This window comes from Triticum dicoccoides, chromosome 4B, assembly GCF_002162155.2.
Source record: "Triticum dicoccoides isolate Atlit2015 ecotype Zavitan chromosome 4B, WEW_v2.0, whole genome shotgun sequence".
Lineage (NCBI taxonomy): Eukaryota > Viridiplantae > Streptophyta > Magnoliopsida > Poales > Poaceae > Triticum > Triticum dicoccoides.
This window is the reverse complement of record NC_041387.1, coordinates 569907408-569979496: the sequence shown is the minus strand read 5'-3', so window position 1 is coordinate 569979496 and position 72089 is coordinate 569907408.

Here is a 72089-nt window from a genome sequence, read left to right as displayed (position 1 = left end):
GATGGCCGGACTATGACCTTTGGTCGGACTCCCGGACTATGAAGATACAAGATTGAAGACTTCGTCCCGTGTCTGGATAGGACTTTCCTTGGTGTGGAAGGCAAGCTTGGCGATATGATATGAAGATCTCCTCCCATTGTAACCGACTCTGTGTAACCCTAGCCCTCTCCGGTGTCTATATACACCGGAGAGTTTTAGTCTGTAGGACGAACAACAATCATACCATAGGCTAGCTTCTAGGGTTTAGCCTCTCTGATCTCGTGGTAGATCAACTCTTGTACTACCGATATCATCAATATTAATCAAGCAGGAGTAGGGTTTTACCTCCATCGAGAGGGCCCGAACCTGGGTAAAAACATCGTGTCCCTTGTCTCCTGTTACCATCCGCCTAGACGCACAGTTCGGGACCCCCTACCCGAGATCCGCCGATTTTGACACCGACAACATGCGTGGGTAACCCAACCGCGCCATTAATCACGGCGCTTGGGAGATAAGCGAGTTTTACTAGGCTGGTGGGGGCACATAGTTTCGGCCGCCCATATAAGGGGATAAGAATCCACACTTTCCATCTACGCCTTCCTCCTCCTTCACTTATCCATTCCTGCGCACTCGGGCTCCAGTGCCCAAGTCCGCACTTCCCACCTCAACCTTCTCCAATCATGTCCAGAGCGGGTGGCAGGTGGATGGCCTCCTCCGTCACGGAGGGGCAAATCAAAAAGCTGAGGAAAGTCGGATACTTGTCCAACGACATCGCGCACCGGCTCCCAGATGAGGGGCAGCTCATCCCCACCCCCAGGCCCCATGAGAGGGTCGTGTTTCTCCCCCATTTCCTCCACAAACTGGGCTTTCCTCTTCACCCATTTTTCCGGGGGCTCATGTTCTACTACGGACTGGATTTCCATGATCTGGCCCCGAACTTCATCCTCAACATCTCGGCGTTTATCGTCGTGTGCGAGGTATTCCTCCGCATCCAGCCCCACTTCGGCTTATGGCTGAAGACCTTCAATGTCAAGCCGAAGGTTGTGGGCGGCCGACAAGCGGAGTGCGGAGGCGCCATGGTGGGCAAGATGGCCAACGTCACATGGCTCGAGGGCTCCTTTGTGGAAACCATCAAAGGGTGGCAATCGGGGTGGTTCTACATCACCGAGCCGCGTGACCCTGAATGGGCAGTAGCCCCCGAGTTCCGATCTGGCATCCCCACACGGCTCACCTCATGGAAAGAGACGGGCCTGTCGTGGGGTAATCTGGAAGAGGCGACCGGACTCCAAACCTGCGTCCAGAACCTGATGGACAAGAAGGTTAAACTCATCAACGTAGTCCAGGTCATGCTCTTCCGCCGGATCCTCTCGTGTCAACGGCGGGCTTTTAATCTGTTGGAATTCGACCCGGCCCAGCACCAAACTTTGTCCAGGCTCTTCGACACAACGCACGAAGATGCTTGGAAGGTGCTTTTCAAGAGCTCCGAGGTTCACCCTTCCACTACCGAGGATCGCGGATTCTGCGCGAAGCGCCAAGCCAGCGCGGTAAGCTTAGTTTACCCATTACAGGGTACTTGTTTTCCATAGTTTGACTCTATGCGGGATCTAAGCTCCCATTCCTTTAACAGGACTGGCAGAAGAAGTCCGGACAGATCGACTGTCTGGCTCCTTTGCCCGAAGACCCAGCAGACTCCCGCTTGGCAAAGCTGCTGGTTCCGGCACCTCACGTGGTGCCGGAGAAGAAGGCCAAGAAGAAGGCCGCGGGAACTCGAAGGAGCTCCCGGCGCCTGGTGGTGTCGGACTCATCGCTCGACGACCCCAAAGCGCACTCCTCCTCTGAAGACGAGGAGGAGGAAGAAGAAGCCTCTCCCCCTCCAATGGGGAGAGGAAAGAAAAGGAAGGCCGCCCCAACTGGGGAGGCCAAAGGGTCCAAGAAGGGGAAGACCCTTCTTCCGGACTACGCCTCTGACGCCGAAGATGGAGGAGAGGACTGGCCAACCAGGGCCAAGCCCCTGGCAACATCGTAAGTATCCTGATACCAGAATAACTCATGGCGTTCCTTTAGTGCACAGTACCTTCTGATGCCGAATATAATTATGCAATCCGCCTAGGGCCCAGCTCGACGCTTCGTCGAGCGGATCCCTGGATTCGTCAGATATGAACAGCCTTTCACTCCCGACCGCTACCTCCCCTCGCTCCACGGATGATGCCGAGGTGGAGTCCCAAAAGGGGACGGGCCAGGAGGAGGCAGCCCCGGAGGCGCCACAAGGCGACCTCCCGGAGTCCAGGGGCAAAGGGGGCAAAACCCTAAAGGGCTCTAAGTCTGGTCCTGGGCCGAACGCCGCACCGGAACCTTCAGTGGTTCTAGAGTCCGGCAGGCGGTCCCTTCATAAGAAGGGCAACCCTACGACGCCGGTGGCCTCCGTCCAACCGGAGGTGCCGGAAAATTTGCTGGAGGTGCTTAACGGCGCCTCCATCGACCAGGGGCACCATACTGTTATGAGTGCGGTGATCCAGAAGGTTCAGTTCGCCAAAAGAAGGCTGACAGAAGCTTGTGTCAGCCTTTTAACAGGCTTTGAGGTATGTATTTAAAACATGTAAAAATGTTACCGCATAGACAGTAGCCCCTGATGCTCAGTTTAGTGTTCGGAAAGAAAAGCCGGACTGAGGATCTAAAAAGATATACGCAGGAGTCTAACATAAATATGTCAATATGAGAATGCAGGTTGCACTGCTGACCTCTGCCGCACTGACTGCGAAGGTCAATGCATTGAAGTAGAGCCTCGAGCGGTCCGAGAACGAGCTCGGCCTTGCCAAGAAGAAGCTCGAGGACAAGGAAGGTAGGTAGTGCCTTATGTAAGTATATATAAAAATACCTGGTTGCAAATAATGACAGGACCAACGTGAATGTTACAGGGGCCACAACCGAGGTGGCGACCCTAAAGGAAGCAATGTCCAAGGCCGAAGACAATGCGGCCATGGAGCGCACCGAGCGAGATAAACAAGAGGCATGGGTGGCGGAGGTGCAACAAGAGCTCGATGCTCTTGTGAAGAAACACAAGAGTTTAGAGCTTGACTCAAAGACGCGAGAGTCCGAGCTTAGCTCGGCACTTGAAAGCGCCAAGTCTGCCAAGGCCAAAGCCCAAAAAGCCCTCCAGGAGATTGAGGCGATGAAAAAGATAGCGGCGGGTAAGGCATTCTTTATGCAAAGTAAGCATGTGAAAGTGAATTATGTGTTACTTACCCAAATCCGGAGCTCTCCAGGAGCATTCATAGATCTACCCCGCAGTGTGTCTGACGCTGCCGCATTCTACCGAGCTGAAGAAGGGAGCTCGACAGAGAAGGTGTTCTGGTCCCAGTATGCTGAGGCCGGACACCCGGTGCCCTTGAGCGACCAGCTGAAGCAGCTGATCGAGCTCCATAAGGTGGCCGAACAGGCCATGAAGGGCCTTATAGGCCGGCTGTGGCCTGGGGAGGTCCTGCCTGAGAGCTACTTTGGGCTGGTGAGGCGGCTGGTGGATGCCTGTCCGTGGCTTGAAGTCATCAAGGGCTCTGTATGCATCGAAGGCGCCCGTAGGGCCCTTGCCCGTGCCAAAGTGCACTGGGGCAAGCTGGATGCTGAGAAGCTGGTGACGGAAGGACCACCGGAGGGGAAGGAGCATCGCAGGCCCGAGATGTACTATGAGGGTGTCCTGAAGGGTGCCCGCCTTGTGGTGAACGAATGTTTGAAGGATTTAATTTTTGAGTAAACTCGCTCGTGTTTTTATCCTGTGCACTGAAAACTTGTTCATATGCGCAAAGCAACGCTTTTTGAATTTAAAATATTACCTTTTGTGCGGCCGTTTATTAAATCTAAGAGATGCAAGTCGTCGGCTTCTGCCCCCATGCCACGAGTGCTGGGGTGTTCGGGATAAACCTGAGTGCTCTTGTTCCCATTCTTGGGTCCTTCGAGGGAGGCGCTCAGCACAACGAACAAGGCAATCGGACTTATAGTGCTTTATCACTCTCACTTAGCCATAGAATTCTATAATTTTAAATTTCGGCGAAGCCCCTAGTATTCGGAAGACCGAGTTCGGGGCGCTATCCACGCCTAGGCCGGACAAAGCCATCTCCTCGCTCTGAGCGGCATAAGTCTATAAGGACTCGAAAAACCTCTCGAACAGCGACCGGCTCTCGCCCTATCATGACGGTCAGTTTTAGCTTTCTCTACTGAGTTGTTAACCCAGCTCAACTGGGGCACAATCGCAATAGTTCTCCCAGCGCTACCTTAGCCGATATAGCGGAACGTAAGGTACCAAAACATGGGAGCCGGGCAAACCCAACTATTGACCCAAGACATGATTCAGAGCCGATGCATATAATGCTATAAGTTCGGGGTGCCGCACTCATGAGAGTGTTCGGTCTTCTCACACTGTATTCTGGGGAACTTAAGCCCCTGGTGTATTGGCCGTACCAAAGTGTATGGTTGCATAATGTCATAACTGAACATATGTACATAAAAAATGAATGCAATAATAGACAAGAGCTATGTATTATTTATTAAAGGGCTGCTATGAAAGCAGGAGGATACAAATAGTGCGATAAGCAAGAGATGGGATTATTTGACATGTCCCCCTCCAGGGGCAAGCTGTGAGACTTTAAGTAAGACGGATATTTAGCTCATTATAGAGACCACCTGGATGTTCGACGTGGCTTGCTGTCTCCCTGGCTGTTGCATCGTGTGTTCGGCGATTGTACTACCGGACAGGCCTACCTGAAAGTGGAGTCCTGAAAGTAAGAAAAGAGAAATAACAAAATCGGGAGCCCCTAGTGCGGTTGAGCCGCATTCTAGGCATGCCGTGGTTGTGCCCCTCCCATTATGCCCATGGTATTTCCAGAGCGTAGTTATGTATGCGTGGTACTGGTTTCGCGAGTTTGCGAGGGCTGGGGTTGGGGCCACACTGCTATCCTAGCTCGGGACGTGCCAGACGGTCTTGTTGTAGGTTACTCCGGGCGCGCTTGATGGTGTCCGGATGCTTAACTGTCGGACTGGAGAATTTCCTTGAGAGGCTACTTTGTACTTCCGCCGTGAGGGCCGCCATGTGCTCCTCTGTTTGGAGAGAGCGTTCGGTGTTTCCATTGACCGTAATGACTCCTCAAGGGCCTGTCATCTTGAGCTTGAGATATGCGTTGTGCGGCACCGCATTGAACTTTGCAAATGCGGTTTGTCTGAGCAGGGCGTGATAGCCACTGCGGAATGGGACTATGTCGAAGATTAACTCCTCGCTTCGGAAATTATCCGGGGATCCGAAGACCACTTCGAGTGTAACTGATCCTGTACAACTGGCCTCTACACCTGGTATGATGCCTTTAAAGGTCGTCTTTGTGGGTTTAATCCTTGAGGGATCTATGCCCATTTTCCGCACTGTATCCTGATAAAGCAGGTTCAGGCTGCTGGCGCCGTCCATGAGGACTCTAGTGAGGTGAAATCCGTCAATGATTGGGTCTAGGACCAATGCGGCTAATCAGCCGTGACGAATGCTAGTGGGGTGGTCCCTTCGATTAAAAGTGATCGGGCAGGAGGACCATGGGTTGAACTTTGGGGCGACTGGCTCCAACGCATATACGTCCCTGAGAGCATACTTCCGTTCCCTTTTGGGGATGTGGGTTGCGTATATCATGTTCACCGTCCGCACTTGTGGGGGAAAGCTCTTCTGTCCTTTGTTATTCGGCGGCCGGGGCTCCTCCTCGTCATCGCTATGCAGCCCCTTGTCTCTCTTTTCGGCACTTAACTTGCCTGCCTGCTTGAACACCCAACAATCCCTGCTAGTGTGATTGGCTGGTTGTTTGGGGGTGCCGTGTATCTGGCACGAGTGATCGAGTATCCGGTCTAGACTGGACGGGCCCGGAGTATTTCTTTTGAATGGCTTTTTCCGATGACCGGGTTTAGAGCCTCTGAATCTGGAGTTAACTGCCGTATCCTCAGTATTGTCGCCGTTAATGCGGCGCTTGTGCTTGTTGCGACGCGACCTGCCATTGTTGTCCTTGGTATCTGAATTACCAGGGCTCTTGGTCATGTTATTGCTATGAGCTAGCCAGCTGTCTTCTCCCACGCAAAAGCGGGTCATGAGTGTCGTGAGGGCTGCCATGGATTTCGGCTTTTCCTATCCTAGGTGCCGGGCAAGCCATTCATCTCGGATGTTATGCTTGAAGGCTGCGAGGGCCTCTACGTCCGGACTGTCGACTATTTGATTTTTCTTGGTTAGCAACCGTGTCCAGAATTGTCTGGCCGATTCCTCTGGCTGCTGAATTATGTGGCTTAGGTCATCGGCGTCTGGTGGTCTCACATAGGTGCCCTGGAAATTGTCAAGGAATTCGGATTCCAGGTCCTCCCAGCAACCAATTGACTCTGCTGGCAAGCTGTTAAGCCAACGCCGAGCTGGTCCTTTAAGCTTGAGTGGGAGGTATTTGATAGCGTGTAGATCATCACCGCGGGCCATGTGGATATGAAGGAGATAATCCTCGATCCATACCGCAGGATCTGTTGTGCCATCGTATGATTCGATGTTTACGGGTTTAAAACCCTCGGGGATTTGATGATCCATTACTTCATCTTTGAAGCATAGTGGGTGTGCGGCGCCTCTGTACTAGGCTATATCACGACGTAGCTCAGATGAGCTTTGTCTGTTATGTTTGGCCTGGCCGTATTTGCCATATCCAGCGTGACGGTTATCGTCATGTGTCATGGGGCGCCCACGCGATCCGTAGATCGATCTTGTTTGCCTTGCCTTGTCCTCCAATATGTCTCGCAGGTCTGGCGTGCTTCCCCGTGCCTTGGTACTTTTTGAGCAGCGCTGGGGTGCGGCTTGATTCGATGGCCGAAAGGCCTCTCTGTCACGGCCACGGGGTGGCCGGTCAGCCGCATCATATGCTGGTGATGTAGGTTTAGTTGCATCCTCCTCTGATTGGGGTTGCAGCCTGCGCTTTGGGTAGCTCTTGGAGGGGCGTTCGAGTTTGTACTCTTTGGCAGCGAGGACTTCAGTCCATCTGTCGGCTAGCAAGTCTTGGTCAGCTCTAAGCTGCTGCTGTTTTTTCTTGAGGCTGCTTGCCATGGCCATAAGCCTGCGTTTGAAACGCTCTTGTTCGACGAGATCCTCAGGTACAACAAATTCATCATCGTCGAGGCTTGCTTCGTCTTAGGAGGGAGGAATGTAATTATCGTCCTCGACCTCTCTGTCTGCCGCTCTCTCATGAGGGCTGGCTTCACCATCCTCCTGCGCTGAATCCTGCTGGAGGGGGTTGTCTTCGGCACTGTCCGGGGTGTTATTGTCTCCAGTGCCGGAATCGCTGTTTTTGCTGTGGCGGGATTTAGAGCGGCGTCGCTGACGCCGGCGCTTAGGCTGTTTCTTGGAGGGGTCATCCTCCGTTGTTCCATCGTCATCCCCTTCTTTTGGGGTGTCCACCATGTATATGTCATATGACAAGGTTGCTTTCCAGTGCCCTATAGGTGCTGGTTCTTCGTCGTCTCCTTCATCGGCGTCCATACCGTTGATGTCTTCGGAGTCGAAGTCGAGCATGTCGGTTAAATCATCGACAGTGGCTACGAAGTGGGTGGTGGGTGGGCTTCAAATTTCTTCGTCATCCGCATCCCAACCTTGCTGACCATAGTTCGGCCAGGGCTCTCCTGATAAAGAGAGAGACTTTAGTGAATTCAGGATGTCGCCAAAGGGCGAGTGCTGAAATATGTCCGCGACAGTGAACTCCATGATCGGAGCCCAATTGGGTTCGATTGGAAGGGGTGTGGAAGATTTGGAGTCCGGAAAGGAGTCTGGCGCCTTGGAGTCATGAGCTTCGCGAAGGACAAGACTGGTGTTCGGCTCGATCGCCGTAGAGATTGCAGCCCCCGAGGCGGTGTCCAACCATCCGTCCTCGATTGGCGCAGTCAGCTCTGAGCTAAGGGTCAGAGCGGACACCTGAGCGGCCTTCTGGACACTATCCAGCGGCAGAGCTAGATCATGCCCCTCATGATAGTGTGGCGCGCTCAGCCGCGGCTCGAATCTGTCGAAGATCAAGTCTCCGCGGATGTCAGCCGTGTAGTTCAAACTTCCAAATCTGACCTAATGGCCAGGGGCGTAGCTTTCGATCTGCTCCAGATGGCCAAGCGAATTGGCCCGCAGTGCAAAGCCGCCGAATACGAAGATCTGTCCGGGGAGAAAAGTCTCACCCTGGACCGCGTCGTTGTTGATGATCGGAGAAGCCATCGGGCCTGTAGGTGACGACACAGAGGAACTCCCAATGAAAGCACCAATGTCGGTGTCAAAACCGGCGGATCTCGGGTAGGGGGTCCCGAACTGTGCGTCTAGGCGGATGGTAACAGGAGACAAGGGACACGATGTTTTTACCCAGGTTCGGGCTCTCTCGATGGAGGTAAAACCCTACTCCTGCTTGATTAATATTGATGATATGGGTAGTACAAGAGTAGATCTACCACGAGATCAGAGAGGCTAAACCCTAGAAGCTAACCTATGGTATGATTGTTGTTCGTCCTACGGACTAAAAACCCTCCAGTTTATATAGACACCGGAGAGGGATAGGGTTACACAGAGTCGGTTACAATGGGAGGAGATCTACATATCCGTATCGCCAAGCTTGCCTTCCACACCAAGGAAAGTCCCATCCGGACACGGGGCGAAGTCTTCAATCTTGTATCTTTATAGTCCGGGAGTCCGGCCAAAGGTCATAGTCCGGCCATCTGGACACCCCCTAATCCAGGACTCCCTCAGCCTTCTTCAGGTCAGCCGCCTATGCCTGATTCTCCTTCTTGAGAAGCTCATACCGGTCGACGGTGTCTCTCAAATCCATAGCCATCTCGGCTATCTTTTCTTTGCTTCGGCGATGAGCAGCCTGTTCGGTTCTCAAGTCTTAGGCTGCCTTTAGGGTAGCCGCATTGCAAGCACGGGCTTGTTCCTTGGCTAGGGCAAGTTCCGCCCTCAGGGCCTCAATGGCAGCAGCTCCGCCTGCAGCCAAATCATACCATATTAATATTCCAATCCTCTTAATATTTCCTAATCGAATGAGGAACAAACGAGCGCTTACTCTGTGACTCGTCAAGCCACTTGTTTACAAGCGTGATGTTGGAATCCACCACATCAATCTGTCGCCTCAGTTCGGCGAATTCAGAGGTCCGGTCTACCGCCGGACCCTTAACCACCTGCGCATGAATGCAGTATGATCATTACCTGAGAGTTTGATCCTCCGTTTGCTGCCTAGGGCTGGCAACCAGAGTCTCAGGGGCTACTATCTATACGGAGCACACCTAGCGCGTGCGGTACAACCGAAAATTGCGTATTTCATCATGTACCTTGAAGCCTTTGAGCAAGCTTCCAAAAGCTTCATTTAACCCGCTTGTGGCGGACAAAATCGTGTCCAACACCGTACCCATTAGTGTATGGTGCTCCTCTGAGAGAGTAGCTTGCTCCAGGAGGCCCGTCAGTATGTTCGGCCAGGCACCAGACTGTCCCGGACCCTTCTCATTGGCCTCCATGGGAGCCGAACGTATCGGGCTCAGGGCGGCCGAAGTGTTAGCTTCCGGCCTCAGTGGATCTGGACTCCTCCGTGACGACACCTCCAGGTCGCCTGCCCCATGGGGCGGAGAGGCAGGTGGGGTTTCACCCTCCATCATCTCCGGAAGAAGATCCCCCGAAGACGAACCCTGTTGAGACGAGCTACTAGCCGAACTGCAAAAAAATAGATCCTCGTTATTGTTCTCAGAGGAAAAAGCAATAGCTTCTTGTTTATTAACTTACAGCTCGGTGGAGGGCTGGCCAGTTTGCGGGCACGGTGCGGTGAGGACGCCCTTCGGGGCAGGGCCCCCTGGTGAAGTCTTCTTCCCTTGCTTAGGCACCTCCGTCTCCAAGTCTTCGGAGGCAGCTCTTTTCTTCCCGCGAGGGGAGGAAACCTTGGAAAATCCTCCCTGGTTTTCCTCCTCCATGGAGACGGTAATTCCCCTGGTTTGGATGTGCAATGTGTGGAGTTCGGATTCTCTATTCTTCTCTTCCCCTTTCCCCGAGGGCACTTGGCTTAATGCGCGTCTAGGCATCCTAGCTATTGCAGGGCTAGGCGAGCCTTCGGGAAGTGGGGCCGGACATCCGATCCGCTCTGCCTTGCTGAGCCAATCCTGGCCGCAGACAAGTTTTCAGAATAATGTTGTATTAAACATAAGTGAAATGTTCGGTTACAGGGTTACTTACTTGGATATCTAGGCGATTGCAGCTCAGGCCCGCATCCTCGGTGGTGTCCGGACACCTTACTTGTGGTATGAGGAATAACTTATACATCCCTTCGGGCGTCATGCCGAAGAAGTGCTGAATGGTTCGCGGACCTTCCGGATTGAACTCCCACATCCATAGAGGCCGACGTTTGCACGGTAGGATCCGCCAAACTAGCATTACCTGAATGATTTTGACAAGATCGATATCCCTCTCAAGAAGCTCCCGAATAAGACTCTGTAATGTTGGTACGTCATTAGCAGGCCCCCAGTCTAGTCCCACATTGGCCCACGACGCCAGTTGAGGCAGAGGGCCCGGACAGAAGGCAGGGGCAGCCACCCACGTTGTGCCTCAGGGAGCTATGACGTAGAACCACCTCCGTTGCCACAGATCAGACACCTCCGGGAAGAAACCTTCTGGCCATGGAACATCGGTGTTTCTGCTTATTGCGGCGCCTCCGCACTCCGCGTGTCGCCCTTCATCACCTTTGGCTTCACATTGAAGGTTTTGAGCCATAGGCCGAAGTGTGGGGTGATGTGGAGGAAGGCTTCACACACGACGATAAATGACGAGATGTGGAGGATGAAATCCAGAGCTAGATCGTGGAAATCTAGCCCGTAATAGAACATGAGCCCTCTCACAAAGGGATCAAGAGTAAGGCCCAAGCCTCGGAGGAAGTGAGAAACAAACACGACACTCTCGTTGGGTTCGGGAATAGGGATGACCTGCCCAGGGGTGGGAAGCATGTGCTTAACATTGGCGGTCAAATATCTGGCCTCCCTGAGCTTCACAATGTCCTCCTCTGTGACAGAGGAGGCCATCCGCCGACCATGAAGGTTGGATCCGGACATGATTGAAGATCCGAAGTGCCTACGCTTGAAGCTTCGGGTGTTGGAACTCGAGAGGCAGAAAGGCGCAAGCGTGGTAAGAAAGGGATAGGCCTTGAACCCTCTATAAAAGGGGAGGATATCAAGCGTCCCCAGTGTAACCATTTGGGACTTGCCTAAAAACACGGAGTCATGCCAATAGGCGTGGTGGGGTTACCCATGCCCGTATTGATGAGGATCCCGTGATAATGGGGACACGATCTCTGCTTCGACAAGACGTGCCAAGGAAACCGCCTCGCAATGTGTGTGGTAGCTGGTTATAAAAAACGGTTCGAATAAAGGTCGGGTCGTGGCATGATGTCACGCTACACAGAGTTGTCTGCAGATTAGATTCGTGGATTATTGCTCTCTCTACGGTGGTATGTGAAATTTGTCTTGCAGAGCCGGACACGATTTAAGTGTTCGAAATTTACCTTGAAGTATTCGGAGATGGAACCTGCCTTGCAATGCCGAAGACAATCTGCGCGCCGGACTCATTGTCATTGAAGCCTGGTTCAGGGGCTACTGAGGGAGTCCTGGATAAGGGGGTATCCGGACAGCCGGACTATATACTTTGGTCGGACTGTTGGACTATGAATATACAAGATTGAAGACTTCGTCCCGTGTCTGGATGGGACTCACCTTTGCATGGAAGGCAAGCTTGGCGATTCGGATGTTAGATCTCCTTCTCCGTAACCAACTCTGTGTAACCCTAGCCCCCTTTGGTCTATATAAACCGGAGGATTTAGTCCGTAGAACAACAATCATAATCATAGGCTAGCTTCTAGGGTTTAGCCTCTACGATCTCGTGGTAGATCAACTCTTGTAATACTCATATCATCAAGATCAATCAAGCAGGAAGTAGGGTATTACCTCCATCGAGAGGGCCCAAACCTGGGTAAACATTGTGTCCCCAGCCTCCTGTTACCATTAGCCTTAGACGCACAGTTCGGGACCCCCTACCCGAGATCCGCCAGTTTTGACACCGACAACGGGAGCCGGGCAAACCCAACATTTGACCGAAGACATGATTCGGAGCTGATGCATATAAGGCCAAACTCGCGACGCCGAACACTTCCTAAGGTATTTGAACTTTATTACATATACTGGGCTGAGTAACGCCCTTGATAATGAACCGTGTGTTTCCAGATACGTGCGATAATCTGGCGTGACCAAATGTCAAGAACGCCAGTATCCCTTTCCGGTAAATTTCTGGAGGGTATGAAGCAACAAGAGATAGTAAAAAGGTTTACGCACGGTCTTAATCTAAATAGAAACCTTTGAGCGGGGCCCTACTGCACGTTTGCGCCTTTATCTTTGTTGTGCCGTAGTCTGGAAGGGTGTAGCACGATGATCATCTGTAAGAAGGAAAACAAACCTTGGTAAAAAAATTCGTGCCAAGAAGTGGTTAATCTAAACAAACCATGAGAATTCAATATATTATTATATTAATAGTGTCGAGCCGAACTATGGGCTTTTTCTTGTGAGCAGCCCCTAGCACCACCTATGGGGGTACATCAACCCAAGCTCAGGTTCATCTGAGGTTTTACACCTGGTAGGACGCCGGACTCATATGACCGTGTCCGTGGTCCTGATGACCAATTCTGGTTTGAGGGGCCGCTTAGTGTTCGGCTGCTCGAGCTGCCACGTAATCTTCCGCACATAGGGAGCACTCGGTATTTGAGCTAACTGTAATGACGCCACGTGGACCAGGCATCTTAAGCTTGAGGTAGGCGTAGTGTGGTACTACATTGAAACGAGCAAAGGCCGTTCTCCCAAGTAGTGCGTGATAGCCGCTTCTGAATGGAGCGATATCGAAGATTAGTTCTTCGCTTCTGAAGTTGTCGGGAGAACTGAATACAACCTCTAGTATTAGAGAGCCCGTGCAGCGGGCCTCGACGCCTGGTATCACTCCTTTAAAGGTAGTATTACTTTGGCTGATTCTTGACGGGTCTATCCCCATTTTGCGGATAGTGTCCTGATATATCAGGTTAAGAATACTGCCGCCGTCCATGAGGACTCTAGTGAGATGGTATCCATCGATGATTGGGTCAAGCACTAAGGCAGCCGATCCTCAGTGTCGGATACTAGTCGGATGATCCCTGCGATCAAAGGTGATCGAGCAGGCCGACCAGGAATTGTATTTGGGGGCAATGTGTTCTGCAGCGTATACGTCTCGGAGTGCATGTTTGCGCCTTCTCTTTGGAATGTGAGTTGTGTATATCATATTCACTGTTTTGACTGCTGGTGGGAATTTTTTCTGTCCCCCAATATTCGGCTGGCAAGGCTCATCCTCGTCTTCACTTGGCGTCTCCCTCCCCCTGTGTTCGGCATTGAGCTTGCCGGCCTGCTTGAAAACCCAGCACTCTCTGTGGGTGTGGTTTGCAGGCTTTTCGGGGGTGCCATGAATCTGACATAACTTGTCTAGGATCTTATTTAGGCTGGTCGGTCCATATCTAATGCCTTTAAATGGCTTCTTCCGTTGACCGGATCGAGAGCCCCTGAATCCAGCATTGACCGCCATATTGTCTGGGCTGTCTTCATTGTTTCGATGCTTGTTTTTATTGCGTCGTGGCTTCCCGTTGCCATCCCTAACTTTGGATGTGCCCGGGTCGCTGGTGCTGCTACGGGCCAACCAGTTGGCTTCGCCCGCGCAAAAGCGGGTCATAAGGCTTGTAAGGGCTGCCATTGTCCTCGACTTTTCTTGGTCGAGGTGTCTGGCGAGCCACTTGTCTCGGATACTATGCTTGAAAGCCGCCAAGGCTTCGGCATCCGGACAATCGACGATTTGATTCTTCTTAGTAAGAAATCTGTTCCAAAGCTTTCGGGCTGACTCTCCGGGCTGTTGGATTATGTGATTTAGGTCGTCTGCATCCGGAGGTCGGACATATGTCCCTTGAAAATTGGCCCTGAAAGCATCCTCAAGTTCCTCCCAACTTTCGATGGAGTTTTCCGGGAGGCTTTTCGACCAATGCCGAGCTGGTCCTTTTAACTTGAGGGGCAGATATTTAATGGCGTGGAGATCATCTCCGCAAGCCATGTGGATATGGAGGATAAAGTCCTCAATCTAGACCCCAGGCTCTATCGTTCTGTCGTATGCCTCTATATTTACGGGTTTAAATCCCTCTGGAAATTCATGATCCTGTACCTCATCGGTGAAGCACAGGGGGTGCGTGGCACCCCTGTATTTGGATGTGTCATGGTGTGCTGTCGGCGGTTGTTGTGTTGGGTGTCGATTCCGAGCTGGTATTGCATCGGTACGATCGTTTTGGTGGCCATGATCCTGCGCCAGGCCATGTTTTCTAGATCCAAAGATGGACCTGGCTATGCTAGCTTTTTTGTCCAGGAGCTCGTGTAGGTCGTGTGCCGGATTGAGTGTGGCATCAATAGCCGCTCTATCACAGCCACGGGGTGGTCGGTCCTGCTGATCGGCCGTATTATTTTTCGGCGGAGAGGGCTCTATGGCCTCATCGTTGAATTCGGGCAGTAGCTTGCGCTTTGCGCAGCTCTTTGTGTGGCGATTATCACCATATATGTCTTCATTGTCGAGCGCTTTGTTCCATCTGCGGTTGAGTGTATCCTCTGCAGCTTTAAGCCTTTGCTTCTGTTTCTTCAAGCTCCTCACCGTGGCAATAAGCCTTCGCTGGAGGTTCTCTTGTTCCAAGCGTTTTTCCGGGATGACGAATGCATCATCGTCCGGACTGTTCTCCTTTCTGGAGACAGGTTGTTGAATTTTTCCCTCGGGATTGGCGTCATCTGACGTCAGCTCCGGACTATGTTCCTCGCCCCCTGGCTCGTCCTGCTCCATCGCTGGGTCCATGGAGTCATTGTTTCCATTATAGTCGACTGGGGTGTTATTCTTTCTTGCGTTGTTTTTACTCTGGCTGGATTTAGAGCGGCGTCTATGACGTCGCTTTGGTGGCTTATCGAGGGTTTATCCTTTGTTGTGTCCTCATCATCGCCTTCTTTTGGCGTGTCCACCATATATATATCATATGATGAGGTGGCAGTCCAGCGCCCGGTGGGCGGTGGTTCCTGTTCTTCTCCCGCATCGCCGTGGGTACCATCGATGTCTTTGGAGTCGAAATCCAACGTGTCGGTTAAGTCATCGACAATGGCTATTAAGTGGGTGGTGGGTGGGTGTCGAATTTCTTCGTCGTCCGCTTCCCACTCGAGCCGGACATAGTTCGGCCAAGAGTCTCCTGACAAAGAGAGAGACTTTAATGATCTTAGCATGTTGCCCAAGGGCGAGTGCTGAAAGATATCAGCGGAGGTGAACTCCATGACTGGTGCCGAATCGGATTTGATAGGCACGGGCGTACGCGGTTCGGATCCTGTAGCCGGAGACGAGTCCGAGGGTCCGAGGGTACTGACCTCATAGGAGGTGGGAGGAGTGTTCGGCTCCAAGGCCGATGAGTGTGCTACCTCCATGGCGGGGTCCATCCACCCCTCCTTGGATGGCACAATCTGCTCCGGATTGTTTCCCGGAGCGGCCGCAGGCGCGATAACCCGAGTACTGTCCGGTGGCAGATCTAGGTCATGCTCGTCGTGACTGTCCGGTGCACCTGGCATGGGCTCGAATCCGCTGAAGATCAAGTCTCCGCGGATGTCGGCAGTGTAGTTTAGGTTTCCAAACCTGACCTGGTGGCCAGGGGCGTAGCTGTCGATCTGCTCTAGATGGCCAAGTGAATTGGCCCACAGTGTGAAGCCACCGAATACGAAGATCTATCCGGTAGGGAAAACCTCCCCTTGGACTGCGTCGTTGAACATGATTAAAGGGGCCATCGAGCCTTATCGCGACGACACAGTGGAACTCTCAATAAAAGCACCAATGTCGGTGTCAAAATCGGCGGATCTCGGGTAGGGGGTCCTGAACTGTGCGTCTAAGGCTAATGGTCACAGGAGGCTGTGGACACGATGTTTACCCAGGTTCGGGCCCTCTCGATGGAGGTAATACCCTACTTCCTGCTTGATTGATCTTGATGATATGAGTATTACAAGAGTTGATCTACCACGAGATCGTAGAGGCTAAACCCTAGAAGCTAGCCTATGATTATGATTGTTCTTGTCCTATGGACTAAACCCTTCGGTTTATATAGACGCCGGAGGGGGCTAGGGTTACACAGAGTCAGTTATAGAGAAGGAGATATACATATCCGATTCGCCAAGCTTGCCTTTCACGCAAAGGAGAGTCCCATCCGGACACGGGACGAAGTGTTCAATCTTGTATCTTCATAGTCCAACAGTCCGGCCAAGGTATATAGTCCGCCTCTCCGGATACCCCCTAATCCATGACTCAAATGATGAGGAAGTCGTTGGCATCATGAAGAATCTGTTGTTCAACATCATGCACGGTATTCCCGTGAATCATCATGATTTCTTCATGAGGACTCTGGAAAATGTCGCTATGTCCCCGTTTGAGCTGAAGCCTTATGCTCCATGGATCATGAGATTACTTAGAACAAGGTCTTCACTCAACTACAAAGCTGATACACTCAACCATGGCAGCTTTCTGCCCCCGATTGAAGTCCTCAGACGGACATTTTCCTCAGCTGATGAGAAGGGCAAGGCCACTCCTGTCATTGATGAGGGCATTCGTCCATTGGATGGACAGTTCTGCAAAGCTGCTTCATACTCCACCAATGATGATTCTGCTACTCATGATACTACCGCAAATGCTTCAAAGCAAAGTCCTCACGCAACAGCTCCAAGGGTGATGACTGATTGTGAGTTTCTCCTCAGTCTTCATCAGAAGATGGATCGCAATCACAAATGGGTGAAACGCCAGTTTGGTTCAATTCTTCACAATATGACTGCCACTTATAATTCAGTGAAGAAGAACCACTACTACCTGAACGAAATGTTCGATCGCACCTGGGCTATATTGACTCACCTTTACGGTGATGCGGATCTCAAGCAGATGGGATTCAAGGAGGATTTTGGCTAGGCTATGCCTCCACCGAAGAAATTCAAGAAGGTCGAAGTTCCTCCCTTGGTGGCCAGTTCATATTCCTCGTCCCGCGGCACTGATGAAAATGAAGATCTTGACGACACTGCAGCAGGCCCTACTCCAACCGACGACCCCAACAACGCTGGCGCTCCTCCATCTACTTCGTGAAGAAATTCTTCAGGGGCGTTAGTCCTCACTTTTCGTCCCTTTTGGTCATTTGATGACAAAGGGGGAGAAAAACTTGAGTTAGTCTTCAAGCGGTTCTATATATATGGGTATTTTTTTGTTAAGTTGCAACTCTCGCTCTTCTGAAGATTCTTGTTGATCGAGTTGTAAACTTAAGTACAATGGTGAGCAGATACTTTTGCTTTGTTTTTCTGCAATCAAATTCCTCAATTTTGAGTACTTTCATTTCATATGTTTATCCCCGTTGAAAACTTAACCTATATTTTCATCAATCACCAAAAAGGGGGAGATTGTAAGTGCATCTAGTGCCCCTTAGTGATTTTGGTGTATTGAAGACTTATAGGTTAAGGGACTAATATGTTTGTGAGTGTACACAGGCTCTATAAGTCAATGAGGAGTTTGATATTTATAGTGAAAGTCGACCCCTAAAAATGAATGTCTTCGGCTGAAGACTTTGGTTCTCCTGAAGACTTTGAAAGTGAAGAAAATGGTGTGACCATGAAGACTCGATATTCATACGAGGAATCTGAAGCGTGAAGACTGTTGTTTTCATAGTTTCATTTTCTCTTTCTTGAGTCATAGGAAACACTGTACTGTTAAAGGGGGTTGAGGTAATACTAAGGAAACGGAATTCCAAGTGATGCTCATCTCAAAATCCTACACCTACCCAATCCTTCGAGTGAAGCCATTGGAAATTTCATATTAGTTCAGTCAATTTCTTCAGTGACAGAGACGAAGATCTTCTGGTCTCTGAGGAATTTTTTTCTGACTGAGGAGTTAGGAATTCACCAGTGCGGATTGCCTACACAGTGAGGAACATGATAGCTCTGAGGAATTCGAACCTCAAAATATCCGACCATTGCTGAGATGCACGCTAGCCGTTCCAAAATATATACCACCTAACGATCATATCATTGAAGGGCATTTATGTCTTATCATGTCGGACTGCTCCCTAGGCTATAAATAGCCCCCCCTACAACCACTAGCTGGTTGGCTGCTCCGAGAGAAACTGGCACTTGTCATTTGAGAGCATCCCATCCTACAAGGATTTTGAGCGAAAATCATCAAGTGAGGAAAAACCCAAATCCCAAACCCAAACCTACAAACCCCAAAGTGATTGAGCATCACTGAAGAGATTGTTCCTGTGTGGAACCGATGCTTGTTACCTTTGAGGACTATGTATCCTCCAGATGGTTAGGCATCATGGTCTGAGCATCCAAGAGGAATTGTGGATTGCCGAGTGACCTAGTCTGTGAAGGTTTGGAAGTCACCTGTGAAGACTTGCCACTACTGTTGAGCGAGATTTGCGTGATCTTAGCTCAAGGAGAATACAGTGCGGACTGTGTGTCCTCGAGTTTAAATACTCAGCCGCTCCAACCAGACATACAACTATCATAGCAGTTGGAACTGGTCGAACAAATCATTGTCTTCATCAAGCCAACTGGTTCTATTTCCTCAACCCTTTCATTTCCTGAGTTATGTGTTGATGTACCTGATCATTACTGCTTGAAGACATTGACTAAAGACTTTCTCTATTTCCTCAATCCTAATTCTTCAGCCTGCTTGTCTTCATCCTGCTTATCTTGTGTTTACGCTTTCTGTACTCAGTGTGTGTCTTTCATTTCATCATGATGACTATGATGTTACTCTGTTTTGCTTATACTTGAGTACTTATTCCGCTGCAAGTAGTTCTTCACTTAGGAATTTCCTCACCTTGAAATTCCTCATTGAAGATTTCTTAAGAATCTCCTATTCAATCCCCTCTAGTCGACTAAACGCACTTTCAAGTGGGTTAGACTTAAATATGTTAGTCATATTCTTCATGACGCTCTCTTTATGTTTCAATTCTTATCTTTTATGTGAGCATCATTGTCATCAGAAAGGCATTAAAGAAAAGCGCTTGTTGGGAGACAACCCAATATTTACCCTTACTGTTTTTGTGTGTCCACATGATTATAATATTTTTGTAATCATGTTTTATAGCTTTTGTTTCAATAAAGTGCCAAGTAAGACCTTTAGGATAGTTTACGGTGATAGTTGTGTTGATCCTGCTGAAAATCAGAAACTTTTGCGCTCAGTAAATTAGTTTTGATAATTAACAGAAACTTGATTTTGATCTGATTATTTTTGCTCTGGATTGGTACACAAATTACTCAGGTTTTCCTAATTTGGTAGGATTTTTCGAGTTACATAATTATTCTAGAGTTACCGATTACTACAGACTGTTCTGTTTTTGACAGATTCTATTTTCTATGTGTTGTTTGCTTATTTTGATGAATCTATGAGTAGTATCGGAGGGTATGAAACATATAGAAGTTGGAATACAGTAGATATTACACCAATATGAAATTATAATGAGTTCACAACAGTACCTAAGTGGTGGTTTCATTTTCTTATACTAACGAAGCTTATGAGATTTTCTGTTGAGTTTTGTGTTGTGAAGTTTTCAAGTTCTGGGTGAAGTTTCGATGGACTACGGAATAAGGAGTGGCAAGAGCCTAAGATTGGGGATGACCAAGGCACCCCAAGGTAATATTCAAGGACAACCAAGAGCCTAAGCTTGGGGATTCCCCGGAAGGCATCCCCTCTTTCGTCTTCGTTCATCAGTAACTTTACTTGGAGCTATATTTTTATTCACCACATGATATGTGTTTTGCTTGGAGCGTCATTTTCTTTTGTTTTGTTTTGCTTGCTGTTTGAATAAAATACCAAGATCCTAAATTCTTAAATGTTAGAGAGTCTTCACATAGTTGCATAATTATTCAACTACTCATTGATCTTCACTTATATCTTTTGGAGTAGTTTGTCTTTTGCTCTAGTGCTTCACTTATACCTTTTTAGAGCATGGTGGTGGTTTTATTTTATAGAATTTATTGATCTCTCATGCTTCACTTATATTATTTTGAGAGTCTTTTAGAATAGCATGGTAATTTTCTTTGGTTATAAAATTGGTCCTAATATGATGAGCATGGTATTCTAGATAGGTATAATAAAAACAATCATATAAAGTGCATTGAATACTATGAGAAGTTAGATACTTGATGATTGTTTTGAGATATGAGGGTGGTAATATTAGAGTCATGCTAGTTGAAAGTTGTGAATTTGAGAGATACTTGTTCTAAAGTTTGTGATTCCCATGGCATGCACGTATGGTGAACCGTTATGTGATGAAGCTGGAGCATGATTTATTTGTTGATTGTCTTCCTTATGAGTGGCGGTCGGGGACGAGCGATGGTTTTTTCCTACCAATCTATCCCCCTAGGAGCATGCGTGTAGTACTTTGTTTCGATAACTAATAAATTTTTGCAATAAGTATGTGAGTTCTTTATGACTAATGTTGAGTCCGTGGATTATACACACTCTCACCCTTCCACCATTGCTACCCTCTCTTGTGCCGCGCAACTTTCACCGGTATCATACACCTACCATATACCTTCCTCAAAACAACCACCATACCTACCTATTATGGCATTTCCATGGCCATTCCGAGATATATTGCCATGCAACTTTCCACCGTTTCGTTTATTATGACAGGATCCACCATTGTCATATTGCTTTTGCATGATCATGCAGTTGACATCGTATTTGTGACAAAGCCACCATTCATAATTCTTTTATACATGTCATTCTTGATTAATTGCATATTCCGGTACACCGCCGGAGGCATCCACATAGAGTCATATTTTGTCCTAAGTATCGAGTTGTAATTCTTGAGTTGTAAGTAAATAAAAGTGTGATGATCTTCATTATTAGAGCATTGTCCCAGTGAGGAAAGGATGATGGAGACTATGATTCCCCCAGAAGTCGGGATGAGACTTGATACGTCTCCAACGTATCTATAATTTATGAAGCATTCATTCTATTTTATTATCTATTTTGGATGTTTATGGGCTTTATTTTACACTTTTATATTATTTTTGGGAGTAAACTATTAACCGGAGGCCCAACCCATATTGATGTTTTCTTGCCTATTTCAGTGTTTCGAAGAAAAGGAATATCAAACGGAGTCCAAACGGAATGAAACCTTTGGGAGCGTTATTTTTGGAATGAATGTGTTCCAGGAGACTTGGAGTCGAAGTCAAGGAAGCTTCGAGGTGGCCACGAGGGTGGGGGCGCCCCCCTACTGGGCGCGCCCCCTGTCTCGTGGGTCCTCGAGCGTCGTCCGACCGACTTCTTTCGCCTATATAAGTCCATATACCCTAAAACCTTCGGAGAGCAAACTAGATCTGGAGTTCCGCCGCCGCAAGCCTCTGTAGCCACCAAAAACCTCTCGGGAGCCCTTTCTGGCACCCTGCCGAAGGGGGAACCCATCACCGGTGGCCATCTTCATCATCCCGACGCTATCCATGACGAGGAGGGAGTAGTTCACCCTCGGGGCTGAGGGAATGTACCAGTAGCTATGTGTTTGATCTCTCTCTCTCTCGTGTTCTTGAGGTGATACAATCTTGATGTATCACGAGCTTTGCTATTATAGTTGGATCTTATGATGTTTATCACCCTCTACTCTCTTGTAATGGATTGAGTTTTCCCTTTGAAGTTATCTTATCAGATTGAGTCTTTAAGGATTTGAGAACACTTGATGTATGTCTTGCCGTGCTTATCTGTGGTGACAATGGGATATTCACGTGATCTACTTGATGTATGTTTTGGTGATCAACTTGCGGGTTCAATGAACTTATGCATAGGGGTTGGCACACGTTTTCGTCTTGACTCTCTGGTAGAAACTTTGGGGCACTCTTTGAAGTACTTTGTGTTGGTTGAATGGATGAATATGAGATTGTGTGATGCATATCGTATAATCATGCCCACGGATACTTGAGGTGACAATGGAGTATCTAGGTGACATTAGGGTTTTGGTTGATTTGTGTCTTAAGGTGTTATTCTAGTAAGAACTCTATGATAGATTAAACGGAAAGAATAGCTTCATGTTATTTTACTACGGACTCTTGAATAGATAGAACAGAAAGGATAACTTTGAGGTGGTTTCGTACCCTACCATAATCTCTTCGTTTGTTCTCCGCTATTAGTGTCTTTGGAGTGACTCTTTGTTGCATGTTGAGGGATAGTTATGCGATCCAATTATGTTATTATTGTTGAGAGAACTTGCACTAGTGAAAGTATGAACCTTAGGCCTTGTTTCCTAGCATTGCAATATCATCTTCATCCTACGCCTGCCACAGATTGATAAACCTTAGGTCATCCACTTGAGGGAAATTTGCTATTGTCCTACAAACCTCTGCACTTGGAGGCCCAATAACGTCTACAAGAAGAAGGTTGTGTAGTAGACATCAAGCTCTTTTCTTGCGCCGTTGCCGGGGAGGTGAGTGCTTGAAGGTATATCTTTAGATCTTGCAATCGAATCTTTTTGTTTCTTGTTTTATCACTAGTTTAGTCTATAAAAGAAAACTAAAAAATGGAATTGAGTTTGTCTCATACGCTTTATCTTTTTAATATCTTTTGTGAGAATGATGGTAAGGAAAATTATGCTCAAGTGCTAGAAGAAGAAGTCTATAAAATATTTAGCACTAAATATGTGAGTGATGATCATGATTGCAATGTTGTTAGTATGAATTCTTTGAATACCCATGATGCTAATGATATGCAAAGCCACAAGCTTGGGGAAGCTATGTTTGATGAAGATGACATTTTTTGTACCCCAAATTTTGATGAGCAAATTTATTATGATGATAGCATGCCTCCTATTTATGATGATTATATTAATGAAAGTGGGTTTGGAAGAGTGTCAACTTTAGTAAGTAATGATCCCACTATTTTGGAGGGTGTTTAATCTTATAATATTTATGAAAGTGGATCTGGAGAGGTCATGACTTTATTTAGTGATGAATCCACTATTTCGGAAGAGGTTCCAATTGATTATGAGAAAAAGTTTCTATCTATGATGATTACTGTGATGACATGTATGATATAAAGAATAATTATAACCATGAAACTTGTCATCTTGATTTTAATTTTCTATTGGATTATGCCTCACATGATAGTTATTTTGTTGAGTTTACTCCCACTATTATTCATAAGAAGAATTTTGCTTATGTGGAGAGTAGAAAATTTTCTATGCTTGTAGATCATGAAAAGAATGCTTTAGGTGCTGGTTATATTGTTGAATTCATTCATGATGCTACTGAAAATTATTATGAGGGAGGAACATATGCTTGTAGGAATTGCAATAATATCAAGTTTCCTCTCTATGTGTTGAAAATCTTGAAGTTATGCTTATTTTGCCTTCCTATGCTAGTTGATTATTGTTCCCATAAGTTGTTTGATCACAAAATCCCTATGCATAGGAAGTGGGTTAGACTTAAATGTGCTAGTAATATTCTTCATGATGCTCTCTTTATGTTTCAATTCTTATCTTTTATGTGAGCATCATTGAAATCATCATGCCTAGCTAGGGGCGTTAAACGATAGCGCTTGTTGGGAGGCAACCCAATGTTTTTTTCCTTGCTTTTTGTTCCTGTTTAGTAATAAATAATTCATCTAGCCTCTGGTTAAATGTGGTTTTATGTTTTAATTAGTGTTTGTGCCAAGTAGAACCTTTGGGATGACTCAGGTGAAGTCTATATGATCTTGCTGTAAAAAATAGAAACTTTAGCGCTCACGAGATTAGCTGCCATTTTTTTTACTGGAGAGTGATTTTAGGTTGATTCTTTTTGCAGATGATTAATATACAAATTCCTCAGGTCCACCAATTTATTTCATAATTTTTGGAGTTACATAAGTATTCGAATGATACAGATTACTACAGACTGTTCTGTTTTTGACAGATTATGTTTTCTATGTGTTGTTTGCTTATTTTGATGAATCTATGAGTAGTATCGGAGGGTATGAACCATAGATAAGTTGGAATACAGTAGATGTTGCACCAATATGAATTTATAATGAGTTCACAACAGTACCTAAGTGGTGGTGTTATTTTCTTATACTAACGTAGCTTACGAGTTTTGTGTTGAGTTTTGTGTTGTGAAGTTTTCAAGTTTTGGGTGAAGATTCAATGGACTATGGAATAAGGAGTAGAAAGAACCTAATCTTGGGGATGCCCAAGGCACCCGAAGGTAATATTCAAGGACAACCAAGAGCCTAAGCTTGGGGATGCCCCGGATGGCATCCCGTCTTTCGTCTTCGTTCATCGGTAACTTTACTTGGAGCTATATTTTTATTCACCACATGATATGTGTTTTGCTTGGAGTGTCATTATCTTTTGTTAGTATTTGCTTGATTTTATTTAGAATAATGTTTTGCATATATATTTTCAATAAAAATGTCAAGGATAGCCTTTATCATGCTTATTTTGCAAGTATACATGTTGCTGTTTGAAAACAGAAAGTTTACCGCTGTTGCAATAATTTCCTAGAAAAGTCAGACTATGATATAATGTTGAAACTTTTTGCATAATGAGATCTGATAAATCTTCTACATCTTAGTATTTTTGTCATAATTTGTGGAGTTAGGGAAGTATGAAGAATCTTGCATTCTTTACAGACTATACTGTTTTGGCAGATTGCTGTTATGTTTGCATTGTTTGCCTATGTTTGCTTGTTTAATGATTCTACTTGAGGATAGAAGTATTAAATATGCAGAGAAATTTAGTATGCAATGTTGAATAATAATGTTAGTGATATGTTACAGTAGAAAATGATAAGGTTTTTGCATTGGTTTATACTAACTTATCTCACGAGTTCTTGTTGAGTTTGGTGTGGATGAAGCTTTTGAGATTTAGGAAACCGAGATATAAAAGGAATTAAGGAGACACAAAATCTCAAGCTTGGGGATGACTGTGGGAGTCCTGGACTAGGGGGTGTCCGGATAGCCGAACTATCATCATCGGCCGGACTCCAAGACTATGAAGATACAAGATTGAAGACTTCGTCCCTTGTCCGGATTGGACTTTCCTTGGCGTGGAAGGCAAGCTTGGCGATACGGATATGTAGATCTCCTACCATTGTAACCGACTCTGTGTAACCCTAACCCTCTTCGGTGTCTATATAAACTGGTTGGCTTTAGTCCGTAGGACGAACAACAATCATACCATAGGCTAGCTTCTAGGGTTTAGCCTCCTTGATCTCGTGGTAGATCTACTCTTGTAATACCCACATCATCAATATCAATCAAGCAGGACGTAGGGTTTTACCTCCATCAAGAGGGCCCGAACCTGGGTAAAACATCGTGTCCCTTGTCTCCTGTTACCATCCGCCTAGACGCACAGTTCGGGACCCCCTACCCGAGATCTGCCGGTTTTGACACCGACAATGACCTCGGCACCCCAAGATAATATTTCAAGAAGTCTCAAGTATCTAAGCTTGGGGATGCCCCATTAGGCATCCCACCTTTCTTCTTCAACAACTATCGGTTAGTATCGGTTGAACCTAAGTTTTTGCTTCTTCACATGAGTTGCGCTATCCTTGCAACGTCATTTTATTTTGTTTTGCTTGTTGTTTGAATAAAATACCAAGATCTGAAATTCTTAAATGAGAGAGATTCTTCACATAGTTACGTAATTATTTAACTACTCATTGATCTTCACTTATATCATTTTTGAGTAGTTTTTCATTTACTCGTGTGCTTCACTTATATCCTGTGAGTAAATGGTTGAATGAGTTGAATGTCATAAATCTGAAATTATATATCTCTCATTTGCTTATCCCATGGGTAGTAATGACTTCACATCTAAGAAGTAGAGGTTGTAAATTTATTGAAGGTTAACAAGCATTGTATTGGTCATTTGAACAATTCATGAAAGAATATTGAAGGAAGAGAGATTTCACATATAAATATAATATTTTAGAAATCTTTTATAATTGTGAGCACTCATGAAGTATGACATGCTAAAGAGATGATGTTGGACAAGGAAGACAACGTAATGGGTTATGTTTTCTCACATCTCAGTTAAAGTATATTGTCATGGATCATTCAAACATGTTGATCTTGCCTTTCCCCCTCATGCTAGCCAAAATTTCTTGCACCAAGTAGAGATACTACTTGTGCTTCCAAATATCCTTAAACCGAGTTTTTGCCATGAGAGTCCACCATACCTACCTATGTTTTGAGTAAGATACTTCAAGTAAGTTGTCATCGGTGCATGCAATAAAAATTGCTCTCTAAATACGTATGACTTGTTAGTGTGATGAAAATAAGCTTTATACGATCTTGTTATGGAAGCAATAAAAGCGACAAACTGCATAATAAAGGTCCATATACAAGTGGCGATATAAAGTGACGTTCTTTTGCATTAAGACTTTGTGCATCCAACCATAAAAGCGCATGACAACCTCTGCTTCCCTCTGTGAAGGGCCTATCTTTTACTTTATGTCTTTTACTTTATGCAAGAGTCAAGGTGATCTTCACCTTTCCCTTTTTCATTTTATCCTTTGACAAGCACCTCGTGTTGGAAAGATCCTGATATATATATCCAATTGGATGTAAGTTAGCATGAACTATTATTGTTGACATCACCCAAAGGTGAATACGTTGGGAGGCAACACTATAAGCCCCTATCTTTCTGAGTGTCCGATTAAAACTCCATAACCATAAGTATTGTGTGAGTGTTAGCAATTGTAGAAGACTATATGATAGTTGAGTATGTGGAGTTTGCTAAATCAAAGCTCTGACATAGACCCTTCCAAGAAATAAGATGAATTGTGATTGTTTGATGACTGAGAAAGAAGTTTGCTAATTTTCAAGAAAGTTTATGGTCTATGCTTTAACATGTGAATAGCATGTTACTTGATCGTGAGAAGTTTTATGAGATGAACTACTGTTTGACATATAATCATGCTAGAAAAGGTGATTGAAATTATCATTGATCAAACTTGTGCACCTGCTAGCATTCACACTTCATAAATTCTTTCTTTTATCATTTACCTACTCGAGGACGAGCAGGAATTAAGCTTGGGGATGCTGATACATCTCCAATGTATCTATAATTTATGAAGCATTCATGCTATTTTATTATCTATTTTGGATGTTTATGGGCTTTATTATACACTTTTATATTATTTTTGGGACTAACCTATTAACCGGAGGCCCAACCCATATTGCTGTTTTCTTGCCTATTTCAGTGTTTCGAAGAAAAGGAATATCAAACGGAGTCCAAACGGAATGAAACCTTCGGGAGCGTTATTTTTGGATCGGATGTGATCCAGGAGACTTGGAGTTGAAGTCAAGGAAGCTTCGAGGTGGCAACGAGGGTGGGGGGCGCCCCCCCTACTGGGCACGCCCCCCTGTCTCGTGGGTCCCCCGAGCGTTCCCCGACCGACTTCTTTCGCCTATATAAGTCCATATACCCTAAAACCTTCGAAAAATAGATCTGGAGTTCCGCCGCCGCAAGCCTCTATAGCCACCAAAAACCTCTCAGGAGCCCTTTCCGGCACCCTACCGGAGGGGGAACCCATCATCGGTGGCCATCTTCATCATCCCAACGCTATCCATGACGAGGAGGGAGTAGTTCATCCTCGGGGCTGAGGGTATGTACGAGTATCTATGTGTTTGATCTCTCTCTCTCTCTCTTGTTCTTGAGTTGATACGATCTTGATGTATCGCGAGCTTTGCTATTATAGTTGGATCTTATGATGTTTCTCCCCCTCTACTCTCTTGTAATGGATTGAGTTTTCCCTTTGAAGTTATCTTATCGGATTGAGTCTTTAAGGATTTGAGAATACTTGATGTATGTCTTGCCGTGCTTATCTGTGGTGACAATGGGATATCCACGTGATCTACTTGATGTATGTTTTGGTGATCAACTTGCTGGTTCAATGAACTTATGCATAGGGGTTGGCACACGTTTTCGTCTTGACTCTCCGGTAGAAACTTTGGGGCACTCTTTGAAGTACTTTGTGTTGGTTGAATAGATGAATATGAGATTGCGTGATGCATATCGTATAATCATGCCCACGGATACTTGAGGTGACAATGGAGTATCTAGGTGACATTAGGGTTGATTTGTGTCTTAAGGTGTTATTCTAGTATGAACTCTATGATGGATTGAACGGAAAGAATAGCTTCATGTTATTTTACTACAGACTCTTGAATAGATAGAACAGAAAGCATAACTTTGAGGTGGTTTCGTACCCTACCATACTCTCTTCGTTTGTTCTCCGCTATTAGTGTCTTTGGAGTGACTCTTTGTTGCATGTTGAGGGATAGTTATGTGATCCAATTATGTTATTATTGTTGAGAGAACTTACACTAGTGAAAGTATGAACCTTAGGCCTTGTTTCCTAGCATTGCAATACCGTTTACGCTCACTTTTATCACTTGTTACCTTGCTGTTTTTATATTTTCAGATTACAAATACCTATATCTACCATCCATGTTGCACTTGTATCACGATCTCTTCGCCGAACTAGGGCACCTATACAATTTACCATTGTATTGGGTGTGTTGGGGACACAAGAGACTCTTTGTTATTTGGTTGCAGGGTTGCTTGAGAGAGACCATCTTCATCCTATGCCTCCCACGGATTGGTAAACCTTAGGTCATCCACTTGAGGGAAATTTGCTACTGTCCTACAAACCTCTGCACTTGGAGGCCCAACAACGTCTACAAGAAGAAGGTTGTGTAGTAGACATCAAGCTCTTTTATGGCGCCGTTGCCGGGGAGGTGAGTGCTTGAAGGTATATCTTTAGGTCTTGCAATCGAATCTTTTTGTTTCTTATTTTATCACTAGTTTAGTCTATAAAAGAAAACTAAAAAAATGGAATTAAGTTTGTCTCATACGCTTTATCTTTTTAATATCTTTTGTGAGAATGATGGTAAGGAAAATTCTGCTCAAGTGCTAGAAGAAGAAGTCTATAAAATATTTGGCACTAAACATGTGAGTGATGAGCATGATTGCAATGTTCTTAGTATGAATTCTTTGAATACCCATGATGCTAATGATATGCAAAGCCACAAGCTTGGGGAAGGTATGTTTGATGAAGATGATATTTTTTGTCCCCCAAGTTTTGATGAGCAAATATATTATGATGATAGCATGCCTCCTATTTATGATGATTATATTGATGAAAGTGGGTTTGGAAGAGTGTCAACTTTAGTAAGTAATGATACCACTATTTTGGAGGGTGTTGAATCTTATAATATTTATGAAAGTGGATCAGGAGAGGTCATGACTTTATTTAGTGATGAATCCACTATTTTGGAAGAGGTTCAATTGATTATGAGAAAAAAGTTTCTATCTATGATGATTATTGTGATGACATGTATGCTATAAAGAATAATTATAACCATGAAACTTGTCATCTTGATTTTAATTTTCAATTGTATTATGCCTCACATGATAGTTATTTTATTGAGTTTACTCCCACTATTATTAATAAGAAGAATTTTGCTTATGTGGAGAGTAGAAAATTTTCTATGCTTGTAGATCATGAAAAGAATGCTTTAGGTGCTGGTTATATTGTTGAATTCATTCATTATGCGACTGAAAATTATTATGACGGAGGAACATATGCTTGTAGGAATTGCAATAATATCAAGTTTCCTTTCTATGTGTTGAAAATCTTGAAGTTATGCTTGTTTTGCCTTCCTATGCTAGTTGATTATTGTTCCCATAAGTTGTTTGATCACAAAATCCCTATGCATAGGAAGTGGGTTAGACTTAAATGTGCTAGTCATATTCTTCATGATGCTCTCTTTATGTTTCAATTCTTATCTTTTATGTGAGCATCATTGAAATCATCATGCCTAGCTAGGGGCGTTAAACGATAGCGCTTGTTGGGAGGCAACCCAATTTTATTATTTCCTTGATTTTTGTTCCTGTTTAGTAATAAATAATTCATCTAGCCTCTTGTTAGATGTGGTTTTATGTTTTAATTAGTGTTTGTGCCAAGTAGAACCTTTGGGACGACTCGGGTGAAGTCTTTATGATCTTGCTGTAGAAAACAGAAACTTTAGCGCTCACGAGATTAGCTGCCATTTTTTTTACTGGAGAGTGATTTTAGGTTGATTCTTTTTGCAGATGATTAATAGACAAATTCCTCAGGTCCACCAATTTATTTCAGAATTTTTGGAGTTACATAAGTATTCGAATGATACAGATTACTACAGACTGTTCTTTTTTTGACAGATTCTGTTTTCTATGTGTTGTTTGCTTATTTTGATGAATCTATGAGTAGTATCGGAGGGTATGAACCATATATAAGTTAGAATACAGTAGATATTACACCAATATGAATTTATAATGAGTTCACAACAGTACCTAAGTGGTGGTGTTATTTTCTTATACTAACAGAGCTTACGAGTTTTGCGTTGAGTTTTGTGTTGTGAAGTTTTCAAGTTTTAGGTGAAGATTCGATGGACTATGGAATAAGGAGTGGAAAGAACCTAAGCTTGGGGATGCCCAAGGCACCCGAAGGTAATATTCAAGGACAACCAAGAGCCTAAGCTTGGGGATGCCCCGGATGGCATCCCCTCTTTTGTCTTCGTTCATCGGTAACTTTACTTGGAGCTATATTTTTATTCACCACATGATATGTGTTTTGCTTGGAGCGTCATTTTCTTTTTTTAGTATTTGCTTGATTTTATTTAGAATAATGTTTTGCATATATATTTTCAATAAAAATGTCAAGGATAGCCTTTATCATGCTCATTTTGCAAGTATACATGTTGCTGTTTGAAAACAGAAAGTTTACCGCTGTTGCAATAATTCCCTAGAAAAGTCAGAGAATGATATAATGTTGAAACTTTTTGCATAATGAGCTGTGATAAATCTTCTACAGTGTAGTATTTTTTTCATAATTTGTGGAGTTAGGGAAGTATGAAGAATCTTGCATTCTTTACAGACTATACTGTTTTGGCAAATTGTTCTTATGTTTGCATTGTTTGCATATGTTTGCTTGTTTAATGATTCTACTTGAGGATAGAAGTATTAAATATGCAGAGAAATTTAGTATGCAATGTTGAATAATAATTTTAGTGATTTGTTACAGTAGAAAATGATAAGGTTTTTGCATTGGTTTATACTAACTTATCTCACGAGTTCTTGTTGAGTTTGGTGTGGATGAAGCTTTTGAGATTTAGGAAACTGAGATATAAAAGGAACTAAGGAGACACAAAAGATCAAGCTTGGGGATGACCAAGGCACCCCAAGATAATATTTCAAGAAGTCTCAAGCATCTAAGCTTGGGGATGCCCCGTTAGGCATCCCACCTTTCATCTTCAACAACTATCGGTTAGTATCGGTTGAACCTAAGTTTTTGCTTCTTCACATGAGTTGCACTATCCTTGCAATGTCATTTTATTTTGTTTTTCTTGCTGTTTGAATAAAATACCAAGATCTGAAATTCTTAAATGAGAGAGATTCTTCACATAGTTACGTAATTATTTAACTACTCATTGATCTTCACTTATATCTTTTTGGAGTAGTTTTTCATTTACTCGTGTGCTTCACTTATATACTGTGAGTAAATGGTTGAATGAGTTGAATGTCATAAATCTGAAATTATATATCTCTCATTTTCTTATCCCATGGGTAGTAATGACTTCACATCTAAGAAGTAGAGGTTGTAAATTTATTGAAGGTTAACAAGCATTGTATTGGTCATTTGAACAATTCATGAAAGAATATTGAAGGAAGAGAGATTTCACATATAAATGTACTATCTGAGAAATCTTTTATAATTGTGAGCACTCATTAAGTATGACATGCTAAAGAGTTGGTGTTGGACAAGGAAGACAACGTAATGGGTTATGTTTTCTCACATCTCAGTTAAATTATATTGTCATGGATCATTCAAACATGTTGAGCTTGCCTTTCCCCCTCATGCTAGCCAAAATTTCTTGCACCAAGTAGAGATACTACTTGTGCTTCCAAATATCCTTAAACCCAGTTTTTGCCATGAGAGTCCACCATACCTACCTATGGTTTGAGTAAGATCCTTCAAGTAAGTTGTCATCGGTGCGTGCAATAAAAATTGCTCTCTAAATATGTATGACTTGTTAGTGTGAAGAAAGTAAGCTTTATACGATCTTGGTATGGAAGCAATAAAAGCGACGGACTGCATAATAAAGGTCCATATACAAGTGGCAATATAAAGTGACGTTCTTTTGCATTAAGATTTTGTGCATTCAACCATAAATGTGCATGACAACCTCTGCTTCCCTCTGCGAAGGGCCTATCTTTTACTGCATGTCTTTTACTTTATGCAAGAGTCAAGGTGATCTTCACCTTTCGCTTTTTCATTTTATCCTTCGGCAAGCACCTCGTGTTGGAAAGATCCTGATATATATATCCAATTGGATGTAAGTTAGCATGAACTATTATTGTTGACATCACCCAAAGGTGAATACGTTGGGAGGCAACACTATATTCACCTATCTTTCTCAGTGTCCGATTAAAACTCCATAACCATAAGTATTGCATGAGTGTTAGCAATTGTAGAAGACTATATGATAGCTGAGTATGCGGAGTTTGCTAAATCAAAGCTCTGACATAGACCCTTCCTGAAAATAAGATGAATTGTAATTTTTTGATGACTGGGAATGAAGTTTCCTAGTTTTCAAGAAAGTTTATGGTCTATGCTTTAACATGTGAATAGCTTGTTACTTGATCGTGAGAAGTTTTATGAGATGAACTACTGTTTGACATATAATCATGCTAGAAAAGGTGATCGAAATTATCATTGATCAAACTTGTGCACCTGCTAGCATTCACACTTCATAAATTGTTTCTTTTATCATTTACCTACTCGAGGACGAGCAGGAATTAAGCTTGGGTATGCTGATACGTCTCCAACGTATCTATAATTTATGAAGCATTCATGCTATTTTATTATCTATTTTGGATGTTTATGGGTTTTATTATACACTTTTATATTATTTTTGGGACTAACCTATTAACCGGAGGCCCATCCCATATTGTTGTTTTCTTGCCTATTTCAGTGTTTCGAATAAAAGGAATATCAAATGGAGTCCAAACGGAATGAAACCTTCGGGAGTGTTATTTTTTGGAACGGATGTGATCCAGGAGACTTGGAGTTGAAGTCAAGGAAGCTTCGAGGTGGCCACGAGGGTGGGGGCGCCCCCCTAGTGGGCACGCCCCCCTGTCTCATGGGTCCCTCGAGCGTCCCCCAACTGACTTCTTTCGCCTATATAAGTCCATATACCGTAAAACCTTCGGAGAGCAAAATAGATCTGGAGTTCCACCGCCGCAAGCCTTTGTAGCCACCAAAAAACTCTCGGGAGCCCTTCCCAGCACCCTACCGGAGGGGGAACCCATCACCGGTGGCCATCTTCATCATCCCGGCGCTATCCATGACGAGGAGGGAGTAGTTCACCCTCGGGGCTGAGGGTATGTACCAATAGCTATGTGTTTGATCTCTCTCTCTCTCTCTCTCTCTCTCTCTCTCTCGTGTTCTTGAGGTCATACGATCTTGATGTATCGCGAGCTTTGCTATTATAGTTGGATCTTATGATGTTTCTCCCCCTCTACTCTCTTTTAATGGATTGAGTTTTCCCTTTGAAGTTATCTTATCAGATTGAGTCTTTAAGGATTTGAGAACACTTGATGTATGTCTTGCCGTGCTTATCTGTGGTGACAATGGGATATTCACGTGATCTACTTGATGTATGTTTTGGTGATCAACTTGCGGGTTCAATGAACTTATGCATAGGGGTTGGCACACATTTTCGTCTTGACTCTCCGGTAGAAACTTCGGGGCACTCTTTGAAGTACTTTGTGTTGGTTGAATAGATGAATATGAGATTGTGTGATGCATATTGTATAATCATGCCCACAGATACTTGAGGTGACAATGGAGTATCTAGGTGACATTAGGGTTTTGGTTGATTTGTGTATTAAGGTGTTATTCTAGTATGAACTCTATGACTTCATGTTATTTTACTACGGACTCTTGAATAGATAGAACAGAAAGGATAACTTTGAGGTGGTTTCGTACCCTACCATAATCTCTTCGTTTGTTCTCCGCTATTAGTGTCTTTGGAGTGACTCTTTGTTGCATGTTGAGGGATAGTTATGTGATCCAATTATGTTATTATTGTTGAGAGAACTTGCACTACTGAAAATGTGAACCTTAGGCCTTGTTTCAACGCATTGCAATACCGTTTACGCTCACTTTTATTACTTGTTACCTTGCTGTTTTTATATTTTCATATTACAAAAACCTATATCTACTATCCATATTGCACTTGTAGCACCATCTCTTCACCGAACTAGTGCACCTATACAATTTACCATTGTATTGGGTGTTTTGGGGATTAAATAGACTCTTTGTTATTTGGTTGCAGGGTTGTTTGAGAGAGACCATCTTCGTCCTACGCCTCCCACGGATTGATAAACCTTAGGTCATCCACTTGAGGGAAATTTGCTACTGTCCTACAAACCTCTGCATTTGGAGGCCCGGCAACGTCTACAAGAAGAAGGTTGCGTAGTAGACATCAAGATCCTTTGGTGAGTGGAATTTGGTAAGGAAACATTTATATTACGTGCTAAAATTTACTCTCACTTGTCACTATGGAAAATAATCCTTTGAGGGGCTTGTTCGGGGTATCTTCACCTCAAACAAATGCACAAAGAGTTGTCCCTCAACCGGCTACACCTACTAAGAATATTTATTATGAAATTCCTTCGGTATGATAGATAAACTGCTATCTAATCCTTACACAGGAGGGAACGGTGCATCTTGATATGCACCTGATATATGTGCATGAAGTTTGTGGATTATTTAAGCTTGCAGGTCTATCAAGGATGGAGTCAATAAGAAGGTTTCCCTTTATCTTTGGGGGAAAAGCATTGACATGGTATAGGCTATGTGATGATACTGGAATATGGGATAGAGCCGATTGAAATTGGAATTTCATCAAAAGTTTTATCCTATGCATCTAGTTCACCAGGATCGAAATTATATATATAATGTTTGGCCTCGTGAAGGATAAAGTATCGCTCTAGCTTGGGGAGGCTTAAGTCAAGGATGTATTCATGCCCCAATCATGAGCTCTGAAGAGAGATTATTATGCAGAACTTTTTTGCTCGACTTTCTCGTAATGATCAATCCATGCTCGATACTTTTTGCACTGGTTTTTATGAAGAATACTATTGAATTCAGATGAGATATTTTGGAAAGAATTAAATGCAACTCTAAAGATTGGGAACTTTGAAGATTAAAAGTGCAGTGAAGCTCGCGGAAAGATTTGTCGGACGCTTCTCTCTCGAAGGGGGCTGATTAGAACCAAGGGCAAAATGGTCATTTTCACTATGTGACCACCTAGTAAAAATGGTATCAACAAAAAGGTCTCGATGAGACGAAGAAGTGGGCGTTGGTTTCACCTCGATCGGAGTTACGGTCGTAAAGTTATGAGGTGTAGAAGATCAGGGACTTTTGGGTGAATAGAACTCCTACAAACAAGTCCCTAGGAGGAAAAACTGAAAGCGCCTTCGGTAGAGTACGTTTCCTGCACTGAGAAAACGTATTTCGAGATGCAATAGAGAGAAACGCGCTTTCCTGAAGGGAAAACGTATCTTATACAAAGGATGGAGGAAACACGCTTTCAGGTACACGAAGACGTAAACACCGGAGTACGTCTTCACTTATCCACATGGCAGGACGGGGTCAACGCCCTGTGTGGCTGTCAGGTGGGTCCGTGTTCCTCTCTCTCTTTCTTCCCTCGATCTTGTCTTCTTCCTCGCGCGTGCACGCAGTAGCAGCGACATAGGAGAAACAGGGGAGGCCGCGGCGAGGGCTGCGCCGGCCCGGCCAGCTACGGCGAGGGTGACGGCACCGGTGAGCGTGGGGCGGCAGGCTGCATCCATCCACGGAGAAGTCGAGCACCGGAGAGGGACGGAGGGACGGCGACGGGTGGCAACCGAAGAAGAATAAATGTGGGCGGGGCGGTGGTGGTTGGCATTGCAGGGGTCTCCGACGAGGGGAAGAGGGTGGGGGCGGCTCGCCGGGAGGTGGAGGAGCGGGTGGAGGGGCCAGGAGGTGGAGAGGGGGCTCGGGGCGGCTAGATTTGAGAGGAAGCCGGCGATGACCGCGGCGGTTGGGGCACGGGCAACGAGCTCCGTTGAGCTAGAAGAGAGGGCGAGGGGTGGACGAGCTGCGGAGGACCTCAGGCAAGCTATTTATAGCCACGGGGAGGCTCCGGGAGCGCTCGAGAAGGCTCGGCTGACATGCCATGGAGGGACAGAGGAGGGACGCGTCATGGGCGAGCTCGATGCGACCAAACGCTGACGAGATCAGGCGGGGCAGCGATGCAGGGCGACGCAGACGAGCACGGGGGAGCTCCTGGACAAGGTTGGACGTGGAGACGCAGAGGGAAACGCCGGGAATAGGGGCAAGAACGAGCCAAAGCACGAGCTTTGGTTGATTCATGATATGTCTCCATGATATCTATAATTTTTGATTGTTTCATGTTAATATTATTCGACTTTTATATACTTTTGGTAATTTTTTATATTATTTTTGGGACTAACATATTGATCCAGTGCCCAGTGTCAGTTCATGTTTGTTGCATGTTTTATGTTTCGCAGAAACCTCCTATCAAACGGAGTCCAAACGGGGTAAAAACGAACGGATCTTATTTTTGGAATATTTTTAATTTTTGGGAAGTAAAATCAACGCGAGACGGTGCCCGAGGTGGCCACGAGGCAGGGGACGTGCCTGCCCATACTGGGAGCGGCCCTGACCCTCGTGGGCCCCTCGTAAGGCGGTTGATTTTCTTCTTTGGCCGCAAGAAAGCTAATTTTTGGAAAAATATCTGGGCGAAGATTTCAATCCAATCGGAGTTACGGATCTCTGGATATAAAAGAAACGGTGCCATGGTAAAAGCCAGGAACGCAGAAACAGAGAGAGACAGAGAGACATATCCAATCTCGGAGGGGCTCTCGCCCCTCCCATGCCATGGGAGCCAAGGACCAGAGGGGAAACCCTTCTCCCATCTAGGGAGAAGGTCAAGGAAGAAGAAGAAAAAGGAGGGCTCTCTCCCCCTTGCTTCCAGTGGCGTCGGAACGCCGCCAGGGGCCATCATCATCACCGCGATCTACACCAACACATCCATCATCTTCATCAACATCTCCATCACCTTCCCCCATCTATATTCAGCGGTCCACTCTCCCGCAACCCGCTGTACCCTCTACTTGAACATGGTGCTCTATGCTTCATATTAATATCCAATAATGTGTTGCCATCCTATGATGTCTGAGTAGATTTTCGTTGTCCTATCGGTGATTGATGAATTGCTATGATTGGTTTGAGTTGCATATTTTATTATTGGTGTTGTCCTGTAGTGCTCTCCGTGTCGCGCAAGCGTGAGGGGTCCCCGCTGTAGGGTTTGAAATATTTTCATGATTTGCTTATGGTGGGTGGCGTGAGTAACAGAAGCACAGACCCGAGTAAGTAGGTTGTTTGCGTATGGGATAAAGGGGACTTGATGCTTTAAAACTATGGTTGGGTTTTACCTTAATGATCTTTAGTAGTTGCGGATGCTTGCTAGAGTTCTAATCATAAGTGCATATGATCCAAGAAGAGAAAGTATGTTAGCTTATGCCTCTCCCTCAAATAAAATTGCAATAGTGATTACCGGTCTAGTAACATAGTCAATTGCTTAGGGACAATTTCATAACTCCTATCACCACTTTTCCACACTCGCTATATTTATTTTATTATTTCTTTATCTAAACAACCCCTACTTTTTATTTACGTGCTCTTTATTATCTTGCAACCCTATCCAACAACACCTACAAAGTACTTCTAGTTTCATACTTGTTCTAGGTAAAGTGAACACTAAGCGTGCGTAGAGTCGTATCAGTGGCAGATAGGACTTGAGAGAATATTTGTTCTACCTTTAGCTCCTCGTTGGGTTTGACACTCTTATTTATCGAAAGAGGCTACAATTATCCCGGTTATCAAGACCTTTTTCTGGCGTCGTTGCCTGGGAGTCATAGCGTGGGGTGAATATTCTCGTGTGTGCTTGTTTGCTTTATCACTAAGTAATTTTTATTTGTTGTTCTAAGTTGTTCTTTATCTTTAGTTATGGATATGGAACAAGAAATACCAAAAGAATTAGGTGTACTTGCTACTCATGGAGATGAGGAACCTCCTAAAACCCTCGATGCTCGTTATGTGAAAGAAATTATGTACTACTTTGATAATCCTGAGAAAACCCCATTCAATTATGTTATGGGAGACACGTTGGATCAACATGAATACTTTAGGTATTATCGCTTGACACAAAAAGGGAAATTATTATGGGATCAAATTTATATGTTATATTGGTATGCTAGGCAACTATGCTTGAGATATGATTATACTTGTTGCTCTAGGATGAAGGCTCCACACCTTCCCTTTTCATGCAAATTTAATGATGATAAAACCTTGGCTTCTTATGCTAATGGTATATATGATTACTATGATGTGGAACAAATAGAAGAATTTTTTGCTTTTATGGGTGCTTATGAGATTGAATCTGTGTTTAAAGAGTTTGACGATTTTGATGATTCAGTCTATAGACCTGAAAATTTTGCTATACTCAGATATTGCTATGAAAATTATGAATACAATTCCAATATTGATGCATTTATTGAGAAAGTCTCCGCTGTCCAAAAAGAGACTAATATTTTGCAGGAGTCTATGGAAGAAGAAATTGATGAAACTGTGAGCTCATTGGATGAGGAGAGTGAAGAACAAAAGGAGGAAGAGAGGATTAGCTACCCATGCCCACCTTCTAATGAGAGTAACTCTTCAACTCATACATTGTTTAATTCCCCTTCATGCTTACCGAAGGATGATTGCTATGATCCCGTTGATTCTCTTGAAACATCCCTTTTTGATGATGCTTGCTACGCTTGTGGCCAAGATGCCAATATGAATTATGCTTATGGAGATGAACTTGCTATAGTTCCTTATGTTAAACATGAAATTGCTGCTATTGCAGCCACGCAAGATAGTCCTATTATCATTTTGAATTCTCTTGACTACACTATATCAGAGAAGTTTGTGCTTATTAAGGATTATATTGATGGGTTGCCTTTTACCGTTGCACATGATGATTTTGATAGATATAATATGCATGCGCTTGATGCTTCTACTTGCAATTATTATGAGAGAGGAACTATATCTCCACCTCTCTATGTTTTCAATATGATAAAATTGCAAGAAACTGTTTATACTATGCATTGGCCTTACTTGGTGTGCATGAATTGTTCTTTTATGACATGCTGATGCATAGGAAGAGAGTTAGATTTCGTCGTTGCTTGATATATGTTACTTTGTGCTCACTACTAAATTACAAATCATTGTTAATTAAAATTGGCTTTGGTATACCTTGGGATCCGGGTGGATTCATTGCTTGAGCACTATATGCCTAGCTTAATGGCTTTAAAGAAAGCGCTGCCAAGGAGACAACCCGGAAGGTTTAGAGAGTCATTTATCATGATTAGCCGTGTCCCCGGTTATGGACGTTTTGAGTATCTAGTACTTGGATTATCATGTGAATCTCATCATGTTACTTTAATTAATGTTGTTGGGTTTTAATGATGATACTTAATTGGGATTGATAATGCTGTCAACCATTCTCAATGTTTAACAACTACCATGATAGTTAAATAAAGGGACAATTGCATTTTTACCCCTAGTTGGTTCCTACACACGGGTTTTGCCCTTACTTTTCAAGCTTGCTCAGTTTTGCCCTTACTTTTTCCATCGAGATCCCTCAAATGCCCTTTGACCATTTGACCAAAACTTTGAAAATTTGTAACTAATTCATACAAACTCAGAAAAATGCAAATAAGATATCAAAATGTTCAGATAAACATTACCTTCATGGGCATATCATTTGCATTCAGGAAAAAAACATCGTTTAAACTACCCGAGGTAATTAATGCTATTAATATTATTAAAAATAAATAGGTATAAACAATATTTTTTTCATGAATAAAAATTATAAGCAAATGTAGGCGATGTTTTCTGAACATCCTGATACCTTATTTGCATTTTCCTGAGTACATATCAACTTGTTATGAAGTTTCCAAATAATGGTCAAAGTCATTAGAACATTCATAACAAGTTGATACAAACTCAGAAAAATGCAAATAAGTTATCAGGATGTTCAGAAAACATCACCCACATTTGCATGTAATTTTTATTCATGAAAAAAATATTTTTTATACCTATTTATTTTTAATAATGTTAATAACATTAATTACCTCGGGTAGTTTAAACGATGCTTTTGTCCTGAATGCAAATGATATGCCCATAAAGGTAATGCTTATCTGAACATTTTAATATCTTATTTGCATTTTTCTGAGTTTGTATGAATTTGTTATGAATTTTCAAAGTTTTGGTCAAACGGTCAAAGGGCATTCGAGGGACCTCAATGGAAAAAGTAAGGGCAAAACTGAGCAAGCTCGAAAAGTAAGGGCAAAACCCGTGGGTAGGAACCAACTAGGGGTAAAAATGCAATTGTCCCTTAAATAAAATTTATTCCTTTGCAGTAGGGAAAAATTGGCTTTATGCAAAACTGTAACCATAGAGCTTTCCACCAGCCATTTTATGCATGTAGTATAGCCATGTCTTTTCATTACTCTCTATGTGTTACATTGCCAGCATATTCCATGTGCTGACCCGTTTTCGGACTGCAACATTCATGTTGCAGACTTTTCAGACGACGAGTAAGATGCCTTAGTATCATGGTCCTATACTCAGTGATGCCGTTGGAGTTGATGGACTCACTTATCTTTCAAGCCTTCCGTTGTTATCGTTATTAGATGGCCTTAAGCCATATTTATTGTATTAAGTTCTCTTTTGAGACATTCGATGTAATAAGTGTGTGATTGCCACTCTCTTATAAATCCTTGAAGTACTGTGCGTGTCAGCATTACTGATCCAGGGATGACACTGATGCACAGAGATCAGACTGTTTGAGGTCTGGTCGCTACAAGATGGTATCAGAGCCAGGTTGACTGTAGGACACGACCACTAAGCTAAAGCCCTAGATCACTATTCTCTCTTCTCTTTTCTGACTCCTCATCTTTTCTACTCTCTTTTAGGATGGCGGATGCAAGGAACAAGTTCATGCAACCTGATGAAGATACACCTTTTGGACGACACCTAAAGGAAGTCACCAAGTACCTGAGCATCGGAGTACCAAGCTTCACCAGGACCTACAACGCCACTTTACCCGAAGAGGAGCGCTGGATGATTCAAGTTCAAGTTCCAGGAAGGACGTTCATGCCCGTCACTGAGCCCATAGAGTTTTCCTTTGATGCACCAACCTGGAGTTTAGGAAAGAGCATGGCAGCTCACATCACAATGGGACGTATTGGAGAAGTTTACCACAAGGAGCTTAAGGATACTATCTACCAGATTTGTGGGCACCGAGATGAACAATGGGAGATGATCAGCACCAGGAAGGATAGATCAATTGCAACTTTTATCCAGGAGTTAAATCAGCACATTCGGCGCCAGGAGAACCAGATGTGCGCAGGCATGATGGATCTGAAGAAGGACATGACCAAGATCACGGAACTGGAGGAAAAACTCAAGTCTACACGTGATGAATATGAGGAGGAAATAGCAACACTAGTGGAGAAGAGCGATGATCTGAAGAAGAAGCTAAAAGTATTCATGGGATTTCCCGCGACAGAAGGAGAAGATGAAGATTGCACTTGTCCGGAGAACTACATCATCATCGACGACACTGACTCAGACCCAGATGATAGCAATGATGACTATGTTGATGAAGCTGGAGCAGATATCATGGAGTCTTCAACGGAGCAATTTTTCTAGTTAACCACCACAACAGTAGTAGCATTTTCCCCCATGTATCTAGTATAGTCTGAGCACTTTTGTAACGATAGATAGACCATTGTATGCCCTTGCTTGATTTGAATGAAGTGTTTTGTTTTCTTTTGTCTCATGTGCATATGGGTAGTGTTTTACCTCTAGATCTCATTCTACTCTATATTCTCATCCTTTCTAAAACCGTCAGATGCCTCCGAGACGTGACAACGGATTTGCTTTCCCACCGAAGCTCACTTAGTTGATCCAGCAGCAGAATGCCTTGATGCAGTTGCTAGTCCAGAATCAGAATTAGGGGAACAACAACAACAACCCACCACCGCCTCCACCTGTTGATCACTTAACCCGTTTTCTTAGGCTAAACCCGCCGGTGTTTTCCAGTAGCACCGAGACGATTGTTGCAGATGATTGGCTTCGCAAGACAGCCAGGGAGTTGACCACTGTAGGATGCACAGATGCAGAGAAGGTGCGATTTGCCGCACATCAGCTTGAAGGACCCGCAGCATCATGGTGGGAGAATTTCACAGCAACATATTCAGTAGACATTGTCACATGGGATCAGTTTCAGCAGGCTTTCTGTACTGCCCATGTTTCAGCAGGAGCTATGGCCATGAAGAAGCATGAGTTTCGCAACTTACGCCAAGGAGGACAGACAGTTGGCCAGTATGTGGATGACTTTAGTAAGATAGCACGTTATGCCCCAGATGATGTTGCTACGGATGCAGCTAAGCAGGAGAAGTTTCTGGAAGGACTGAACGATGAGCTGAGCATGCAGTTGATGGTAGCAAGTTTCAACAACTACCAGGAGTTGGTAGATCGTGCTCTTATGATTGAAGGGAAGCAACAGCAGATTGAGAACCGCAAGAGGAAGTATGGACAAGGAAAGTACAATTCTGGAGCTCTACAGAAGCCACGTTTTACCCCAAAGTCGGGAGGACATTTTCAGCATACCCATGGAGGAGGTAGTTCGCAAAATCATAATGGCCCCAAGAATGGGAATGGAGGAAGCAACGGCCAGAATCGTACCAACCCATCAACCCCAGCTAAGAAAGATTTGAGCCAAGTCACTTGCTTTAAGTGTCAGAAGACTGGGCATTACGCCAATGAATGTCCCGAAGGCCAGAACGGAAATGGCAATGGAAGCTCGGGGAAGAAGCCGAACCCTTTCAATAGGGGACAGGTGAACCACGAGAACGTGGAGGAGGTTGAAGCTCAGCCAGATGCAGTAATAGGTAAGTTTATGGTTAAGTCATTTACTGCACTCGTTCTTTTTGACACTGGTGCATCACATTCATATATATCAAGGGGATTTGTGGATAAGTATAAACTGCCAACCCAAGCCCTTAGGTCACCCATGTTAGTAACCTCGCCTGGAGCAGAGTATATGGCTAGCCTATGGTGTGATCAGTTACCATTAAGGATTGGTAGCTACATGTTTCCCTCGGACCTAATAGTATTGGAATCGCAAGGATTGGATGTGATATTAGGCATGGATTGGTTATCGAAGTATGGAGGGAACATTGAATGCGCCAGTAAGACGATTTTGCTTACAACGCCAGAAGGAAGAAGGATCAAGTATGTATCCCGGCATGAGCCGAGGAGGACACAAGTAAATTCATTAACAGGAGTTGTGCAGGAAGAAGTACCACTGGTGAAGGATTTTCCTGACGTGTTTCCAGAGGAGTTGCCAGGCATGCCACCCGATAGAGACATTTAGTTTTTGATTGAGCTTTTGCCAGGCACAGGGCCAATATCTAAGAGACCATACAGAATGCTCGCAAAGGATCTGGAAGAGATTAAGAAGCAGATTAAGGAGTTACTGGATAAAGGATATATTCACCCAAGTTCTTCGCCTTGGGGTTCACCAGTACTTCTAGTGGAGAAGAAAGATGGATCATTGAGGATGGTTTGTTGATTATCGAGGATTGAATGTAGTAACGATCAAGAACAAGTACCCACTGCCGATGATCAATGATCTGTTTGACGAATTGCAAGGAGCTAAGGTATTTTCCAAGATCGATTTGCGATCAGGATACCATCAGTTGAAGATTAGAGAGCAGGATATGCCTAAGACGGCTTTTACCACCAGGTATGGGCTGTACGAGTACACCGTTATGTCATTTGGTATGACTAACGCACCTGCCTATTTCATGAACATGATGAAGAAGGTGTTTATGGAGTTTTTGGATAAGTTTGTCGTGGTGTTCATTGACGATATTTTGGTCTACTCGAAGAACGAAGAGGAGCATAAGGAGCATTTGCGTTTGGTACTTGAGAAGCTCAAAGAACATCAGTTATATGCCAAGTTCAGCAAATGTGAATTTTGGTTGAAGGAAGTTGGATTCCTTGGACATGTTACATCCGGAGAAGGAATAGCAGTAGATCCCACCAAAGTTGTCACCGTGACAAACTGGGAAGCACCAACAACAGTTGGAGAGATCCGGAGTTTCCTTGGACTCACAGGTTACTACCGAAGATTTATCGAGAACTTCTCAAAGATTGCCAAACCTATGACGGAATTGTTGAAGAAGGATACCAAGTTCATTTGGACTGAGGAGTGTGAGGCCAGTTTCCAGGAGTTGAAGGGACGTTTGGTTACCTCGCCAGTGTTGATTCTGCTAGATCAGAGTAAGGATTACGAGGTGTATTGCGACGCTTCATGTCGAGGACTTGGAGCAGTGCTTATACAAGAGGGGAGAGTTGTTTCGTATGCTTCACGACAGGTGAAACCTCATGAGTTAAATTATGCCACACACGATTTGGAGTTAGCAGCCGTAGTGCATGCATTGAAGACTTGGAGACATTTTCTTATCAGAAATCATTGTGAAGTGTACACGGATCACAAGAGTTTGAAGTACATTTTCACGCAGAAGGAGTTGAATCTTAGGCAAAGGAGATGGTTGGAACTCATCAAAGATTATGATATGAGATTGCATTACCACCCGGGAAAGGCTAACGTAGTAGCCGACGCATTGAGCCATAAGAGCCATGTCAATACACTAATGACCGGAGGGTTACCGAAGGAGTTAGCCAAGGATCTTCGTGAGCTATGTTTGGAGATAGTTCCGAGAGGCTATGTAGCAGCATTGGAGATTCAGTCTACTTTGATGGATAAGACCAGAGAAGCTCAGAAGACTGACAAGGAAATTTCTGATATAAAGGAGAGAATGAGCAAAGGCAAAGCTAAGGGATTTCGTGAGGATGAGCACGATACCCTATGGTTTGAAGATCGTGTTTATGTGCCTAATGACCCGGAGATCAGGAAGTTGATTTTGCAAGAGGCCCATGATTCACCATATTCAATTCACCCAAGAAATACCAAGATGTATTTGGATTTGAAGGATACTTTCTGGTGGACCGGAATGAAGAAGGATATTGCAGAATATGTAGCAGTTTGTGATGTGTGTCAGAGAGTAAAGGCAGAGCATCAGAAGCCAGCAGGACTGTTACAACCATTGCCAATACTTGAATGGAAGTGGGATAAACTAGGCATGGATTTCATTATGGGATTTCCCAGAACTCGTTCAGGCTATGACTCGATTTGGGTTATAGTCGATCGTTTAACGAAAGTAGCACATTTCATTCCAGCGAAGACCACTTACACCAGTGCTAAGTTGGCTAAGATATACATGACCAGGATCGTATGTCTGCATGGAGTTCCGAGGAGCATTGTATCAGATAGAGGAACCCAGTTTACCTCAAAGTTCTGGAATCAGTTGCATGAAACTTTGGGTACCAGGCTAGAGTTCAATACAACTTTTCACCCGCAGACAGATGGATAGACAAAGAGAGTCAATCAGATTTTGGAGGATATGCTGAGAGCCTGTGCGCTAGATTATGGATCAAGTTGGGATGACAATCTGCCATATGCAGAATTTTCTTACAACAGCAGTTATCAATCAAGTTTGAAGATGGCCCCTTTTGAAGCTTTGTACGGAAGGAGGTGCAGGACCCCGTTGTCATGGGATGAAGTTGGAGACCGCCAGTTGTTCGGACCAGATTTGATCAAGGAGTCTGAACATAAGGTGAAGTTGATTCGTGATAGACTGAAGGTAGCCCAGTCTAGGCAGAAGAGCTATGCGGATTCAAAATGCAAGGAGACAGTTTATGAATTCGAAGACAGAGTTTATCTTTGAGTATCTCCACTTCGAGGAGTTAAGCGTTTTGGTGTTAAGGGTAAATTAGCGTCACGTTTTGTGGGACCATACAAAGTTTTGGAGCATATGGGAGAAGTTGCTTACAAATTGGAATTGCCCGAAGGTTTGTCAGCAGTACATGATGTATTCCACATGTCCTAGTTGAAGAAGTGCCACGCAGAGATGGCTGATATACCGCTGAGGGATACAGTGCCACTAGAGGCGATTCAGTTGGGGAATGATTTGACCTATGAGGAGAAACCAGTCAAGATTCTTGAGTATGCCAGCCGAGTCACCCGCAGCAAGGTTATCAAATTTTGCAAAGTTCAGTGGAGCCACCACACCGAAGATGAAGCCACCTGGGAGCAAGAGGAAGATCTGCTGAAGGACCACCCTCACCTATTTTCTACCCAACCCGAATCTCGAGGGCGAGATTCATCTTAAGGGGGGTAGGTTTGTAACATCCCAAAATTTCAATTTGGAATGTTATACATAGATCATCATTGCATCTCATATTTTATTGCATTTTGGTTCGATCCTAGAAATTCTAAGCAACTCAAGGACCCACGGAGAGAGTTGGGGATTTCGTTATTTTCATATTTGAGTTTTCTATTTTGAAAATAGGATCATTTGATTTATTTTATTTTATCTTCAATTATTTCAATTATAAAAATATGAGAGAGGGAATAAAATGACTTTTCCAAAATAAAGAAATATTGAGGATTTAATAAAAAAAAATCAAATAAGCTTTATTTTGGAGTTTTGCTATTTTATTTGAATTTAGAAAAAATTGCACGTTTTTCAAAACTGCATTTTAGGGCCAAGAAAATGTTCATCTTGTTCTAAATATTTTATTTAGACGGTGAAAATTTATTTTGGTATTTTTAGATTCTTATTTATTTTCCTAGAATTTGTTTTCCTATCCGACAGAATTGTTTAAAAAAAAACTTACGCGCGCCCGACTAGGCCGAAGCCCAGCCGAGCCGGCCCGCCTCCCCGCGCCGCCGTCTCCCTCCACGAGACCGCGACCGCCGCCGCCGTCGCCAAGTCCGACCGACACTCTGTCCCGCGCCGCCTTGCCCCCTCCCCTTTAAATACCCAGCCCGGGGCCCCCTTGGGAGCCCCAAGCCGACCCAGCCACCGCCGCACTTCCCCGCCGCCGCAAGCCGCAGCCGCCGCCGCCTTGTGCCGCCGGAGCCACCCCACCTCGCCGCCTGAGCCCTGCCGCCCCACGCCACCCCGCCGGAGCCACCCGCCCCGCCGGAAAACCTCGTCGGAGGTACTGCCCGAGCCGCCGCCGCCGGACCGTTTTTTAAAAGAAAAACCACTTCGGTTTTTTAAGAAAATCCTAGTTTCGTTTTTTTAAGATCGGTTTTATTTTTTTAGGATTTATTTAATTAGTGAGCGTTCGCCTGTTCGTTCGTTTTAACGAACGTTCTTCGCCGTTTAGTTTCAGATAACGAACGTCTGTTCGTTAATCTGTTCGTCAGTTTTTTCTTTTATCGGATTATTCCGCGATTTTTTTTATCACAATTTCTGATCCGATTTTCGTTTTAGTTTTTCTCTTTGCTCGTTTATCGGAATCAGGCGATTCAAGCGCCTAGAGTTTCGTATCGAAACCCTATTTCCATTTAATCAAATCAAACAAGTTTTTGTTTCTGTAAAATTTGAATTAGGTCCATATTAGTAAACGAAGCTCGTTTCTTTCATAGTTTGGTTTTCGTTGCTTCGTTCGATTTGATTCTTTTGCCAACCGGAGTTCTTAAGTTGAACTTTCTGGTTAGATCTCTTATTTGAGTTTTACCTGTGCATTAGATGAGTACTTATTGTATGCTTGTTTGTTTGTTTGTTTGCGATAGAGTACCTGGATTGCGTCGCTTGCTACTTCGAATCCCTAGGTTTCACGGATCATCAGCAAGGCAAGTAACACTTTGATCATACCTCTTTACTACCCAGTTTTTATGCATTAGATCAATGCTCAAACAATTGCATGATTAGGATCTGATTAATATGTGGGTTTTGGGAAGTAGATGAGGTAGCACCTATTACCTGTTTTATCATCAAACCCTTGGGAGTTACTTCTATGTTTGCTTATATTGCATGCTATGCTAGTAGACGTGGATTGGGTGAGTGTATCCATGACAGATGTGAGATTGTTAATTAATGGTTTATTTAAGGTGGCAACTTTAATACACATCTGGGTGGATTGAGGTACCTGGGTATTCCAGGATTGCCTATTTGTTTTTGGACCGCCACCAAGGCTCAAAGGGATCATTAGATTTATCATGCTAGAAACTTCCGTGTGCAGCCACATGCTATTATGGGCTCTAGCATAGTTGATTAATGTTGGAAATATGCCCTAGAGGCAATAATAAATTGTATTGATAGGAAACTCAGATACATGTGTGGGTACATAGACAACACCATGTCCCTAGTAAGCCTCTAATTGACTAGCTCGTTGATCAATAGATGGTTACGGTTTCCTGACCATGGACATTGGATGTCGTTGATAACGGGATCACATCATTAGGAGAATGATGTGATGGACAAGACCCAATCCTAAGCCTAGCACAAAGATCGTAGTTCGTATGCTAAAGCTTTTCTAATGTCAAGTATCATTTCCTTAGACCATGAGATTGTGCAACTCCCGGATACCGTAGGAATGCTTTGGGTGTACCAAACGTCACAACGTAACTGGGTGGCTATAAAGGTGCACTACAGGTATCTCCAAAAGTGTCTGTTGGGTTGGCACGAATCGGGACTGGGATTTGTCACTCCGTGTAAATGGAGAGGTATCTCTGGGCCCACTCGGTAGGACATCATCATAATGTGCACAATGTGACCAAGGGGTTGATCACAGGATGATGTGTTACGGAACGAGTAAAGAGACTTGCCGATAGCGAGATTGAACAAGGTATCGGGATACCGACGATCGAATCTCGGGCAAGTACAATACCGCTAGACAAAGGGAATTGTATACGGGATCGATTGAGTCCTTGACATCGTGGTTCATCCGATGAGATCATCGTGGAACATGTGGGAGCCAACATGGGTATCCAGATCCCACTGTTGGTTATTGACCGGGGAACGTCTCGATCATGTCTGCATGATTCCCGAACCCGTAGGGTCTACACACTTAAGGTTCGATGACGCTAGGGTTATAAAGGAAGTTTGTATGTGGTTACCGAATGTTGTTCGGAGTCCCGGATATATGGGAAGTCCTGTTTTGGTCACCGGAAAAGTTTCGGGTTTTATCGGTAACGTACCGGGACCACCGGAAGGGTCCCGGGGGTCCACCAAGTGGGGCCACCGGCCTCGGAGGGCTGCATCGGCCAAGTGTGGGAGAGGACCAGCCCCAGGTGGGCTGGTGCGCCCCCCCCCCACAAGGGCCCAAGGCGCCTAGGGTTGGGGGAGGTGGCGCACCCACCTAACTTGGGGGGCAAGTTTCCCCTCTCCCCCCCTTGGCCGCCACCCTAGATGGGATTAGGGGCAGCCGCACCCCTTGGGGTGGAAACCCTAGAGGGGGCGCACCCCCTCCCTCTCCCCTATATATGGTTGAGTTCTTGAGGGCTGCCAACACATGAGTTTTGACCTCTCCCTGGCGCAGCCCTACCTCTCTCCCTTCTCCTCTCCCGCGGTGCTTGGCGAAGCCCGGCAGGATTGCCACGCTCCTCCATCACCACCACGCCATTGTGCTGCTGCTGGACGGAGTCTTCCTCAACCTCTCCCTCTCTCCTTGCTGGATCAAGGCATGGGAGACGTCACCGGGCTGTACGTGTGTTTAACGCGGAGGTGCCGTCCGTTCGGCACTAGGATGTCCGGTGATTTGGATCACGACGAGTACGACTCCTTCAACCCCGTTCTCTTGAAGGCTTCCGCTTAGCGATCTACAAGGGTATGTAGATGCACTCTCCTTCCCCTCGTCGCTGGTTTCTCCATAGATAGACCTTGGTGACACGTAGGAAAATTTTGAATTTCTGCTACGTTCCCCAACAGTGGCATCATGAGCTAGGTCTATTGCGTAGATTCTATGCACGAGTAGAACACAAAGTAGTTGTGGGTGTTGATTTTGTTCAATATGCTTACCGCTACTAGTCTTATCTTGATTCGGCGGCATCGTGGGATGAAGCGGCCTGGACCGACCTTACACGTACACTTACGTGAGACATGTTCCACCGACTGACATGCACTTGTTGCATAAGGTGGCTAGCGGGTGCCAGTCTCTCCCACTTTAGTCGGATCGGATTCGATGAAAAGGGTCCTTATGAAGGGTAAATAGCAATTGACATATCACGTTGTGGTTTTTGCGTAGGTAGGAGGTGTCTTTATTTATTTTATCACCTGCGTGTCATTGAACAACGCCATGTAATTACTCTACTTTATTGCTAACCGGTAGCCATAGTAGTAGAAGTAATAGTTGGCGAGACAACTTCATGAAGACACGATGAGGGAGATCATGATGATGGAGATCATGGTGTCATGCCGGTGACGATGATGATCATGGAGCCCCGAAGATGGAGATCAAAAGGAGCAAAATGATATTGGCCATATCATGTCACTATTTTGATTGCATGTGATGTTTATCATGTTTCTGCATCTTATTTGCTTAGAACGACGGTAGTAAATAAGATGACCCCTCATTAAAATTTCAAGAAAGTGTTCCCCCTAACTGTGCACCGTTGCGAAAGTTCATCATTTCGAAGCACCACGTGATGATCGGGTGTGATAGATTCTTATGTTCACATACAACGGGTGTAAGCCAGATTTACACATGCGAAACACTTAGGTTAACTTGACGAGCCTAGCATGTACAAACATGGCCTCGGAACACAAGAGACCGAAAGGTCGAGCATGAGTCGTATAGTAGATACGATCAACATGAAGATGTTCACCGATGATGACTAGTCCATCTCACGTGATGATCGGACACGACCTAGTTGACTCGGATCATGTAATCACTTAGATGACTAGAGGGATGTCTATCTGAGTGGGAGTTCATGAGATGAACTTAATTATCCTGAACATAGTCAAAAGATATTTGCAAATTATGTCGTAAGCTCGCGCTTTAGTTCCACTATTTAGATATGTTCCTAGAGTAAATATAGTTGAAAGTCGACAGTAGCGATTATGCGGACAGTAGAAAGCTTATGTCCTTAATGCACCGCTTAGTGTGTTAAACCCCAATCATCGTCTGTGGATGTTGCGAACATCGGACATACACGTTTTGATAACTACATGATAGTTCAGTTAAACGGTTCAGAGTGGAGGCACCAAAGACGTTTTTCGAAATGTCGCGGAACATATGAGATGTTTCGAGGGCTGAAATTGGGATTTCAGGCTCGTGCCCACGTCAAGAGGTATAAGACCTCTGATGATTTTCTTAGCCTGCAAACTGAGGGAGAAAAGCTCAATCGTTGAGCTTGTGCTCAGATTGTCTGAGTGCAACAATCACTTGAATCGAGTGGGAGTTGATCTTCCAGATGAGATAGTGATGTTTCTCCAAAGTCATTGCCACCAAGCTGCTAGAGCTTTGTGATGAACTATAACATATCAGGGATAGATATGATGATCCTTGAGGTATTCACGATGTTTGACACCGCGAAAGTAGAAATCAAGAAGGAGCATCAATTGTTGATGGTTGGTCAAACCACTAGTTTCAAGAAGGGCAAGGGCAAGAAGGGATACTTCATGAAACGGCAAATCAGCTGCTGCTCCAGTGAAGAAACCCAAGGTTGAACCTAAACCCGAGACTAAGTGCTTCTGTAATAAGGGGAACAACCACTGGAGCGGGATTACCTTAGATACTTGGTAGATAAGAAGGCTGGCAAGGTCAATAGAAGTATATTGGATATACATTATGTTAATGTGTACTTTACTAGTACTCCTAGTGGCACCAGGGTATTAGATACCGGTTCGGTTGCTAAGTGTTAGTAACTCGAAATAAAAGCTACGGAATAAACGAGGACTAACTAAAGGCGAGCTGACGATACGTGTTGGAAGTGTTTCCAAGGTTGATGTGATCAAGCATCGCACGCTCCCTCTACCATCGAGATTGGTGTTAAACCTAAATAATTGTTATTTGGTGTTTGCATTGAGCATAGACATGATTGGATTATGTCTGTCGCAATATGGTTATTCATTTAAGGAGAATAATGGTTACTCTATTTATTTGAATAATACCTTCAATGGTATTGCACCTAAAATGAATGGTTTATTGAATCTCGATCATAGTGATACACATTTTCATGCCAAAAGTTATAAGATAGTAATGATAGTACCACTTACTCGTGGCACTGCTATGTAAGTCATATTGGTATAAAACGCATGAAGAAGCTCCATGTTGATGGATCTTTAGACTCACTCGTTTTGAAAAGTTTGAGACATGCGAACCATGTCTATTGGTGTATATGCATGAAGAAACTCCATGCAAATGGACCGTTTGGACTCACTTGAGACATACAAATCATACCACATGGGCAAGATGATTGAAAGCCTTGTTTTCAGTAAAATGGAACAAGAAAGCAACTTGTTGGAAGTAATACATTTTGATGTGTGCGGTCCAATGAGTACTGAGGCATGCAGTGAATATCGTTATGTTCTCACTTCACAGATGATTTGAGTAGATACTGTCTATTTACTTGATGAAACACAAGTCTGAATTATTGAATGGTTCAAGTAATTTCAGAGTGAAGTTGAAGATCATTGTGACAAGAGGATAAAATGTCTATGATATGATCATAGAGATGAGTATCTGAGTTACGAGCTTTGGCACACAATTAAGACATTGTGGAAATTGTTTCACAATTAATACCGCCTGGAACACCATAGTGTGATGGTGTGTCCGAACATCATAGTTGCACCCTATTGGATATGGTGCATACCATGATGTCTCTTATCGAATTACCACTATCGTTCATGGGTTAGGCATTAGAGATAACCACACTCACTTTAATAGGGCACCAGTAATTCCGTTTGAGACGACACCATTTGAACTATGGTTTGGAGAAACCTAAGTTGTCGTTTCTTAAAAGTTTGGGGCTGCGACGCTTATGTGAAAAAGTTTCATCGTGATAAGCTCGAACCCAAAACGGATAAATACATCTTCATAGGATACCCAAAATGGTTGGGTATACCTCCTATCTCAGATCCGGAAGCAAAAGTAATTGTTTCTAGAAACGGGTCCTTTCTCGAGGAAAAGTTTCTCTCGAAAGAATTGAGTGGGAGGATGGTGGAGACTTGATAAGGTTATTGAACCGTCACTTCAACTAGTGTGTAGCATGGCACAGGAAGTTGTTCCTGTGGTGCCTACACCAATTGAAGTAGAAGCTTATGATAGTGATCATGAAGTTTCGGATCAAGTCACTACCGTACCTCATAGGGTGACAAGTATGCGTACTACTTCAGAGTGGTACGCAATCCTGTCTTGGAGGTCATGTTGCTGGACAACAATGAACCTACGAGCTATGGAGAAGTCCAACGAATGGCTTGAGGCCATAAAATCCGAGAAAGGATCCATGACTTTGGAAGAAATACTTGATGGTCGTAAGGCCATTGGGTACAGATGGATTTTAAAAGGAAGACAGACAATGATGGTAAGAATCACCATTAAGAAAGCTCGACTTGTTGTTAAGATGTTTTCCGACAAGTTCAAGGAGTTGACTACGGTGAGGCTTTCTCACTCGTAGCGATGCTAAGAGTCTGTTGGAAATGGATTAGCAGTTACTTCATTATTTATGAAATCTTGCAGATAGAATGTCAAAACATTGTTTCCTCGACTGTTTTCTTGAGGAAAGGTTGTATGTGATACAACCAGAAGGTTTTGACAATCCTGAAGAACGCTAACAAATATGCAAAACTCCAGCAATCCTTCTAAGGACTGGAGTAAGCATCTCGGAGTTGGAATGTACGCTTTGATGAGATGATCAAAGATTTTGGGTTTATACAAAAGTTTATGAGAAACTTGTATTTCCAAAGAAGTGAGTGGGAGCACCATAGAATTTCTGATGAGTATATGTTGTTGACATATTGTTGATCAGAAATGATTTTCTAGAAAGCATATAGGGTTGTTTGAAAAGTGTTTTTCAATGGAAAACCTGGATTAGGCTACTTGAACAATAAGCACCAAGATCTATAAGATAGATCAAAATGTTTAATAATACTTTCAAATGAGCACATACCTTGACATGATCTTGAAGGTGTTCAAGATGGATCAGTCAAAGAAGGAGTTCTTGCCTGAGTTGTAAGGTATGAATTTAAGAGTTAAATCTCGACCATGACATTTTAGAGAGAAAGGACGAAGGTCATCCCCTATGCTTCAGAAGTAGGCTCTGTAGTATGCTATGTTGTGTACCACACCAGAAGTGTGCCTTGCCATGAGTCAGTCAAGGGGTACAAGAATGATCCAGGAACGGATCATTGGACAGCGGTCAAAATTATCCTTAGAGGAATAAGGAAATGTTTCTCGATTATGGAGGTGATAAAGAGTTCGGCGTAAAGGGTTACGTCGATTCAAGCTATCCGAATGACTCTGAGTAGCAAACCGGATATGTATAGTGGAGCAACCATTTGGAATAGCTCCAAGTGGAGCGCAGAAGCAGCATTTACAATATGACATAGAGAATTGCGAAGTACATACGGATCTGAATACTGCAGACCCGTTGAATAAAACTTCTCTCACAAGGAAAACATGATCAAACCCCAGAACTCATTGAGTCTTAATCACATGGTGATGTGAACTAGTTTAGTGACACTAGTAAACTCTTTGGATGTTGGTCACATGGCGATGTGACCTATTAGTGTTAATCACATAGCGATGTGAACTAGATTATTGACTCTAGTGCAAGTGGGAGACTGTTGGAAATATGCTCTAGAGGCAATAATAAATTGGTTATTATTATTATATTTCCTTGTTCATGATAATCGTTTATTATCCATGCTATAATTGTATTGATAGGAAACTCAGATACATGTGTGGGTACATAGACAACACCATGTCCCTAGTAAGCCTCTAATTGAGTAGCTCGTTGATCAATAGATGGTTACGGTTTCCTGACCATGGACATTGGATGTCGTTGATAACGGGATCACATCATTAGGAGAATGATGTGATGGACAAGACCCAATCCTAAGCCTAGCACAAAGATCGTAGTTCGTATGCTAAAGCTTTTCTAATGTCAAGTATCATTTCCTTAGACCATGAGATTGTGCAACTCCCGGATACCGTAGGAATGCTTTGGGTGTACCAAACGTCACAACATAACTGGGTGGCTATAAAGGTGCACTACAGGTATCTCCGAAAGTGTCTGTTGGGTTGGCACGAATCGAGACTGGGATTTGTCACTCTGTGTAAACGGAGAGGTATCTCTGGGCCCACTCGGTAGGACATCATCATAATGTGCACAATGTGACCAAGGGGTTGATCACAGGATGATGTGTTACGGAATGAGTAAAGAGACTTGCCGGTAACGAGATTGAACAAGGTATCGGGATACCGACGATCGAATCTCGGGCAAGTACAATACCGCTAGACAAAGGGAATTGTATACGGGATCGATTGAGTCCTTGACATCGTGGTTCATCTGATGAGATCATCGTGGAACATGTGGGAGCCAACATGGGTATCCAGATCCTGCTGTTGGTTATTGACCGGGGAACGTCTCGGTCATGTCTGCATGATTCCCGAACCCATAGGGTCTACACACTTAAGGTTCGGTGACACTAGGGTTATAAAGGAAGTTTGTATGTGGTTACCGAATGTTGTTCGGAGTCCCGTATGAGATCCCGGACGTCACGAGGAGTTCCGGAATGGTCCGGAGGTAAAGATTTATATATGGGAAGTCCTGTTTTGGTCACCGGAAAAGTTTCGGGTTTTATCGGTAACGTACCGGGACCACCGGGAGGGTCCCGGGGGTCCACCAAGTGGAGCCACCGGCCCCGGAGGGCTGCATGGGCCAAGTGTGGGAGGGGACCAGCCCCAGGTGGTCTGGTACGCCCCCCCACAAGGTCCCAAGGCGCCTAGGGTTGGGGGAGGGGGCGCACCCACCAAACTTGGGGGGCAAGTTTCCCCTCTCCCCCCCTTGGCCGCCACCCTAGATGGGATTGGGGGCAGCCGCACCCCTTGGGGTGGAAACCCTAGAGGGGGTGCACCCCCCTCCCTCTCCCCTATATACAGTTGAGGTCTTGAGGGCTGCCAACACATGAGTTTTGACCTCTCCCTGGCGCAGCCCTACCTCTCTCCCTTCTCCTCTCCCGCGGTGCTTGGCGAAGCCCTGCAGGATTGCCACGCTCCTCCATCACCACCACGCCGTTGTGCTGCTGCTGGACGGAGTCTTCCTCAACCTCTCCCTCTCTCCTTGCTGGATCAAGGCATGGGAGACGTCACCGGGCTGTACATGTGTTGAACGCGGAGGTGCCGTTCGTTCGACACTAGGATCTCCGGTGATTAGGATCACGACAAGTACGACTCCTTCAACCCCGTTCTCTTGAACGCTTCCGCTTAGCGATCTACAAGGGTATGTAGATGCACTCTCCTTCCCCTCGTTGCTGGTTTCTCCATAGATAGATCTTGGTGACACGTAGGAAAATTTTGAATTTCTTCTACGTTCCCCAACAATTAAGTCGTGCGAACTCTTACAGTGGCAGACTAGCAGATGTAGGGGATTTAGGTGGTACGGTCTACCCAATCGTAAGGTGCTAGCGCTTCTGAAAGACTATGTCTTGGTCATCCGTTTCTCAAACACCATGTAGTGCGAGAAAACAAACGGAGGAGATCGAGTCTTATGGGGAAAAGTGCGCAACCTCTGGAGAGTGTACAAACTAATCATGATTAGCCGTGTCCCCGGTTATGGACGTTTTGAGTATCTAGTACTTGGATTATCATGTGAATCTCATCATGCTACTTTAATTAATGTTGTTTGGTTTTAATGATGATACTTAATTGGGATTGAGAATGCTGTCAACCATTCTCAATGTTTAACAACTACCATGATAGTTAAATAAAATTTATTCCTTTGCAGTAGGGAAAACTTGGCTTTATGCAAAACTATAACCATAGAGCTTTCCACCAGCCATATTATGCATGTAGTATAGCCATGTCTTTTCATTACTCTCTATGTGTTACATTGCCAGCATATTCCATGTGCTGACCCGTTTTCGAGCTGCAACGTCCATGTTGCAGACTTTTCAGACAACGAGTAAGATGCCTTAGGATTGTGGTCCTATACTAAGTGATGCCGTTGGAGTTGATGGACTCACTTATCTTCCAAGCCTTCCGTTGTTATCGTTATTAGATGGCCTTAAGCCATATTTATTGTATTAAGTTCTCTCTTGAGACATTCGATGTAATAAGTGTGTGATTGCCACTCTGTTATAAATCCTTCAAGTATTGTGTGTATCAGCATTACTGATCCAGGGATGACACTGATGCACAGAGATCAGACTGTTTGAGGTCTGGTCGCTACAGTGACCGACACGTGGCATCCACTGTAACGGAACGCCGTTAAGCTATCGGGTCCGGTTTTGGATCCGATAACCCGTTAATAGCCCCGACCAATGGGGATTTTCCACGTGTAAAATCATCATTGGCTGGAGGAAACACGTGTCGGCTCACCGTTGGGACAGATGTCATCCACTCATTTGTCCGTAGGCGCCTATGATACGGCGACACATGGCACGGCCCAACAGAGGCCCATTCCTGTGAAAAGACCGACCCGTTTGACTTGGTCAAAAGGTGGCGGCCCGGCCCATGGAAAGTGTGTTAACTGTCTGCTCGCATATAGCCCATTTACAGCCCGCTAACCCAGGGCCCGTTATGACCTCTCCGAATTAGGCCTAGTAGCGTCATCCGGGCCGTCCAATATGATTCCAGCCTGTTTTAACTTCTGACCCATGTGTGGCCCATGACTTCTTTCGGCCCATATGAGGCCCTTTGTAACTCTTGGCCCATTAACGGCCCGTGGTGAAACTGGCTCGTAATTAACAGTGTATCACTTTATACCCATTAACGGGCCATTATTCCATTGGGCCGTTTCCAGCCCAAGTTATCATTCGGCCTTCTTAGGGCCCTTTTATTCTTGGGCTCATTTGCAGCATTCGGTTACATACGACCCATTACTGTCATTTTCTGCTTGTGGGCCAAATTCAGTCCGTCGTTATAGTCGGCCCGTTTGTGGATCGTTAATATGTTGGGCCGTTTTCATGTCAAAAAAACCATTGGGCTGTTTTCATAGAGTTATCAAATACGGCCTATTAACGACTCGTTATGGTCCATGAATAGTACGGCCCATGATTGACAAAATGATGATACGCCCCGTAGAAGGCCCATGGATCCTACGGCCCGTATGAGGCCCATGGATCGTACCACCCATAGAAGGCCCATGGACCCTACGGCCCGTAGAAGGCCCATGGACCCTATGGCCCGTAGAAGGCCCATGGATCCTAAGGCCCGTATAGAAGGCCAATGGATCCTACGGCCCGTAGAAGGCCCATGGATCATACGGCCCACAGGAGGCCCATGGTTACAACAGTCCGTGTGTTGGCATGATTATTTTGGCCTAGTTACCAAAAATAGGCTACCGTGGCCACTAGAAAAACACAGAAAAAGAACTGTAGTGACTACACGCAAACAAACAAGACAATAAGCAAATAAATAAGCAAGCAATTAACGCTAGCCTATTACCGCTATTACACATATAACATCCACTGAGCATCAAAGTTTGCCACCAGTGCAAATATAGGGAACAAACCAGCATATTACATACACTGGCCGTCAAAATTGGCCACTACTGCAAATAAACGCGGCAGCAAAACAAGAGCATAACTGAAACAACTTCAGAAGAGCTCAAGAAACGTTATCCTGGGTATCCACCATGCTGGCAATAGGCTTAGCAAGCTTATTAGCTTTGTCCTGTTTGGCGCTAAAATCCTCCAACGCTTGCTGTTGCACCAGAAAGTATGCATCTGAATGCTCCAGGGACTTCTGCAGTCCTTCCGCTTCTTGTCGCAGCACAACTGATCGATGTCTTTCAGCTTGTAGTTGAGACTCAAGAAACCGAATTGATTCAGACAGTGAGTTTGAATAGCTTGTGCAAGCGGTAGTGGCTAGTAACTCGAACACTAAACCAAGACAGGACTTTGGGGTTGTCTCGCTGTCTTCAAGATAGTCTTCCTTAGCTGTTTTATCAGCTTTGTTGGAGACCAACAAGGATGTGTCACTATCCTAAACCTTATCTGCATTACTTCCTTTACCATTGCTTAATAAGGCACTCTTCCCCAATATTCTGTCAGCATTCTAAAAGAAGAAACAAGCAGACACATAACAAGTTTAGCATGTACTAGTATATGAAACTCATTTTGGTGAACCAGTTCATTAGTAAGGTGGACAGGATTAAAATACCAAGTCTTCTATTGCCAAGTACTAGTACATAATAAAAGCATCAAACAAACATATATCTATGTCCTATGGTCACTGTATTGTCTTACTAAATCAAAATAGAGACACGGTTCAAATCATATCAGTTCAAGACAAAGCAGCAGTGAAAGAATACAAAGCATGGGAAACTACATGGCACAACAAGATTTCAGATGGGTACCATGGGTCTACATGTACACCAACACTATTGGCTCTGTTGTGATGCTAGTAACATGCATGATATGAGAAGTCAACTGTATACACAATTGAAATTGAAATCAATAGAGCTAGTGATAAGAGCAAACCTGTTAAAGAAACATGTGTGGACATACCTGCTGTGCCATTGGAGTTTCGATTGTATCCTTCAATTTAAAATAAGTTTGTATGAGTAAATACAGTGATATAAGAGCAAAGCAATCATAGTTAAAAAAGGCGCGCCTAAGCGAGCGCTTAAGCGCGCCTAGGCTCTAGGCATTGGCAAAACACATTGCGCATAACTATGCTTAATCTGTGCATAACTGCGCACAAGCATGCGCTTTGGTCAGTAAAGCGCAAGGCGGTGGCAAAATGCACAATTAATGCCTAGAGCTTTTTTGAACTATGATAGGAATGGAATCTTAAACTAGAACAGTTGTTCTTCATGTTTAGGCACTTGTTCTACATGAACAGAGTACAGTAAGATGCAAGAATATAATACTTAAAAATAGAAAATAAGGTCATAGACCTTACCACATTCTTGGTTCGGGACCAGTACAGAACAAGGCGTTTCCAGTCATCGTCCAGTAAATGTGTCTCAGGAGAATGTAAGGGAATTTGATGAGTTTCTTTGTCGGTGAAGTACGTTTTCTTTAGGTAATTCCGATACTGCCACCAAGCATTCTTGAAGATAGCAGAGGTATTAGCACAGGTTACGTCATCCTGAGTTTCCAAATCCATCCTTCTCTATAGAGAAAATGGGAAAATTTGCTGTATTATAACCATCATGGAGGTAGGATGTATGGTACAAAGCAAAGTAATTTCCATGAATAACATTACTTACACATAACTCCTGGGCAAACACCTACAACTGGCATTTTTCTTCATCTTCAGTATAATATTTCCAAGATGGGAAGATACACACATACGATTTAACAACATAAAATGCGATAGATGCTAAACTACGACTAGCTGGTTGTGCTTAGGCGTACTAACTAGTGGAGTTGGGGTTCGCCGTGATAGTACTGGACCTTTGGGCACTGGAGCTGCCTTACTAACTGCTCTTGTTTGGGAGCTCTGTGGTGGACATGGTGTTGTGTCAACAGGAACTGGGTTACTATCGGCTGGGGTTGGGGTTAGATTGGGTGGAGCTGGTTCTCTGTCCATCGGCTGGTAGGGCTGGTTCTTGTGCATGTACAACCGGGGTGCTATCTCCACCAAGGGGTAGCACTGTTTTATTTGAAAACCGTGTTTTTAGTCCGCTAGATACTGGCATCACCCGCTCCAATTCAAATGGCTGATAAACAGGAAACATAGTTGAATGTTGAAAGAATCGAGATGGACCTAGAGGGGGGGGGGGTGAATAGGTACAATTACAAATTTTAATTATTACTTAGCAATTTTAGGCAATAAGGAGGAATATGAAGGTGAGCCTAACAATTGCAAGGAGTACTAAGTACTAAGCAAGTAACACGAGCATGTAAGTAAGCAAGCTCAATATGATATAAGTAAGTGCAAAGAGACAAGTAACCACAAGTAGAAAGTTTGGGTTATGAGGATGAGGATGTATGCCGATGTTCACTTCCTTGGAGGGAAACTAGTCACCGTTAGAGAGGTGGATGTTACCACGAAGGCACACCAATGCCACGAAGGCTCACCCTATTTTCCCTTTGAGACAACACCATGGAGGCATTTCTCAAGCACTAGTGGTAGACCTTGGGGTGGTCTCCAAACACTCACAAACTTTTCCGGGGGTAATCACAAAGGTTGATTCCGCTCCGAAAGACTCCTACCGCCTAGGAGTCTCCAACCTCCAAGAGTAATAAGAACATAGGGTAAAAGCTCAAGACTTGCTCAAATCACAAATTCCTTTGGTGAAAAGAAGGGGAAGGAGTGGATCTATCACTTGATCAGAGAACTTCTCTCAAATGTTCCTAAATAGCTTGGGGATCTAGGATTTGATGTAGGGGATTGAGAGAGAGTGAAAGGTGTTCTTGGCAAGCTCAAAGTGAATGGTCAACCTGTTGGGGAACGTAGTAATTTTAAAAATTTCCTACGCACACGCAATATCATGGTGATGCATAGCAACGAGAGGGGAGAGTGTCGTCCATGTACCCTCGTAGACTGAAAGCGGAAGCGTTAGAACAACGCGGTTGATGTAGTCATACGTATTCACGGCTTGACCGATCAAGCACCGAAACTACGGCACCTACGAGTTCTAGCACACGTTCAGCTCGATGACGTCCCTCGAACTCCGATCCAGCCGAGTGTCGAGGGAGAGTTCTGTCAGCACGACGGTGTGGTGACGATCTTGATGTTCTACCGTCGTGGGGCTTCTCCTAAGCACCACTACAATATTATCAAGGAGGACTATGGTGGATGGGGGCACCGCACATGGCTAAGAGATCCAAGGATCAATTGTTGTGTCTCTAGGGGGTGCCTCCCTCCCCGTATATAAAGGAGTGGAGGAGGGGGAGGGGGCCGGTCACCCTTGGCGCGCCCCATGAGGAGTCCTACTCCCACCGGGAGTAGGACTCCCCCCTTCCTTGTTGGAGTAGGAGAAAGGGAAGGGAGAAGGAGAAGGAAGGAAGGGGGCACCCCCCACCCTACTCCAATTCGGACTAGTCCATGGGGAGGGGTGCGGCCACCCTTTGGGGCCTTTCTCTCCTTTTCCGTATGGCCCATTAAGGCCCAATACGAATTCCCGTAACTCTCCGGTACTCCAAAAAATATCCGAATCACTCGGAACCTTTCCGAAGTCCGAATATAGTCGTCCAATATATCGATCTTTACGTCTCGACCATTTTGAGACTCCTTGTCATGTCCCCGATCTCATCCGGGACTCCGAACTCCTTCGGTACATCAAAACATATAAACTCGTAATATAACTGTCATCGAAACCTTAAGCGTGCGGACCCTACGGGTTCGAGAACAATGTAGACATGACCGAAACAGGTTTCCGGTCAATAACCAATAGCAGAACCTGGATGCTCATATTGGCTCCCACATATTCTACGAAGATCTTTATCGGTCAAACCGCATAACAACATACGTTGTTCCCTTTGTCATCGGTATGTTACTTGCCCGAGATTCGATCGTCGATATCTCAATACCTAGTTGAATCTCGTTACCGGCAAGTCTTTTTACTCATTCCGTAATACATCATCCCGCAACTAACTAATTAGTTGCAATGCTTGCGAGGCTTATAGTGATGTGCATTACCGAGTGGGCCTAGAGATACCTCCCCGACAATCGGAGTGACAAATCCTAAACTCAAAATATGCCAACCCAACATGTACCTTCGGAGACACCTGTAGAACTCCTTTATAATCATCCAGTTACGTTGTGAAGTTTGGTAGCACACAAAGTGTTCCTCCGGTAAACAGGAGTTGCATAATCTCATAGTCATAGGAACATGTATAAGTCATGAAGAAAGCAATAGCAACATACTAAACGATCAAGTGCTAAGCTAACGGAATGGGTCAAGTCAATCACATCATTCTCCTAATGATGTGATTCCGTTAATCAAATGACAACTCTTTTGTCCATGGCTAGGAAACATAACCATCTTTGATAAATGAGCTAGTCAAGTAGAGGCATACTAGTGACACTATGTTTGTCTATGTATTCACACATGTATTATGTTTCTGGTTAATACAATTCTAGCATGAATAATAAACATTTATCATGATATAAGGAAATAAATAATAACTTTATTATTGCCTCTAGGGCATATTTCCTTCAGACTCCCACTTGCACTAGAGTCAATAATCTAGTTCACATCAGCATGTGATTCAACACCAATATTCACATCTGTATGTGATTAATACCCATAGTTCACATCGTCATGTGATCAACACCCAAAGGGTTTACTAGAGTCAATAATCTAGTTCACATTGCTATGTGATTAACACCCAAAAGTGTACTAAGGTATGATCATGTTTTGCTCGTGAGATAAGTTTAGTCAACGGGTCTGTCACATTCAGAGTCGTATGTATTTTGCAAATATTCTATGTCTACAATACTCTGCACGGAGCTACTCTAGCTAATTGCTCCCACTTTCAATATGAATCCAGATTGAGAATTAGAGTCATATGGATCAGTGCCAAAACTTGTATCGATGTAACCCTTTACAATGAACCTTTTGTCACCTCCATAATCGAGAAACATATCCTTATTCCACTAAGGATAATTTTGACCAATGTCCATTGATCTACTCTAGATCACTATCGTACTCCCTCGTCAAACCAGGGCAGAGTATACAATAGGTCTGGTCCATAGCATGGCATACTTTTATAGAACCTATGACTAAAGCATAGGGAATGACTTTCATTCTCTTTCTATTTTCTGTCGTGGTCGGGATTTGAGTCTTACTCAATTTCATACCTTTGCAACACATGCAAGAACTCTTTCTTTGACTGTTCCATTTTGAACTACTTCAAAATCTTGTCAAGGTATGTACTCATTGAAAATCTTATCAGGCGTCTTGATCTATCTCAATAGATCTTGATGCTCAATATGTAAGTAGCTTTACTGAGGTCTTTCTTTTAAAGAACTCCTTTCAAACACTTCTTTATGCTTTCCAGAAAAGTTTTACATCATTTCTGATCAACAATATGTCACTCACATATACTTATCAGAAAGGTTGTAGTGCTCCCACTCACTTTATTGTAAATACAGGCTTCACTACAAGTCCGTATAAAACTATATGCTTTGATCAACTTATCAAAGCGTATATTCCTACTCCGAGATGCTTGGCCAGTCCATAGATGGATCGCTGGAGTTTGCACAATTTTGTTTAGCACCTTTGGGATTGACAAAACCTTGTGGTTGTATCATATACAACTCTTCTTTAATAAATCCATTAAGGAATGCATTTTTGACATCCATTTGTCAGATTTCATAAAATGTGGCAATTGCTAACATGATTTGGCAGACTTAAGCATCGATACAAGTGAGAAAATCTCATCGTATTCAACACCTTGAACTTGTCGAAAATCTTTCGCAACAAGTCAAGCTTAGTAGATAGTAACACTACTATCAGTGTCCATCTTCCTCTTGAAGATCCATTTATTTAACATGGCTTGCTGATCATCGAGCAAGTCAATCAAAGTCCATACTTTGTTCTCATACATGGATCATATCTCAGATTTTATGGCCTCAAGCCATTTCGCGGAATCTGGGCTCATCATCGCTTCCTCATAGTTCGTAGGTTCATCATGGTCTAGTAACATGACCTCCAGAACATGATTACCGTACCACTCTGGTGTGGATCTTACTCTGGAAGACCTACAAAGTTTGGTAGCAACTTCATCTGAAGTTTCATGATCATCATTACTAACTTCCTCACTAATTGGTGTAGGAATCACTAGAACTGATTTCTGTGATGAACTACTTTCCAATAAGGGGGAAGATACAATTACCTCATCAAGTTCTACTTTCCTCCCACTCACTTCTTTCGAGAGAAACTCCTTCTCTAGAAAGGATCCATCTTAGCAACGAATAACTTGCCTTTGGATCTATGATAGAAGGTGTACCCAATAGTTACCTTTGGGTATTCTATGAAGACGCACTTCTCCGATTTGGGTTCGAGCTTATCAGGTTGAAACTTTTTCACAAAAGCATCACAGCCCCAAACTTTAATAAACGACAACTTTGGTTTCTTGCCAAACCACAGTTCATAAGGCGTTTGTCTCAACAGATTTTGATGGTGCCCTATTTAAAGTGAATGCAACTGTCTCTAATGCATAACTCCGAAACGATGGTGGTAAATCGGTAAGATACATCATAGATCGCACCATATCCAATAAAGTGCTGTTACGATGTTCAGACACACCATAACGCTGTGGTGGTCCATGTGGCGTGAGCTGTGAAACTATTCCACATTGTTCTATATTAAGGCCAAACTCATAACTCAAATATTCTTCTCCATGATCAGATCGTAGAAACTTTATTTTCTTGTTACGATGATTCTTCACTTCACTCTGAATTTCTTTGAACATTTCAAATGTTTCAGACTTGTGTTTTATTAAGTAGATATACCCATATCTGCTCAAATCATCTGTTAAGGTCAGAAAATAACGATACCCTCCACGAGCATCAACACTCATTGGATCGCATACATCATTCTATATTATTTCCAATAAATCAGTAGCTCATTCCATTGTTCTGAGGAACGGAGTTTTAGTCATCTTGCCCAAAAGGCATTGTTCGCAAGTACCAAATGATTCATAATCAAGTGATTCTAGAAGTCCATCAGTATGGAGTTTCTTCATGCGCTTTACACCAATATGACCCAAACGGCAGTGCCACAAATAAGTTGCACTATCATTATCAACTTTGCATCTTTTGGCATCAATATTATGAATATGTGTATCACTATGATCGAGATCCAACAAACTATTTTCATTGGGTGTATGACCATTGAAGGCTTTATTCATGTAAACAGAACAACAATTATTCTCTGACTTTAAATGAATAACCGTATTGCAATAAACATGATCAAATCATATTCATGCTCAACGCAAACGCCAAATAACATTTATTTAGGTTCTACACTAATCTCAAAAGTGTAGGGAGAGTGTTATGATGGTCATATCAATCTTGGAACTACTTCCAACACACATCGTCACTTCACCCTCAACTAGTCTCTGTTTATTCTGTAACTCCTGTTTCGAGTTACTAATATTTAGCAACCGAACAAGTATCAAATACTCAGGGGCTACTATAAACACTAGTAAAGTACACATCAATAACATGTATATCAAATATACCCTTGTTCACTTTGCCATCCTTCTTATCCACCAAATATTCAGGGCATTTCCGCTTCTAGTGACCATTTCCTTTGTAGTATAATCACTCAGTTTCAGGCTTTGGTCCAGCTTTGGGCTTCTTCGCGGGAGTGACAACTTCCTTGCCATTCTACTTGAAGTTCCCTTTCTTTTCCTTTGCCCTTTTCTTGAAACTAGTGGTCTTGTCAATCATCAACACTTGATGCTCTTTTCTTGATTTCTACCGTCGTCGATTTTAGCATCACGAAGAGCTCGGGAATCGTTTTCGTCATCCCTTGCATTATAGTTCATCACAAAGTTCTAGTAACTTGGTGATGGTGACTAGAGAACTCTGCCAATTACTATCTTATCTGGAAGATTAACTCCCACTTGATTCAAGCGATTGTAGTACTCAGACAATCTAAGTACTTGCTCACTAGTTGAGCAATTCTCCTCCATCTTTTAGGCGAAGTATTTATCAGAGATCTCATAACTCTTGACACGGGCATGAGTCTGAAATACCAATTTCATCTCTTGAAACATCTTATATGTTCCATGACGTTTCAAAAACGTTTTTGTAGTCCCAGTTCTAAGCCATAAAGCATGGTGCACAAAACTACCAAGTAGTTATCATATTGAGCTAGCCAAACGTTCATAACGTCTGCATCTGCTCCTGCAATAGGTCTGTCACCTAGCGGTACATCAAGGACATAATTCTTCTGTGCAGCAATGAGGATAAACCTCAGATCACGGACCAAGTCCGCATCATTGCTACTAACATTTTTCAACTTAGTTTTCTCTAGGAACACATATAAAAACATAGGGAAGCAAAAACACAGGGAAGCAAGAACGCGAGCTATTCTATAACATAGTTTGCAAAATACTACCAGGACTAAGTTCATGATAAATTAAAGTTCAATTAATCATATTACTTAAGAACTCCCACTTAGATAGACATCTCTCTAGTCATCTAAGTGATCACGTGATCCAAATCAACTAAACCATGTCCGATCATCACGTGAGATGGAGTAGTTTCAATGGTGAACATCACTATGTTGATCATATCTACTATATGATTCACGCTCGACCTTTCGGTCTCCGTGTTCCGAGGCCATATCTGTTATATGCTAGGCTCATCAAGTTTAACCCGAGTATTCCATGTGTGCAACTGTTTTGCACCCGTTGTATTTGAACGTAGAGCCTATCACACCCCATCATCACGTGGTGTCTCAGCATGAAGAACTTTCGCAACGGTGCATACTCAGGGAGAACACTTCTTGATAATTAGTGAGAGATCATCTTAAAATGCTACCGCCGAACTAAGCGAAATAAGATGTATAACAGATAAACATCATATGCAATCAAAATATGTGACATGATATGGCCATGATCATCTTGCGCCTTTGATCTCCATCTCCAAAGTACTATCATGCTCTCTATCGTCACTGGCACGACACCATGATATTCATCATCTTGATCTATATCAATGTGTCGTCACATGGTCGTCTCGCCAACTATTGCTCTTGCAACTATTGCTATCGCATAGCGATAAAGTAAAGCAATTATTTGGCACTTGCATCTTATGCAACAAAGAGACAACCATAGGGCTTCTGCCAGTTGTCGATAACTTCAACAAAACATGATCATCTCATACAACAACTTATATCTCATCACGTCTTGACCATATCACATCACAACATGCCCTGCAAAAACAAGTTAGACGTCTTCTACTTTGTTGTTGCAAATTTTACGTGGCTGTTACGGGCTGAGCAAGAACCGTTCTTACCTACGCATCAAAACCACAACGATAGTTCCTTGAGTTAGTGTTGTTTTAACCTTCGCAAGGAAGGGGCGTAGCCACACCCGGTTCAACTAAAGTTGGAGAAACTGACACCCGCCAGCCACCTGTGTGCAAAGCACATCGGTAGAACCAGTCTCGCGTAAGCGTACGCGTAATGTCGGTCCAGGGCGCTTCATCCAACAATACCGCTAAACCAAAGTATGACATGCTGGTAAGCAGTATGACTTGTATCGCCCATAACTTACTTGTGTTCTACTCGTGCATATAACATCAACGCATAAAACTTAGGCTCGGATGCCACTGTTGGGGAACGTTGTAATTTCAAAAATTTCCTATGCACACGCAAGATCATGGTGATGCATAGCAACGAGAGGGGAGAGTGTCGTGCACGTACCCTCGTAGACCGAAAGTGGAAGCGTTAGAACAATGCGGTTGATGTAGTCGTACGTCTTCACGGCTCGACCGATCAATCACCGAAACTACGGCACCTCCGAGTTCTAGCACACGTTCAGCTCGATGATGTCCCTCAAACTCCGATCCAGCCGAGTGTCGAGGGAGAGTTCCGCCAGCACGACGGCGTGGTGACGATCTTGATGTTCTACCGTCACAGGGCTTCTCCTAAGCACCGCTACAATATATTCGAGGAGGACGATGGTGGAGGGGGGCACCGCACACGGCTAAGAGATCCAAGGATCAATTGTTGTGTCTCTAGGGGGTGCCTCCCTCCCCGTATATAAAGGAGTGGAGGAGGGGGAGGGTGTCGGCCACCCTTGGCGCGCCCCATGAGGAGTCCTATTCCCACCGGGAGTAGGACTCCCCCCCTTCCTTGTTGGAGTAGGAGAAAGGGAAGGGAGAAGGAGAAGGAAGGAAGGGGGCGCCCCCCTCCCTAGTCCAATTCAGACTAGTCCATGGGGAGGGGTGCGGCCACCCTTTGGGGCCTTTCTCTCCTTTCCCGTATGGCCCATTAAGGCCCACTACGAATTCCTGTAACTCTGCGGTACTCCGAAAAATACCCGAACCACTCGGAACCTTTCCGAAGTCCGAATATAGTCGTCCAATATATCAATCTTTACGTCTCGACCATTTCAAGACTCCTCGTCATGTCCCCGATCTCATCCGGGACTCCGAACTCCTTCGGTACATCAAAACATATAAACTCATAATATAACTGTCATCGAAACCTTAAGCGTGCGGACCCTACGGGTTCGAGAATAATGTAGACATGACCGAAACACATTTCCAGTCAATAAATAATAGCGGAACCTGGATGCTCATATTGGCTCCCACATATTCTACGAAGATCTTTACCGGTCAAACGGCATAACAACATACGTTGTTCCCTTTGTCATCGGTATGTTACTTGCCCGAGATTCGATTGTCGGTATCTCAATACCTAGTTCAATCTCGATACTGGCAAGTTTCTTTACTCGTTCCGTAATACATCATCCCGCAACTAACTAATTAGTTGCAATGCTTGCAAGGCTTATAGTGATGTGCATTACCGAGTGGGCCCAGAGATACCTCTCCGACAATCGGAGTGACAAATCCTAATATCGAAATACGCCAACCCAACATCTACCTACGGAGACACCTATAGAGCTCCTTTATAATCACCCAGTTATGTTGTGATGTTTGGTAGCACACAAAGTGTTCCTCCGGTAAACGGGAGTTGCATAATCTCATAGTCATAGGAACATGTATAAGTCATGAAGAAAGCAATAGCAACATACTAAATGATCAAGTGCTAAGCTAACGGAATGGGTCAAGTCAATCACATCATTCTCCTAATGATGTTATCCCGTTAATCAAATGACAACTCTTTTGTCCATGCCTAGGAAACATAACCATCTTTGATAAACGAGCTAGTCAAGTAGAGGCATACTAGTGACACTATGTTTGTCTATGTATTCACACATGTATTATGTTTCCGGTTAATACAATTCTAGCATGAATAATAAACATTTATCATGATATAAGAAAATAAATAATAACTTTATTATTGCCTCTAGGGCATATTTCCTTCACAACCTCATCCCGTGGAAGGGAGAAGTATATATATAGTAGGTGTGGAAAAGTGACCGTTTGGGCCAGTTAAGTGCACAGGAGGGGTCGGACGTCTGGGCAACACCGGACGTCCGGTAGCACAAATAAGTCCGGACGTCCGACAGTTATCGGTCGTCCGGCCGCTGGGAACACATAAGCCACAAATCTGTACAGAGGACATGGACGTCCGAGACGTGCCGGATTGGAGCCCGGACGACTGGAGAGGCCCTGAAATCTGTAAATATGGTTCTGTGGTGGAAATACCGGACGTCCGAGACGTGCCGGCCGTCCGGAGGTCGGACGTCCGGAGTGTTCGGAAATCCGTGAACAACTTTTTGTAAGAGAAACACCAGACGACCGTAGAGAGTCGGACGTCCGGACAGCTGAGAGGGACCGGACGTCCGTAGAGTACCGGACGACCGGAGAGAAAAAATGGGGTTGTGGGTTTGAGAAAGTCTTTCACTAGATCCAACGATCCCCTCTTAATAGTGCGGGATCCCTATACTCAAGAACAATCCGTAAACAAAGCCAAGGCTAATGTCTTGTATCCCCAATCTTGAGTTATATGCATTTGTCCCTAGTCATGATCCACACACGGCCTTTGAGACATAATCCTAAGATATACTTGATAAACATGATTAGTCCCAACATACATGTTGTCATCAACATCAAAATATGATTAAGGGCATGATTGCACTTTCAAACCCCCCTTTTTGGTAGTTGATGACAACATATATGCACACACATAAAAATAAGAATCGAAAGGATTTGTTGTGGAGCTCAATAAACAAAAAAAAATTAAGCAAGGAGTAAGCTCCCCCTCAATATGATACCATCGAGAATAAATATGAAGAGAGCTCTCCCTCAATATGATACCAACATAACCAAATATCATACACAAGATAATCAAGACAATAAGCTCCATATAGATTCATAACTCATAGCATAGAACATAAGTTTCTACAATCTCATAACATAAGTTCGATACAAGATAATCAACAATCATAGCAATGAGTTCGATTACAAGCTAATCAAGCTAATATCATAATATCATAGTATGCATAGTGCCTACTCCCCCTTGGCATCAAATACCCAAGAAGGGGGGGGGGTCATAACAGCATCAGAGATCCTCCTCATCATCATCATCATGAGCACCACTGCCACTAGCCTCGTCGAAGAAATCAGCCCACTCAAGACCCGAGGGAAAACCAAAATCAGAAGGTGGCTCGTCAGGGAGACGTTCATCGTCACTCACATCGTAAACTCCAGAGTCTCTCAGACGAGCCTTTAGAGCATTCTTGGAAGTGACCATGCGAGTGAAAACATCGTGATGTTGGGAGCAATGAAAGGTGAACATCTTCATCATTGCAGAGTGAGCCTTCCCAAGAACGCGAGCAATGCGCCCAAAGGGTGCAGAACCGGAAGGAGTAGAACGAGCAGTATGAGAAGAAACACTAACTGCGGTGCGACGAGCATGAACAGTAGGAGGAGGATCATAATCATCCGCCATGTGAGGTGGAATGACCCATCGCTCATGCACGTGAGTGCGGGCAATGGGGAATGAAGCGACACTCTCGATAAAGGCCTAAAGAAAGGGGGCATGAGGAAAGGCCCGCTTGTGCTAAAAACTAGCGAGGCGGATCTCATGCCATAGAAAATGAGGAACATTTATCTTCCCCTTTGGGGATGCAAAGAGGCGATGCATGAGATCAATGGAATAGCTACTACAAGAGCCTTTGTCACCC